Here is a 72,089-nt window from a genome sequence, read left to right on the forward strand (position 1 = left end):
CACCCAGATGCATTTCTGGAAATAATGGTTTTAAATGTTGGCTTGATTTTTCAACAAAGAACTTTGGTCAAGCTATACAATTCTCTGCATTCAGCTGTCCAGAAACTGCCACACATCTCTGAGGAGCACCACTGAAGGACAGCATGAGAGATTGTTTTCTCTCCTTGTAAGGTTGACTGTGAACAGCTGGATGAGAGCTCTGCTGTGGCCATCAGTCATCCCGGGAGTAGAAGGAGTCCTCACTGTCCTAGGGTGTTGGGAATATAGCCTTCTTGGGAGAAGGATTTAAAAAGTGTTTTCAAGCACACTCCCAGCTACAAATTCTCAGAAGCAACAAAAGGAGGAGAATATCACTCAACTCCCGAAGCAGAAGACATTCCTGACAGCAAAGGATGGATCAGACCTCAGATGCCTGCATCCAAGTTCATCCTCACTCCAGGGAGTTGAATTAACATTCTGGTCCACACACGGTCACATCTTTGAAATCTGAGTGCAGATAACTTGTACTATCGTCCTACATGAATAAGTTTTCCCTTAGTAGTTTTTAAAATTCGCAGTGTTTGCATGAGATTGACAAACAAGACTAGGGTGAATGTTCAGGATGTCTCAGCCAAATTTCCATGACAGTCATTCAATTTATTTGTCCTCTGAATTTACATGTACTTTCATGATTGTGATGGTGCATGTGAAAACATGTGCACACAAGAAGACCACCTTGTCTGTGTAACCAGTAATGTCTCTGCAACACATTCTCTCTCTCTCTCTCTCTCTCTCTCTCTCTCTCTCTCTCTCTCTCTCTCTCACACACACACACACACACTGTAGTCTGCAGATTCAGCACTCTACCTCAGTTCCTGATATAGGGCCAGCTGCAGAGACATGGAATTTGCTTTCATCTTGCTCCCCCACATGGAAGCAGCAGTTATGGAAAATGAAGGACAAATGTCCTATCTTCATGTACACTGCTGCTTAATTTGTATGATACACAGTGCAACAGTGACAGCCAACAGTGCAGTGCCTCTTCTGTGTTCCTCTCTCTGTTTCCTTTATGACTCTCTCTTCAACACAAAGGTTAATGGCAATAGATTTTAATTTCCAAGTTAATTAAAAAGAAATGACCTTTAGATGGTTGTCTTCCCAGGCAAGAACTGGACACCACTTTCTGTTGACTCAAATCCTATCTTCTGCCCAGCAATGTGCTTGTTTAGTTTCTTCCCATGGATTGTCCACCGCTGAATGACAATACCCAGCGCCTGACAGCATGCAGTGAAACTGCCACCCTTACTTGGTTTTTGGTGCTGTGAATTAGTTCAACTCTTTTGGAAAAGTAATTTCACAATGCACAAGAACCATGAAAATGAACATTCCTCTGGGATGGAGCACCATGCTTCAAGGATTTAGCCTCAAGATGTTTCCAGAAGAAAGAAATAGCAGCATGTGGAGTGTGGCATTGTTTATCCTGTTGAAGATTTAAAATCCGTATGAAAAGCCAATCAAAGGGAGACAATTTTTCAACCGAAGGTAAATCTTCTTAATAGCGTAAGTCATTTTAATGGCAATTTAAAAGTTAAGTGGCAGTATTAGGTTGACCACGTATCTTTAATCTGAGCTATTCACGAGGCAGAGATCTGGAGCATTGTGGTTCAAGGTCAGCCCAGCAAAACCAGCAAGATAAAATCTTAACCAATAAGCTGGGGTGGTAATGCACACGTGTCTTCTTAGGAATAGAGAAGGCATAGGTAGAAAGCTATTTTGGGCAAAAACAAGGGACTCTACCTGAAAAATAAAGCTAAAGGGTAACAGACTTGACTCAAGTGGTAGAGATGCTGCTGAACAACCAGGAGGTCATGAATTTTTAAGTCCCTGTACTGAAAAAACCAGTTATATAAGATACTATTATGTGAAAAGAGGTGAAGTGGGCTATTAAATTGTATTTAGACAATACAACAGAAATGTATAAAAATAGGAAGGAAAGCACAGCTGAGAACATACAGAAATGTCACTAGCATTATTGGTTTCTTGCAATGATAAATGAACTTCTCACTTATTTTATTTCCCAAAAGTTTTGTGACATAATATATGTATTTGAACTGTTGTAAAATATGTAAAGTGTTACTGAGAGGACTACATGAAAGAATAACTGAGTTTGTTTTTTTCAAAATCTAATTTTGTAATGTTTTCTGTAAGAAGCCTTTGGATTAGTTTTAAATGTCCATAGCAACAAGAATGAACTAATGATGAGTTTACAAGTAGAGTTCCAACCTGAGGAGAGAAAAGTAATTTCTTATTAGCAGTTTCTGTGAAGTAGGACATGGCATTGGTTGAGGGCAGATTTTCTCTTGAGTAGGTTAAGTCTTTCTCTGACATCTTGTTCAGCCAATTGCTTTGTACTTAAAACCCTCCTTGAAGTGCAAAATGATAAATTCAACCCATGTAAGATGGTATTATCCTACATTCTCATTAACAAAATTTAACATAGGAAGATTTTCCCTTCAATCACCACATATCGAAGTAACGAAGATTTATTGTTCATTAACATAAACAAAAGCAAGGTAATTTCACCTTATTTAACTTTATCTCAGGTTTATAGATTCCCATTCTTAGCCCAACTTTTAAGATTTACTGAGCGGCTACTGCATGCTTGAAATAGTTTCAGGTATTTCATACATCTTATTATGTTCCTTAATTTTCACCATGATCCTACAGGGTTGGAATAAATTAGTAGTTCTATTATGATGATAAGAATCTAGGTGTCAGAAAGCTGTGACTTGTTGAAAGTCACACACCCAAAGAAGTATATGTAATCACTTAATCAGCATACTTTAAGAGGGCAACTATTTTTCTTGAGGCACCAATAGTGCTGGCAAGTCAAAAAGCATAGCGAGAGCCTTAGCCACTCTCTGAATCAATCAGGCCCATCACAGCCACCACATATGACTCTAGGTCTCAGTAACAACTGTGAAATTTCTACACCAAGAAGTTTCCAGACACTGCTTAGCAATTACAAAGCCCTGAGTTCAAACCCCAGTACTGCAAAAAAAAAAAAAAGAAGTTTCCAGACAGTTCCCTAATAGCTTCTCCTTGACTGCTTTCCTCACCACCACCATCCTCAACAGAAGCACTAAATGTGTCACCTCATTTGGACTGGAGGTTCAGGCTCCAACATGCCCAATGTGTTCAGTGTGTTCCAGTCTAGTCTACAGCCAAAGCCAACTACCAAGGATTCAGTAGGTTCCAGAAGTGCTTGATAATGCATGGAAAATTGAGTGCAGGTGCACAGACACATGTTTTGAAAGCCAGACCTTGGTCTCCATATTTCCAAGTGCTTAGAACTACTCTCATAGACTCAGTCCAGGTTTATCTCCTAATGAGACTAAGCCTATCCCCTCACAGGAGCATTCTCAGTGTTGTTCTCCATTGTGCTCATCAATGGGCAGAGAGGCACCTTGTCAAACAGCTCCATAACATCTATTATGATTCTATGTTTCATTTTAATACTTGCATGTATTTAAAGAATTGAAGATGGATGAAACTTCAAAGGCATCATTATGTAAATAATCAACTATAATATAGACTAGGTTGGCACCTCACCACCCAAATCACTTCTGCCTCTGATATTGGTCAGTGTGCACACTCAACAATTTCTGGAGGAGACATATTAACTGGTTAGAAATTGAAGGTGATTTTTTTTTTTTTTACCAAACAGGGAACAATGAAAGTTTCTACCAACTAATTTCATTAAGTGTATGGGATTTTAGCATTCCATTTGGAGACAAACCTGAAGATAATTTCTACTAACATATGAAATAATTTGGATAGAGATGGACATGTATTTTGGACAGATTAGAGACCAATGAGTCACAGGTAAATATAACAAAACCATAATTTTAGGATACATGTTTACTTCAAAACAGTTACCCTTGAAGATGGATGAAACAGGACAGGTTGCACGTTTATTGAAACCGGATGTGCCCCCAACCAAATTCTGAATTTCATTTCTGCTTAAAACACATCATTCTGAAGACATAACCCACTCATATTCTTCCAAATTCAACCTTGATCAATTCGCATCAGAGTCCCTTGGATACATCTGCGCTCTTGGGTGCTGGTGCAGTTCGCTTGGCATTGGGTCCAGTGGCCCTCATATTTAACAAGCTCCCCCACAGTTCTGGTCCATGTCCCAAGGTGGGAACCTCTGTATGTTTACCTTGAGGGCCTTGGGCTATAATAGCATAGATTCCTGTGCTGCCTGGCTTACACAGTAAAGATCATCTTACATAATTAGGTTCATAGTCATAGCCAGAAGAGGGCCACAGCAGCTCTGGCCATCACACAACTGAAATAAAGAGGCAGGAAGGGACTACGTCTTAGTTCAACCTTCTTTGCTAAGTTTTTTTAAAAAATACCCAGCCAACATACTCTGTGTGTCTCTAGCAAGGGTTGTTTGGCATGCTAATGTCTAAAAGGAATTGTTCCCTGGCAAATATTTTGGGACTTCCATGATTAGTTCAGACTAATTTAAAACTAACCCTGAGCCAGTAGCAGAGGAGGTGAGCACTCAACAAAACCCTGGGCTCTGAGAGCAAGGACAGTTAAGAAATGACCCTTGCCAATTTCTCAGGTACCAGGAAGTTATGTTCAATCTGATTTGTGTCAGGACCACTTCAAAACAAAACAGCACGTGAAAAATTTCTATAGCTCTTAGGGAGAAGGTTCAAAGAGAAGGACACACTAAAGAAGTAATACAAGTCTTTTTAGAATTATGAACGTCAAAGGCAGGTGACTTTTACCCTCTAAATAACTTTGAAAAGTTGCCAAGAACAGAAATAGGTAACCTGTGCCTATAATAGAAAGGCATTGAGTAAAGCCAAACATTGTTAAATGTGTTCATTCCTTCAAGAAACTTTTCCTGAGTCCTCCAAATGTGGGGAACTGGGAGGATAAGTTGAGGAAGACTGGGATAGGACCTCAAGGAGCTTCTAACCACTGAAGGAAGCAGGGAAGTACATGTGCATTCACAATAATTTAGCCAAACAGGAAGGATGGATAAGTGCTCCTAACTACAAGGCCTTAATCCACAGAAAGGAAAATGAGAGAAAGAGAGAACTTCTGCGAGGTGTCAGGTGAGTGAAGGATTGGAGGTCACTGAAGCAGGAGCTTCATGTGGAGATGTGGGGAAGATTTGGAAAGGAGCACAGGTGGCTAAGAAGGCAGTGGGCCAGCCTTGCTCAGGACTCCTAAGTATAAATATAAATTAATGTGTTTGCTATGTAATTGCAGCTTTAAGACAAGTCCATAGAGTTGACCACATTTCAACAGACTGAGCATACAAAATCTGAAAACCCCAAATGTGAAATGTTCCAAAATCTGAAACTTTTGACCATGGACATGGTGGCACAAGACAGGGGAGGAGGGCAAGGGATGGTGGGGTATTTGAGCCACACATAGAGGATCCAGCCCCTGCCACTGTTGGCAGTGGCAGCTGGGCAGGTAAGAGAAGGCAGGAAGGAGGTGTGAGCTCCTGGGGCTGTGGCTCCACACTCTGTGAGGCACTCTGGAGAGAGGTGGTGAGGTGGGTAAGGAGGCGAGCTTTGGGACTGGGTCACAATGAGAGCCATGTGGCAGCAAGGGGGTGGGGACAGAGTCAAGCACAGGGAAGCTATGGGTATAAGATGGGTTGGCTTGGGGACCAGGGAGCCATCCGTGAGGGCTACCCAGCATGCACACCTATCTACACCTGCGCCTGGTTCCCATCTTCCTTTGAACCTGAAAAAAACACCTCCACCTATAACAGCATCTCTGCCCACTTGCAGTGGTCCTCTGCCAGTGTCTACCCCCTTCCTGCTACCTGTACCTTCATCCCTTGCACCTATTCCCACATGTGAACCCAGTTGCCTTCTGCACCTGCCTGTAACTGCACTGCCATCATGAGAAGGTTTGGGAGTCAACCAATGGGACTAGGACTAGGTGGAAACCTAACTAGGTAGGTGGATACTGCGACACAGGCCCTTCCATCACTGGGTCCCATGCCTATGTGTGTTCCAGACTCCTTTTTAGGCTCTGGAAGTTAATGAGTGGGTGGCAAAAAAGGTTTGCCCTCCTGGAGGTTATGTATAACTGTGTCTAGGACTCAGAGAGTCATAAAGTAGGGAAAACAGGTGGCATAATGGGGCTCCTGGTGGCATGGCAGTGAAGCAGATAGTTGATAGTACAATTAGATAGAGGGGCAGGCCTTGTAGTTTGGGGTGGGGTTCTTAGTCCTGAAAGTGAGCGCCCCAAGACTGGTGTTGTAAGAGGAAGTAGGAGTGTGTGTCTAGGGGGAAAGATTTCGGCCTTCAATTGTAACTCCACTGGCACTGTAGTCTAATGCTAGAACAATAGGTGGCCTATTCTGTTTTGTTTTCCTTTTCTAGTGTGAAGAAAAGCATGCATCATAAAATTATCATTTTGACTATTTTGAGTGCGTCATGCAGTAATGTTTCTATGTGCACCTTATAATAAGTTCATCTTAGAGTCGCATTGCTGGGTTGATGGAAGTTATTTTTGCATAAATGTTCTACCTAGCTAGTGGGTTATTGGAAGCATGAATTTGTTTCTTTCCTTAGAAGTGACTACCCAGGAATCCAGATTGGGACACTTTGAAATCCATAGTTGGCCAATCTTAAAACATGAAGCATATTGGGTAACCTTGGAAACACTTGTTATGGGAACAGTGCCCTGAAGTGCTGCTCTGACGGTGGTGTGAGGTGGGAATGGAAGTGTAGCCATTGCCACTACACACGTGTAAATAATACCCACATTTTGGATGAAAACCAAGACTGGTTGTAGCCTCAGGCAGCTGGCAGATCAGCTTGTGTGACCTGCTTCAGAAAGTGATGATTCAGATATTTGCCTTGCATCTGCTGCTGGGGAATTTCTCAGGTTGCACAGCTTCAGCAGTTGTGTGATTTCTTCTGACTGCAGGACCTCAGGGAGGTCACTTGGACACATCAAAAGTGGGAAATGGAGCCCCTGACCTTTGAGGATGCTGCTGTGAACTTCACCCTGGAAGAATGGGGCTTTTTGGAGTCTTCCCCAAAAAGCACTACAGAGAAGCTCTATAGGTTTTTCTACAGAAATCTATAGGAACCTGTCCTACGTAGAAGAAAAAGAAAATATGGAGGAGGACTTCAGGAATCCCAGAAGAAATGTGAGAACTGAAGTGTTGGAGAGACTGCATAAACATAAACAAGGTATTCAATGTGGTGAATACTTTCAATAGACTCCAGAGAACATTGTAAACAAAGAAACTCTGCTTAGACTAACACCACGTAAAAGCTATGTATGTGATGCTTATGGGAAAAGCGACACTGAACCCAAGGCTCTGCTAATCCTTGAAAGGATACACAATGGAGTGAAGGTCCATGGATGGAAGCAACGTGGAAAGCCTCCATTAGTTTCTAGTAATCTTTATGCACCTGAAAGACATCATGGTGTAAATAAACACTAGGAATGTGGCAAATGTGGCAAAGCATTCACATATCTCAGTCTTCTTGAAAGACATGAATGAATTCAGAAACCCTATCAATCAATGTAAGTAACACGGGAATGCCTTCACCGTTTTCAGTAATCTTCTTTGACATGACACAGTTTACATTGGCGCACAACCCTATGCACATACACGATGAGGCAAAGCTATCACACATTCCACTGCACCTCCAAAACATGCAAAATTCACAGTGGACAATGATTGTATTCAGAAAGCAAGGTGGAAGGTCTTTGCTCATTCCTGTGACCTCAAATATGAAATTCCTCACACTGGAGAGAAAATGAAAAAAATAGGAAGTGATCATTCATGGTGTGGGGGTGCAGGGTTTTCCCCTTCTATGTCTGCTCATCATAAATAATTTAGTGGAAAACTAAGTCTTTGGTTAAAACAAGTTGCCCACCTTAGCCCTACCACCTAGCACAGTGGCCAGGCCATGGTAAGCACCCAAGTTAGTGAAATGAGGAATGTTGCCTTAAGAAACCGAGGTGGACTGGGGAATATAGTTCAGTGGGAAAGTGCTAAAGTGCTCGCTCGGCATGTATAAGGCCCTGGGTTCCATCACCAGCACTGCAATAAAAGAAAAGGAAGGAAAGTGTGTTAATTGCTCAGGAACGTATTTTGGGATCCTAAATAATATAGCATTCAAAGCAACACTGTGTTAATGTCGAATATATTGAGTACTGTCCTTAAATTAATTCCTCTCAACAAAGAGAAAATGATGGTGTGAAGCAGAGCCTGGGGAAGGGCTCACGGTCAGGAGACAGTGCAGCACATCCAGGAGGCTGCGGTGAGCACCTATGCTTTCCAACTCAGAAGTGTCTTGACCTTTGACCCGCTTGGGCTGTGAAAGTAAATTAAAACAGTGTGGGCATGTGGCTCAGTGGTAGAGCTCTTGCATAGCATGCATGAGGCCCTGGTTCTATGCACAGGACTGACATCAAAATAAAACATAAACCGGGAAGGAAACAAGAACTGAGCAAGGATGTAAGAAGCTGATTCTTTATTCTGTCCTCTTGTTTCAAAAAATTTATTTTTAAGAATAAGCAACATTGCTGGCCACCAACGGCTCACGTCTGTTATTCCACCTACTTGGGAGGTAGAAGGATTTTGGTTTGAGACCAGCCCAGGCAAAAAGTTTGTGAGACCCCATCTCAACAACAACAACAACAAAGCTGGACATGGTGGTACATGCCTGTCTTTCCAGCTCAAATGGGAAGGATAAATAGGAGCACCATAGTTCAGATCAGTCTAGGAAAATAATGAGAACCTATCTCAAAAATAACCAAGGCAGAAAGGCTAGAGGCATGGCTTAAGCCATAACAAAATGAAACAAAAAATAATAGAGAACTTGATTACTAACTTAGATAGCTATTGGTTGGAATCCTTCAACTACTTTGAGTGGCTATTTTCTCTGGCACCTGGACTCTTGACATTAGAGAACATGCTCTCTATTTGTGCACAATCCCAGTGTCAGCAGTCTGGGTTTATTCAGCCTGGATGTCAGAAGCCACTAGCAGAGGGGGACTGGTTTGGATGAGGATGGCAGAGAGGAGCAGTCAGAGCCACAGCCAAGTCACAAGGTGAAAGGAGGGAAGAAAGGCCACCATGTGTGTAGTGCTGAATGTGGGATGGCATCTGGGCACAGGGTGCTTCCACAAAGGCCCAGCCCCACTTTAAAGAACAGGATGGCTGTTATTCTACACACTTGGAGGTGTGGAAAGTCACAGAATTTCTTTTCTCCCTGAAAACTAAAAAGGCCGTAAACTGGCCAGGATCCCATGTTAGCGATTATAAATTTCAAATCCATCATCGGTTTTCCTATTAGTAACTAATAAACCATTTTAGAACATTTTCTTGGCATCTTTAGTGACTTTGTCAAAATCTGGACCAACTTTAACATAACTTTAATGCATAAATTTTTTTTACATGTGCGGTATTATAGATAGGTAAAGGCATGAGACAGCCATCGAGTCTCCTGGAGTTCTTTTCCAGAACCATTCCTAGCTGCATAGAGGGTGGACGTTCTAGTTTATTACACATAGTGCTCATAAAGTAAAGCTTTATTTTTCTGAAGAAGAATGGGAGATCGGTTATCAGGGAGTCAAGTAATAGACTCTTTTACATAAGACAACATATGTATCAACATAGCTAGAATGTAGCATTTGACTACAAAACTGTATTCATTCTTTGGCCTACATACTGTTGATCTCAGATACTTGACTGCATACTTCCTGCACATTGAATGACTTAACAATTTCAGTCCTTACAGCCCACGTTTTTGAAATAAGCAGCAACTGATAAATATGATCAATTCCAGTACATGATGTGCATCATGGCTGTGGGATATACACAGGTATGCATCCATTCTGCAGCTTTTAAGGGAAGTCACGTATTAGACTTGCATTTTCTAATCCAGGTTATAGATTTAAAACGCTCAAACTACCAATTCCTGCAGCTATGATTATATATAACAGATTGAAAAATACTAATATTAAAGCACTTAGAACTTATAATACTGAAAAATTTCCCAGTGAACAAACACATTGCATTAAGGTCTTGTAACATAGTCTGTTGCATGAAGCTTTTTAAACAATGTCTTGTAAGGAACTACTGAATCTGACTAAGAATGTGATCACTGATATGTCATTCTGACAGCCAATAGGTGTGGAACAGTTTTATGGGGTTATGACGTGTTGTCATTAGCACCGTTGTATCTTTGGGCCTTCTTTAGTACTATGGGGATAACACTGTCCTTCATTCACTGTTTGATATAGCATTCTCTTTCCTTTATAGCAACTCCAGATACCTGCCAGATTTCTGGAGCTATTACTGCCAGAGAAAGGAGGCTACCACAGAGACCTTCATAACTTTGGTGTGAACACAAGACAGATCCTAGACCATGTGAAGAATCAAAACCAGGTGGACTAAGCAAAAAACACCACTTCAGGAGGTCACTATTCAAGTCCACAGGCAGTGACTTGAAGCCCTTTGTCTTACTGCTTGTAGGAGAGATGCTTCCCTAGGAAGGAAAAGGGGGCTTTTTTGTTGACAACAAGCATTGAAAAGTGTAAGTTTTCTGGGTGTTAAATGGAGGAAGTAAACTCCATTTCTTATACTGAAGGGAATGACATTTCCTAATGAAAAAAGCCAAATGAAACAACCAAGTTCTTCTCTTATCTGTGCTGCAAATCATTTATGTATGTATTACGTGTGTGTGTGTGTGTGTGTATCAAATGCAATACCTGTTACACAGCCGTGTATACTATATGACACATACATATAAATATGTGTAGAAATAAAGTTCAAACTTTCTGAAATGCATATGCTTTGGGGCATACCTCTGCATTGAGTCATGTTGGGGTCAGTGTGAAGTAAGAAGTGCTCAAAGTTCTCAGTGGAGGAGCAGGATTATAAGAGGGTTGGACAGTACCAAATTACTAAAAGTCATATTTAAGTCAGTAGTTGAAACTATTAACTTATAAACATTGGGACAAGGTAGTAATTCACCAAAGAACCCTTTCTGCAAGGAACTACCGTGTATGAAGTTAAGCCAAGACTGAAGTGGGAAGAGAAATGCAAAGCCCAAGTGTCTGGTCCTCCTCCTTTGCACAGAGAGTGGCAGCACTAAATTTAAAATGTCCAGCATGCTCTGGTGTATGCAAACAAAACATGGCCCAAGTAGTCACCTTGTGTTTGGAAGAAGCCTTGAAAACCTGTCTAAAGAGTGTACCAAACAAGAATAATATTTAATTAATCTCATTTGACTTAATTAGGATGAAGACGTTAGGGAAAAATTAAACTTACTCAAAACCCACCTGGACAATCCACCATTAAATACATAAGTGAGTCTTCTCTTGATTTATTTCTAACATGGAAAGATTTCTTTTCCCTTTGAGGGGTACTATTTGGCAAATGTGGGATTTGTGCAATAAGTTTGGGTGTAAATTTGGGTGTATGGCCATTATTTTGGGTGGAGTTTTGCCTGGGCTCTGCACAGACATTGGAGGAGATGAGTGTTGTAGAGGAAACAGTCAGCCTTTGAGGAGGGATCAAATTTCATCAACTTCTTGAGTCCTCCAAATGTGGACAACAGGACACTGAGTGCCTTCAAACGAGTTGGATTACTTTTACTAGAGATGAAACAACCAGTGTGGAGGTTGGTGGGGGAGCCTTGGCCCTTCAGTCCTTTGGAGGAGAGCTCTGTGTGGGATGGAGGTGGTAAGTGCTGAGAAGCTAAACCTGGGCTGGTGTGCATGGCCCTGGGCTGCAGGATGCAAGGCCCAGGGGAGGTCATGGTCACTGTTTCAGTCCATTTGCCGTTGTTGCTATAACAATACCTAAGGATAGGCGATTTATAAAGAAAGCAGTTTATTTCGCTTGTAGTTTTGAGGTCCTCTTGCTTAGGCAATGCCATCAGTATTTGATTCTGGAAAGGGCCACATAGACGATAGCATCACAAGGTTGGAGCATATACAATACAGACTGAGGAAGAGGTGCCAGGCTTTATAATAACTTGCTTCCAAGGCAGCCAACTCACTCCTCTGAGATCTGACCAGGTCCCATGAAAAGGGCACTAATCCCTCCGCCAAAAAATATGGTGCTTCCAGTCATAAATTTAACTCCCACTAGTCCCTACCACTGAAAAGTCAATCTCCCAAAACCATCATATTGGGTACCAAGCATCAACATGAGTTGAGGTGGGGGAAAATTATAGTAGTCATTATGAAATGGTCTTTGTTTCTGACAAAAAACATTTTTGGGTTTTCAAAAACATCTATAAAGAGAGTTTCATTATGACATTTCCATGTATATATTTTTGTCCTTTCTACCTAATTCTACTTCTGGTGATTTCAACAGGTTAAAATTTTTGGATTCACTCTTGTATAGAAAGCACATCAACCATATTTACCTTCTTTACTTTCTTCTTTTACCCTCCTTCTCCTGTTAGTGCCCTCACTTTAGCATATCCTGTTTTTCATTCTTTTCCTTCATTGTTTAAGTGGCTGTTTATTGATCAGTGGGATTTATGCCTAGTATAATACTTGCACATGCATTTTGCTTAAGTCAATGTAAAACAAACAAAAATGACTTTTTAAAGAAAGATATGGATGACAGGAAGGGAAAACAGGTCTTACCTTGGGGTTAGTAACCAGCAGGAGGAGGAGGAAATAATGAAAGGTTATAAGAGGTTGAATATGGTGGAAATATTATGTACTCACGTATGAAAATGAAAAAGGAGATCTGTTGCGACCATTCTAAGAATGGAGGAAGAGGGATAAAGGAGAATGAGGGAGGGGGTGAATTTAACTAAGATATATTGTAAGCACTTTTGGAAATCTCAAAATTTATCTCATGCCATCACCAAATTCACGGGATGGGGGTTGCAGAAAAAGAGTAAAGGCAGAGAGAGAGAGAGAGAGAGAGAGAGAGAGAGAGAGAGAGAGAATATGAAGCTGTATGATGTATGGGTAGAAAGAAGGCAGGGGCTGTGGACATGGAACTGCAGAGAAAAGAGCACTGGTTGTCCCAGGGAAAGGGAGTTTTGTGGAATTCACTGGAGTACCTATCACCTCCTGGCACTGACCTTGAAGTTCCCCCTGTACTACCTGACTCTCAGGCTGTGGTTTCCCCAGTCATCAGTGGCTTCACATGGGCTGACGTCCATGACTCTGAGTTGTGATCCCAGTGATCCTCAGTCAGGACAGGAGGTGCAGCCAGCAATACCTGTTGTGAGTTCAGCTCCCAGTGACAGCTCACCTGCCCCAGGTACCAGTGTAGGTAACATCTCTTAGATGTTGGTATTGACGATCTCAGGTGTGATTAGCTATACAGCTATCCATTTAGTGTGTGCCTGTGAAAGAACATCTCAGTGAAAAGGAACAAGCATGGGGGAAGACAGTGGGAGGCATGCCTGAAGAATAAGGTCTCTGAGTTGCTGCTCAGCTCACTCCAGTCAACTTGGTGAAATGTCTGGTATGAGGAAGCTGGCATTGCTTTTCATTATGTATTGACTAAAAGATTGCAAATGCCCCTTAATGCACTTGTCCATGTGTAGCAGCAAAACATCCAGGACCTGTAAGTCATAAAGTGAGAATGATTTTTTTCAAAGCAATGTGCCTCGAGTATTTGTATTGATGCTGAAATCAGAACCCTCTACCCCTTCAGGTTCAGGCACTGGAATCTTAGGTGTGTTTGCCTGGAAGTTGGGGAGCTGACATGCACTGTAAAAGAAATATAAAATATCTTGCAAGGTGCTAGTGGCTGTAATCATAGCTACTCCAGAGGCAGAGATTAGGAGGATTGCAGTTCAAAGCCAGCACACTCAAATAGTTTGCAAGACTATTTGTCCAATGTTTTTCAAAGCACATTTTTGTATTTTCGACAAAGGTGCACATTCTATATATATTTGCTTGTAGTGCCACGTGGGGTTAGTAGTGTACATAGGGCAATTGGTAAGGAAAAGCCAAACAGAATAACCAGCAGCATCCTTTAATGAGGTGACAACCCTGAGTCACCATCAACAGACCCTGCCCATCACAGAAGTTCCCAAGTGCCACAGTGGATTTACACTGACCCACCCATCATTTTCCCCTATTTCTCATAACCCCATACTCTCCCCAAACCTGTTGGATTTGGACCACATATCTGTGTAAAATAAGGTCCCAAATAAGAGAACAGAGTGTTTCAAGAGACAGACAGTCTCCATATTCTCTGGAAAACGTCCTAAGAATCTATTCACAGGATTTTATACAAAGTTATTCATCGAGAATTGATCACCAAATACTGTTCACCATTATCCCTTTTGATGAAAAGCTAGTGACCATGCTAAATGTCTTGCAGCTTCACAAGAATTGCAAGAGAGCTGGCCACTGATGGCTCATGCCTATAATCTTAGCTACTTGGGAGGCTGAGATTGGGAGGATGATGCTTTAAGGCCAGCCCAGGCAAAAAGTTAGTGAGACACCCCCCCCCGCATTTAAGAGCTTGGTTCAGGGATGCATGCCTGTCACCCCTACCTACATGTGAGTAAGATTGGAAGGATTGTGTTTTCAGGCCAAAACTTATTCATGAGACCCCATTTCAGTGAGAAAAAACCTGTCTGTGGTGGAGTACATCTGTCATTCTAGGTAAATAATGCTGGAAACCTAAAATAGGAAGATCGTGGTCCAGACTGGCCTGGGCAGAAAACAAGACCCTTATACAAAATAAGCAGAATTAAAAGAGCTGGCAGTATAGTTCAAGCATAGAGCACCTGCCTAGGAAGCCTGAAGCCCTGAAATCCTCGAAATGCAAGAGAAGACCCCATCAAGGGTAAAAAGTGTTCCTTCTTCCACTTCTCTCCTACCCTAGTGCAGACAATCATGCTATTACACCTCTCCCAACTCAGAACTGACAATAATGCCTTCAAACCTATTTTATTTCATTCAGCTGCTTCAAGAATCCCTCCAGTTCCTACCAATTATACACCAAATGGAAGTCTTTTGGTCTAGTGGTTCTCAAAACAAGAAGGTAGTCTCTTGACTATAATAATCCGTCATTGAAAAGAAGCAGTCACACTTTTGCTCATTTTCTGCAATGTAGAAAACTTCAAACACATAATAGAGGCTGGAGAAAGGAGGAAACAGTTCCATTCTATTTGAACACAGCCCAACACACCATGCATTTGTGTGGCAAGAAGAAGTTGTGCACCTGACATGATGTAGCAAATGGAACACCAGCCTGGCAGGCTAGGCGGAAGACAGTGATTTTTGCTTCCATTGAACTGTTGTTGTGGGAAATTATGAGCTGAGATAGGAGACTCTGAGGCAAATTAGCAGGAAGGAATGTTTATTGTGCCAGCACAGACCCAGAGGACTTGTGTCCAAAGGCTGAGCCCCGAGAACAAAGGGGTCTCACTTTATATACCGTTGCAAGCAGGTTACAGAAGCAAAAAGCAAAGCTCAACCCACATATGGCTGCATGTGACTCCACTGGCTATTTCATTTTCCCGGTGCTATGTGACCTTCATGTTTCAATTTTTTTTAAGTTTTATCTCTCTGCTTTGCTATCCCCTTCCCCTGTCTTGTTGTCAGAACACCAGCCTGACTGTTTCTTTTCTGGTCTCCCCTTTCTTGTTACACTGGAGCTAATTGGTGTTGAAGTCCCCTACCTAGGAAAAATGCAGGCACTGAGAAATTCTTAAGTGTGTGTAACCTTTAAAAACCATAGAGTCAGGGAATGAAAAAGGATAAAAAAATTAAGATTAAAACAGAAACTATATTCCAATATATTGGAAAATCTTGAAGAAATGGACAAATTTCTAGATACTTCTGACCATCCAAAACTGAACCAATAGGATATTAACCACCTAAACAGATCTATAGCACATAATGAAATTGAAGTAGCAATAAAGAGTCTCCCAAAAAGGAAAAGTCCAGGACCTGAAGGATTCTCTGCTGAATTCTACCAGACCTTTAAAAAAGAACTAATAACTTTTCCACAAAACAGAAAGGGAAGGAACACTGCCTAACTCATTCTAAGACACCAGTATTACACTCATCCCAAAACCGGACAAGGACACATCCAAAAAGGAGAACTTCAGGCCAATCTCCTTAAGGAACATCAATGCAAAAATCCTCAATAAAATAATAGCAAACCAAATCCAACAACATATCAGAAAGATCATTCACCATGACCAAGGTAGCTTCATCCCAGGGATGCAGGGATGGTTCAACATAGGCAAATCAATAAATGTAATACAGCACATGAATAGAAGCAAAGATAAAAACCGCTTGATCATCTCAACAGTTGCAGAAAAAGCTTTTGATAAGATTCAACACCATTTCATGATAAAAGCTCTAAGAAACCTAAGAATAGAAGGAATGTGCCTCAACATTATAAAGGCTATATATGACAAATCTATAGCCAACACCACACATAATGGGGAAAAACTGAAACCATTTCCCTTAAGGTCAGGCATGAGACAAGGAGGCCCACTCTTCCCACTCATATTCAACAGAGTCCTGGAATTCCTAACCAGAGGAATAAGGCAAGAAGAAGAATAAAAGGAATGCAAATAGGTAAAGAAATAGTCAAAGTATCCCTATTTGCAGATGACATGATCCTATACCTCACTGACCCAAAAATTTCCACCCAAAAACTCCTAGACACCACAAAGAGCTTCAACAATGTAGCAGGATACAAAATCAACTTACAAAAATTAGTAGCCTTTCTATACACCAACAATGAACAGATTCAGAAAGAATACAAGAAAACAATTCCATTTACAATAGCCTCAAAAAATGAAATACCTCAGAATAAACTTGACAAAGGATGTAAATGACCTGTACAAGGAGAACTACAAACCAATGAAGAAAGAGATCGAAGAAGACTACAGAAGGTGGAGAGATCTCCCATGCTCATGGATTGGCATAATCAACATAGTAAAAATGGCTGTACTAAATACTACCAAAAGCAATCTACATGTTCGATGCAATTCCCACCAAAGTCCCAATGACATTCATCACAGAGATTGAAAAAAACTACCCTAAAGTTCATTTGGAAACACAAAAGACCATGAATAGCCAAGGCAATACCGAGCAAAAAGAGCAATGCTTGAGGAATCATAATATCCGACTTCAAACTATACTACGGAGCAATAAAAACAGCATGGTAGTGGCACAAAAAAGAGACATGAAGACCAGTGGAACAGCATACAGGCCCCACATATGAATCCACACAACTACACCCACCTTATTTTTGACAATGGTGCCAAAAACATACAATGGAGAAAAGACAGCCTCTTCAACAAATGTTGCTAGGAAAAGTGATCTGTCCACAGAAAACTGAAACTAGATCCATGCCTATTACCCTGTACTAGTATCAACTCAATGTGGATTAACAACCTTAATATCAGACTCGAAACCTTGCAGTAAGTACAGGAAACAGCAGGGAATATTCTGGAAGCAATAGGTATAGGCAAGGACTTCCTCAGTAGAACTCAAGCGGCCCAGCAACTAAGAGAAAAGATAACAAATGGGACTACATGAAATTAAAAAACTTCTGCACAACAAAAGAAATGGTCTCTAAATTGGAGAGACCGCCCACAGAGTGGGAGAAAATATTTGTTTGCTATACATCAGACAAAGGACTGACAACAGAATATACAGGAGCTCAAAAAACTAAACTCCCCCAAAATCAATAAACCAATAAGGAATTGGGCAACTGAACTAAACAGAACTTTTTCAAAGGAAGAAGCCCGAATGGCCAAAAAACACATGAAAAAGTGCTCACCATCTGTGGCTACAAAGGAAATGCAAATCAAAACCACACTAAGATTCCACCTGTTAGAATAGCTATCATCAAGAACACCACCAGGTGACCACTGTTTTCTGGGTCCCCCTGCATGATGCCCCACCATGTAGTCTTTCTCTTCTCTTCTCTACAAATATAATCTTTCCAAAAAAAAAAATAGAACATCACCAACAACAAATGTTGGTGAGGATGTTGGGAAAAAGGAACCCTCATACACTGCTGGTGGGAACATATGCTAGTATAACCACTTTGGAAAACAATATGGCAGCTACTTTAAAAACTAAACATTGATGTGCCATATGATCCAGCAATACTGTAACTCCTAGGGATATACCTGAAGGAATGTGACTCAGGTTATTAGAAAGTCACTCCACACCCATGTTTATTGCAGTGCTAGTCACAATAGCCAAGCTAGGGAGACAGCCAAGATGCCCCACTACTGACAAATGGATTAAGAAAATGTGGCATTTATACATAATGGAATTTTATTCAGCCACAAATAAGAATGAATTTTGTCATTCACAAGTAAATGGATGGAACTGGTAACATCATCTTAAGCAAAGATAGCCAGGCTCAGAAGGCCAAAAACCATATGTTCTCCCTCATATGTGCATTATAGACCTAAAACAAATGCACTATTGGATATGGGTCATACCCTAAGCAGAGAATGCACACTGGAGGGATAGGGAAAGGGAAGGAAACCTAAAACTTGAATGTAGCCAATCTGCTCACTCTATAGGAATGATTATAATAATCTTAAACTGGTAGAGGCCACTATGGGAAGGGGACTGGGAAGTAGTGAAGAGGTCCTACACAGATGAACTAATGTGATTATAATACACATGTGCATGGAAGAAATGTTAGGAATCTCTCTGTACAGCTATCTTTATTTCAAACTAGCAAAAATGCTATGTCTTTCTTATTATCTCTTATGTTTTCTCTTTAAAAATCAGAGAACAAGAGGGTGGAACAGGTTCTGCTTGGGAGTGGTGGAGGGGGTGGCAGGGGGGAGGTGGCCCAAACAATGTATACACATGTGAGTAAAAAAGAGAGAGAATGTGAGTGTATATCATCTGCTCTGCATCTGTGCAGCAGATGAAATCCTCCAATCTCTGGGCCTCAGCATTCTGTTTGTGGTTCTCCTGATGTATTCATTATGGTTTCCCTCTTGTCCATGGATTGGCTATGATTTTTAACTGGGTGCAGTCTGAGTTTGCTAGTCAATTAAGGCTCTCAGACAGGTGCAGAGTCTGGAGAGGGCAGATCAGGTCCTCTTGAGTAGCAGTATGTCCTCTAAGTGGAGCAACTATATGGGTGTAGGACAGCTACAGCCCACTGCAGTGGCTCTGGTGGGGATGGATTGGCTCCAAGCATGTATTGCAACAGCTGGAGTGGGGAAGAGCCTCTGTGTTCAGCTTATGGATCAGAGTGAAACCACTAAGTGTGCCCACCCCAATGGCCTGACCTGAATGGCGGACTCTGGCTACTTGTTCATTACAAATTATCCTCATTAAGGTTTAAAGTCTTTCACCTAATTTTCTCGGCTGGTGCTTGGTACACAAAGTGGCATGCAGCTAGCTCTCACCACAAAAATTATGAAGGCCAGTTGGTCTAGGGATGTGGTTAGGACTTGGTCTGTGAAGCTTTTCCATTCCTGTGTTTTACACTGTGCCTGTGCTTTACCCTATGTAGGGGATAGCTCCAGTTCATATGCACTGAGGTTTGCTGTCCTCCTCCCTAGCCCACCAGGCTGGTCCTCTGTTTGCAAAGTGGTGTCTGCTTCTTGGCTACAAGACAGTGGGTCTAGGGATGAAGTGAGTTCAGTCCTGACACTACATAGTCCTTCCTGGATCAAGTTAAAGACGGAATATCAGGGCTTGAAGATGAGGTAGATGAATAAGAATATTCATATAATGATAAAGAAAAAATAATAAGAAAGTAAAAATGGGACATGCAAGCTCTCTGGAGCCCGACCAAAAGATGAAACTATGAATTATAAGGCGAAGAGGTACAAGCCCAAAAGCAAACAAAACACATTCAATAAAATAATAGTCCAAAATTTCCCAAATCTTGAGAAAGAGATGGTCATCCAGGTTTAGGAGGCTTTTTAGCATTCCAAACAGACAAGACCAGAAAGAATCTCTCCATGTTATAATATTCAGTACCTATAAAAAGCAAAGAATATTGAAAGCTGGAAGAGAGAAGTGTCAAGTCACATATAAAAAAGACAAACCCATCAGAATAACAGCAGGTTTCTCAGTGGAAACTCTAAAACCCAGGAGGGCATGGAATGGTGTATTTCAAGCTCTGAAAGAAAATAACTGCCAACCTAGATAGCTATATCCAGAAAAGCTATCATTCATAGTTGAAAGAGAAATTTAAAAAAACAACATTATAAACAATAACCAAAGCAATTCATGACACAGCCAGTGATTTTTAAAGGAATTCAACACACAGAAAAGGAAGATAAATGCAACCCTGAAAATACAGGAAAGAACAAACCTCACAAGACTAGAAGATAAGCAAATGAGGAGTAGGGGAAAATCAAACACTACAAAACAAAAAAATGGCAGGGATTACTACAAACCTTCCAGTAATTACTCTGAATGTTAATGGTCTCAAATCTCAACTTAAAAGAGACAGACTAGCAGATTAGAATAAAACACAAGACAAGCCATTTGTTGCCTGTAAGAAACTCACCTCACTGGCAAAGACAAAAATGGGCTTAAAATAAAAGAATGGTCAATAATATTCCAAAAAAATGGAGCTTGAGAGAAAGCTGGAGTAGCCATACTCAGTATCAGAAAAAGCAGACTTCAAATAAATGAAATAAAACTAGAAATTAACAGTAAAAGAAACCACAGAAAGTTTTCAACCACTTGGTGACAGAGTATATTTTTGAATGATTAATGAGTCATGAAAGCAAAAAGAACAGAAATCTAAAATTTCAAGACTCAAATGAAAATGGAAGTACAACATACCAAAATATTTGAGACATAGCAAAGACAGTGCTAAGAGGAAAGCTTGTAGCTACAAGTGCCTACATTTAAAACCAGAGAGAACTTAACGGCATAACTCTGAGGTGCATCTCAAGGTCTTAGAAAAACGAAAAAACAAAAAAAAACAAACCCCAAAGCAATAAATGGAAATGTCTAGACATACATGGGCTACAAATTGAACCAAGAGGAAGGTACCACTTAAACAGATCTATAACAAGGAATGAGATCAAAGCAGTAATAAAAATGGTGGTCTGGTGGGTGAGTTTCACAGAGGAAGATGAGAAAGACATCCTTGCTGCCTTAGTTTCAGTGGAGGGAGCATAATGAAACTCTCAAGTCAATCCCAAAGTAAAAGTGATGCCATGTAGCATTCTTAGGACAAGGGTCATGTGATGAGGGTTGTGCCATCATAAACAGCAACTCCACAGTGTATCCACTTAAGTTTGGGAACTCCAGCCCCTCCCATGTCAATGGACCAGGTGAACTAATCACGCAGAAAATCCAGGGCTGGGTTGTGACTCCACCATTTCCTGGCAGGACAGCAACTATTCCCTGAGGAGTCACATCAGCACAAAATGGATCTTAGGGAAAACAATGTGGCCCTGTGTGTGTGCAGTGTGTCCAGTTAAAAGTGGAAGACCTCACGATCAGGACTCATGTGGTGAGTACTCTAGACCCCCTGATGCTGTCTTTCAATGTCCTGATGGAGAAACAGTGAGTAATTTACCTGCTCTGTGATCTGCCCAGCATCAGCTGGATCACACGAAAGCTATAACCTGACCCCCTCAATTTTGACACAACTAGATGGATGCTCCATCTAGTGTCTCATTGAGCACTGTGAGAAGCCGAATTACCCCATTATGTAGTTTTCCAAGGCAATGCTTTGATCCCATTACCCTGGCATTTAATAGTTCTGTGTTGGAATCCCTACTGGACATACATGGTGGCCTTTTGGGGCAGAAAGTCCTTTGTGGAAATCCCCATATCACCAGTCTGGGATGATACCAACCAGCCAAAAGTTCTGCTGATGGAACACAAGTAAATGTACTTTTGTGTTTTTCAAAGCACCTCAGAACAAACATCACTGCCCTATGTTATACACAGCAATTCTTGTCTTTATTCAGAATGTCACTTTTCACCACTACCAGGAGACCACATTCTTGTATTGTCCAATGAAGAATTGTTACTTCACTTGTCTTTCTTCCTGGCCTTTTTTTGTAAGTACTTGCAGTTAAAATTTTTGCTTAGAATTTTGATTATCAGGTTCTTCCAAGTTCAACCTGCAAGGTTGTGATATCATACTTGTTTGAATCCAGATCTAGGCTATGTGAATCTAGTGCTAAGAAAAAAAAATGTGTGTCCTCAAACACTTTATACTACTTCCTAGTTATCTGGGTGATCAACCTCAGAATTTTGAAAGCTTACTGGCATGTGTTCTTTGTGGTGAACAATTTGACAAAGCAGGCCCACACCCAGAACTGCTACATTACTGGTCTCACTGCTGAAATCTACTTGGACTACTCACAAGATTGTATTAATAACTTTTTAACCAAAACTAGCAATCACCTGCAAAGACTATCTTTCTTGGGTTAATATGTTGATAGGTCACTAGTTTTTAAATGTTTGAAAAAATCAAGCAAAGATATTTCCTTAAATTTGACTTCTGTTTCATGCCTTTGAGATAATTATATATATATATATATTTTTTTTTTTTTTGAGATAGAGTCTCACTATGTAGCTCAGGCTGGCGCTGAGTGGAGGATCCTCAAATCTCATATAGGTGTGTACCACCATGCGTAACTTTCTTTCAGATGTATGAAATGTCTTCTTATGTAAGTGTCTTTCATAGAATTAATCTTAGATGTGTCTCTTTTAAAACTTGAGTAAATTTTCATCTGTAGCAGTGTTTGACTTATTAATTTTGCCTCTTGCTACCTGATGTCCTAATATGCATGGGTCCTCAAAGTTGTAGAGATACATTAAAATGACTGTGCATATGACTCATGAAGATGACAGTCCTTTTGGTAAAGGTATTTACTTTTGTTTTCTTCTTCCAGGCAGCCTGATCATTAGTAATGAATGATCTTTGTTAGTTTGCCTCAGATTTGAGTGAAGGTTGACTGAGGGGTTTGATCTGTGCACTCCCTGGCTCTCAGTTTCAGCTTTGGCAGGGCCAAGAACGGGTCTTGTCTGGGGCTGACAATGTCTTGGACATTATCTGAGCGGCCCCTCTAGTACTGACACCACATAAAGCAGTGAGAAAAATTCTGTTTCAGAAGAAGAAACAAGTCCACACCGGGACATAAGAAATTTGGTTTCAAAATCATGATCTAAGAAAGCAAGGGGCATATACGACTATATTCTTGGATATTCTGGACTCCCAATAGGACATGAGACAGTTAGCAAACACATCATTGTCTGTGGAAGATCTATGTTATACCTTAACCCTTTGCTGTCTTTTCACAACCATGAGTCAGAAAAAGGAGGGAGAAGGAATGAAAATCAGCATCGCATGCTTTCCAAGGAGGCAGCCTCCCTTTACACTGGGACCATATAAACCCTATGAAACTGGTCTTTAATGAGCTCCAGGAGAGGGTTCTCTGACAGAGAAGAATGTATGAGTCACCATGGTACTTAGGAAACTAAGTGATGTGCACAGCCAATTCATGGAGACTGGATTTCACTTTATGAAAGGAGAACTCCTTCTCTTTTGTTTAAATGGCATTTCCTGAAAAATTTACATCTGTATACTCCTAATCCCAGAACACACACACATGCACACACACACAAATATTAACAATTTACCTTTTTATTGCTAATATAAGTGCTTAATTAAGGGTGGCAGGACAATACGGGTAGCACATGTGTTGATAACATCGGAAGAACTGATCTCCATGTGGCTCTAGGAGAAGGATGGCACCCTAAGGCTCCTCCGCCTCCATCATGAAAATGTAGTCTTCAGTACCAGGTGGTGCATGTCTCCGCATTGCTTCCCTCTGATATTTCCTGTGTTTGGCTCTCCTATTGTTAAACCAAACCTGAAATCAGAGGGACAAAGGGATTGGTTCAACAAATTGAACAGTTTATCTCATGATAAACAGGGAAAAAAATACATCATGCAATTTATATGCTACTGAAATTTTACATTTCCCAATGGAAACTGTTTATCTAATTGCTCAAATATGTTAGAAGGCTGAGGTAGATCAAGTGCCTAGAGTATGCAAGCTCAAGGGTTCAATCCCAGCAATGCTAAGAAAAACACAACAACTTAGGACTCATAATACCAACCCTGTCTTCAGCTTACCAAGCACTAGAATAGGCCCAGAACATTCTCAGTTTCCCACAATTTTGTCATTCTTTTTTTTTCTTGCATTGCAACTTATCAAAACCATGGACTTGCTCATGTTATGGAAGGTGCTCTACCACTCAGACACAAAGGGACTTTGTGCCTCTCTCTCTGACACCACCTTCTGCTGCATGAATATGTAGTGTGGAGAAAGCCAGTGGATCCAAGCTTCTGTGGATGGCGATTCAAACCTACCAGTGGTGAAGTGTCCGTGAGCAGAAGCAAAAGTGTCCAGTGGCTGACTGGAGTGCACTGGTATGAGTTCTGTGTTTCCAATACTTGTTTCCTAAAAGTGATCTATTATGTTTATAAAAGAGAGGAGGGAATCATATAGAAGTTTTCTGGAGAAATTCATGGTTTAAAGTGTGGACACAAATGGGAACCTGGAGGCTTCTCCCTCATTTATTTTGTGGGGTTCAGGTTCTCTTCAGAACTCCAACGAGAGAACTGGTAACTTCAGGGTGTGCTTTAACAGCTCACTAAACCTTCAGTTTTCCTTTCCTCTGACTTTGCCTTACCAGCCTGGGAAAATGCTCTGCTCCTCCTCCCAAGCTCTCTACCTGATTGCCCTTTGTAGTATTAGGATGCCAGCACTCAGCAGCCTCCCTCTTGGTGCTCTTGGTCTGGATGCCCCACCACCAGGTCTGCAGCCTGTTTCCATCACCACACTCAAACATACACTGTGAGCAGAGGGAACAGTGAGATCACCCCAGTCTTTCTTTCCTTGTTTGGTTTTGTCATTCTGCACTCTGCTTTTCTTTGGGCTCAAATAGTCATCCTTTGATCCCATAACTTACCTCCCCATTGGTCATCACTGTCTGAAGAAATGGAAAATACTCAAAATTTAGAAAGGTATGAATCAACACTGAAAGGAAGGTCACCACCCCAAAAATATTCTATAAAACCCTCATCTTCAAATGGCATTGCTACAAAGGAAAAAAGAAATCTTTACATGTTAGATGTGCTTTCAGACAAGAGAAGACATACTTAAGGATTTAATGGTGGATCTGCAAGGTATACTTTGACTATGTATAATTTTCCCCTAACGTTTTCATCCTTCTTAGGTCAACTGAATTTATTTCAATAATATTATTATTTTGTTTGTTTCTTTCAAGGTTTTGTTCATTTTAAAATTTTATTTTTAGTGAGTACTTTGTTTTTTATATTTTTATTTTTAAATTAGCATGCACTAAGGATACATTATGATAATAACATTGATACACACAGTGTACTATTCCCAGAAGCCTCCTTCCTCCCCTCTTTTTCAAACAGTTTTTGGTAGGTTTCATTATACTGTATATGTGTATATATATATATATATATATCCTCTCAACCCCCTAAATAGCCTTTCCTTCACCCCACACCCTCCCATTGACTGCCTCTCACAATCCCCCTTTTACATTCATGTTATATCATTATTATTATTATTAACATCATCATCATTTTAGGTCTCAATTCCACAGAGGAGCGAAAACATGCAATTTTTGACTGTTTGAGTATGTCTTACTTCATTCCACATGATGATCTCCAGTTCCACTTTCCTAAAAATAACATAATTTTATTTTTCTTTACATTTTGAGTTAGTGTCTTGCTATATATAGCCAGAGTGGCCTGGATCTTGAAATCCTCCAACCTCATAACCTAACTGTTGGGATCAGGGGCCTGCACCACCATGCCCAGGTGTTGTTTTCATTCTCCAGACACATTTATATGTAGGTATAAATCCTTGCCCTCTTCCAAACATAATGTGATTGTTTGGGCAATGTTTTCAGGTGGATACAACACAGCATGCAGAAAATTTTAAATTTAGGGTCACCATGGTCTATATCACCTTACCAAAATCTTTGAAACGACAGCAGGAAGACCGAGCACTTGACCTTTTAAGCTCTCTTCCCACATCACTCTCAGCTTGATTAAACACTGACAGAGTGTGTTTCATGTGTGAATTGTTCCCTTGTCCTAAGATTTATAAATTCATTCTGTTACCTAACTCCTTAAGCTGTGTTTTAACTTTGGTACAGTTGGGCCCTGTTTTAATTCTTCCCCTCCCTGACTAGTTAGAAGACTCAATTTCACACTGACCTCAACATGACTCTACAGAGACGTGCCCTGTTAAGAACACCAGTGTTAGAAGGACTTGAATATTAATCACTGGACATATAACTATACACACATATATTTATATATGTAGATAGTTACACTTATCAATGTGCTGCATATATGTGCATATAATGTACATATATGTACCTATATACATGTGCACACACACAAACACACACATATATATATAAACATATTCAATTTTGCAAATAGAATGGCAGGATATATTTGTTGTTTTGATTTGCTTTTTTCCACAGGAAATCACATTACCTCCAGGAATTAGAAAGAAGCACAAGGTGGAGTTTACTAAATCCATTTTCACCCAGGAAGCCTCCAAATTTCACACCTTGTTTGCCAATGACAAACAAACAATAAAACATAGTAACTTAAAAGTGCCTAGGACACAACTGTCGATTTCTTGGAGCAGGTTGTAGATTGAGTGCCCCCTAAATATTTCTTCACATTTACTCACCTGTACTCCTTGTTCTGGCACATTCATGACTCTTGCAAGCTCTCTTCTGTGAATAGAACACCATAAATGTTCAGTATTCAGCTTTGTGGATGATAATGCAATATGGTATATATGTTCTGTGTTCATTTCAAAATTGCTGTATCTCCTCACAATTCTGTAACTGTAACCCCTAGAACCAGTCTCACTTTAGAAATGGTTTCAACTCATCACAAAATATAAAGTAGTATTAACAACTCAGTAATCAAGAAAGATCATCTTATGCACGGTATTAAAAATTAAAACAAACACTAAACTATGATGAACAAATTATAGAAATTTCACATATAGTGCTTGCATGAGGGTGCTTCAATCTCCTAATCTTGACTTCAATAAAATTTTATTTACAAAAGCAGATCAACACCACAGGGAATAAAGCAAAATAGAAAAATTGAACTCTATGAAAAGTACAAACTACTCTGTATCAAAGTAAAAACAATCACAGAATGGGACCAAACATTTAAAAACCGTATGCGTGTTAAGGGGTTCTAGAAAGAGCTATGACATGTCAGTGCCCCAAGAATTGCCCACCCAGATTCAAACAAAAGAAAAAGGCATTAAAGAGGCATTTTCTCAAAGAAGATATGGAAATGACCGTGGAGCACATGAAAAGTTGTTCACCACCCCTGATCACTACAGAAATACAAATAAAACGCACAGTGATATTACCTCACACACAGTAGGATGGCCACTATCAAAACCAGGGAAAAAAGTAATATCTAGGTTCTGAAGAAACTGGAAAGCTCCTGAAATGTGGGTGGAAATGTGCAACTATGCAGCCACTATGAAAAATGGTTGGGAGGTTCCTCAAAACATTAAACATAGAATTGTCTTCTGATTCAGGAATTCTAACTCCAGGTACATTTTGAAAGGAGTTGAAATCCTCCACTTAAAGAGGTATTTGTCCACCACATTCACAGCAGCACTATACACAAGAGCCACAGACAGAAGTACCTGCGATATCCCTCCAGAGATGAAAACTACAACAAAGTGTGGGATAGCCACACAATGGAACATCATTCAGGCTTTAAAATGATGGAAACTGCGCCATGTGCTACAACGTGGATGAGCTCTTGAGGACATAATGCTATATGAAACAAGCCGTTCCCAACAAGAACAAATAGTGCAAGATTTTCCTTATAAGAAGTACATGGAGTAGACAAATTCAGAGAATCCAAAAGTAGGATGGTACTGGAGCTGGGAGAAGGGCAAATGGGAGGGTCTTTAACGCACATAAGGTTAGAGTTTGGCAAGTTGAAGGCACTTTTGGAGAAGTGTCTTCTGGAGAAGGCTGTAAGTCAACACCGTGAAAATACTTAACCATGCTGAGTTCTAATCTTTAAAATGTATACTTTTTTGCAGTTTCTAATTTTACATTTATTTAAGTTTATTTTTCTATTTTTATTTTTTAATTGTTGTACTGGGAATACATTTAACAAATACTCTTACAATATCTCATACTTGAATTCACTACTTCCATCCTGCTCCTTTATTCCTCCTCCCTCATCCAGTCTTGCATAAAAATTATAATGATAACATTTCTGTCTACCGTAACATAATTTGAAAACAAAAACAAGAAAAGAAAATGATGTCAAAAACCAGTTGAACTTTCCCACCCAGGCCCAAGGCAGGCAGCTGAAGACCTCAGTTGTTTGGGGGTCAGGAGGGAAAGGAGGAGGCTAGGGAGAGGAATAGACAATGGGAGGTGGGGGTGACTCCCGGAGGAAGGCACTTACCTGGTGAGCACATCAGGGTAGTGAGTTTCTTCGAATACACTTTCGAGCTCTCCCACCTGCCACCTTGAGAACTGGTACCGCATTCTCCGACGCCTCTGTCGGCGCTGGGGACCCGCAGCATTCACGTGGGCCCGCTCCTCCTGGTCCTGCTCCCCAGGTTCCTGGTCTTCCTCATCATTCTCGGTGTCCGTGTCATCATCCAGGTCCTCGTCGCCTTCTTGATTCACATTGCCCTCGGACAATTGGGCCTCATCCATAAGGCCTTGCGCTCCTTCACCAGCGTAGCCACCTTCCGCGGCAGCGGCTGTGGCTGTGGCACCTTGCTCAGGTTCAACCACCATCGTTTCCATCTCAAATATCTCCTGGCCACAGTAGGTGGGGTCATGGTGGGGGACATGGCCCGACATGGCTGGCACTCTCCGGACGACGCCTGCACTCCACAGCCCTCTGGGATTTGGGAATCCCTTGGGCAGAAGGCGGAGCTAGTCCTGGTCTGCAGCCTGACCCTGGTTACCAGGGTGACGTGCTACGTTTGACGTCCACACGCTCCCCTTTGGACGACTGCTATTGGCTTTCTGCTTACTGACAGTTGCCGTGGGTGGGGCTTGCTTAGGTGCCACAGGATGGGGCGTGGCCATGCAGATGAGGGCCCGCTGGAGAACAATGCTGCCAATAGGGGTCGTGGGAAAAGTGCAGTGTGAAATGAAGACGCACATGTAGGGGAACTGCGCAGAATGGTCTTCAGCTTGGATCTTAGCTGAACATTCCCTCTGGACCCAAGCAAGTACCCAGGCAGACGAACCATGCTGGATTGCAAGCTGATATGGCAGTGACGAGACTGCGAGAGGGCGAGACATCTCAATGTCAACAGGACCCCTCGTGTGTAGATTAAAACTCCTCTCAGCCAAACTTCTATATTTCCCAGGCTACACATAGATGGACTAGAAATTAAGTGGACATGATAGCTAGGTGGATCTCTAGGAGACAGAGTGACCTACTTTGATGGGCTGCTGCTCTGGACACCCCACCACCAGGTCATCGCCCCTTGCCATCACCGCACTCACACATGGACTGTGAGCAAAGTGAACAGTGAGGTCACCCTATTCCTTGTTTCCTTTTCTGTTGTGGTGGACATCCCTGGGCTTTTCTTTGTCCTCAAGTGGTCATGCTTTCATCCCATGATTACCCCACTATTAATCATCACTATGTGAAGGAAAAGAAATTACTAGAAAGTAAGACCGGTATAAGTCTACCCTAAAATGATGACCACACCCACAAACAGATGCCACAAACTCTACATTTGCCAAACAGTAAACCCAAAAGACAAAGAAATGTTTCCGTGCTAGAAATGGCTCAAGACTCACTTATGCATTTAATGGTGCATCTGCAAGGTGTGTTTTGAGTATGTAAACATAGTCATCTTAATTAGGTTAAGTAATATTAACTCGCTATTCTTCTTTATTTGTTTCACTCTTTTTTGAAATGGAAAAGGAGTTCTTTCAAGTGTTTAAAGGTTACTGGCTACAATGAAGACTTTCCCACATTCTTCACACCCATAGGTTCCTCTGCAGTGTGAGTTCTTTCATGACTATAACAGGTACCAGAATAAGAGAAGCCTTTCCCACATTGCTTACATGCACAGCGCTTCCTTCTAGAGTGAGTAATTTCATGTCTTTTAGGGTGAGTTTAAGGAGTGAAGGCTCAACTGCCTTCAGCCAAACTCCCTTTTTTGGAGAGAAAACCGCCAGTGTTCAAAAATATTTGGTGTGGAAGAGCGGCACCCCAGTATATTCATTCTCCTGCATGCTGTTCTACTTACTGCATCTCTCATAGCTCCCCAATTACACTGTCCTTCAACTGCCAGAACAATTCTCTATCTATAACATGTTTGATCACATCATAAACTTTATAAATAAATAGGAGGATCCCAGTCCAGAACAGCCAGGGCATAAATGGCACAGTGCTGGTCACCAGCCAGAACGCTCTGTGCACTGAGCCCTAAGGCTGCACTCATGCGCCCCAAGATCCCAGTCTTCTCCTCCAAGGATCGCGGCTAGCTGTACTTTCAGTGTACTTGTAGAAACCAAGATCACACGCAGCCACGTAGGTGACCACGTCGACTTAAATCCCAGCCTTGGTACTTGTGAAATATGAGAGGGGAGGCCACGAGTGTTTCCCAAGTGTTCTCACAAGGCAACGTAGGTTCAGTCTGAGGTCTCCCAGTTCCCCCTATCCTGAACACTAATCGTGTAGTATTGCAACACAGTCCTGCCCTCAGGGTTCTCAGTGGGGTCCAGAGGTAGCAGCGATTTCTGTGCATGTTGGCTGCTGTTCTGCGCCCGTCCCCTGGAGGCGCCATCCACTGCACATGGCCCTCCTTTCTTGGCCACGCCCCTTCCCTTTGGCGCCTACTTCAATTGGCGGTAGGCAGCCCCGCGGCTTCCTCAGACTTGCAGGCGTGGCGGGGCAGGACCCCTACCATGACCCCAACTCCTGCCTCTGCCTCCTGAGAGGCTCTGAGAGGGAAATGCGGGCTGAACATGAGCGAGGGGCAGCAGAAGGAGGACGAGGAGGAGACCTTCCTGAAGGAGCTGAACCCCTCATGGACGACCTGAGGTTCGAAGGCGACACGAACCCCGGGGGTGAGGAGAACCAAGTACCTGAGGTGAACCATGACCATGGTGACAGGAGCCTCGAGGGCCATGGGAGGAGTCAGGACCCGGGACAGCTGCAGCCCCAGGCGACAGCTCAGCCCTTGACAGCCATGGTCCCACTGCCCCCGCCACCTCGCAGGCGGCCACGCATCCTGTACAAGCCCACACCTTCTCAGGTGCAGGAACTGGAGAGAGTTTTCCAAGAAACTCAGAACCCGGATGCGCTCACCAGGTCAGTGGTGTCCTCCAGGTATTCAGGCTCATTTCCAGGTGTCTTTCCCTCTCGCCTGTCGCCCTTCCCTCCTGACCCCAAACCACTGGGGTCCTCAGCCTGCCGTGGAGCTGGGGTGGGGAGTTAACGTGACTAAAGTACAGTGAGTGACTCACGGCTGAGCACATGGAGAAACACCTTTGAACACTGACTTTGGAAGGACAAATGATGGACAGGATTGTAAGAAAGGTCCCGAGATGGGGTGGGTGCTGGTGAGAGGGGCAGGGGGAGTGGACGGCATAAAGCAGGGCGAATATGGTCCATGTAGATTATATACGTATATGAAATACAACAACGAAACCGTTTGCAATCGTATTAAGTAGGAGCGAGGGGGCTGAGGGAGGATCTGAAGTGTCACAAAAACAACAGCATCAACAGACCCCCTTGCATTTCCCCGGAACACAGATGAGTGAGCCCTTGTGCTGTTCTCTCCACAGAAGGGAGCTTGCAAGGCGTGTGTATTTGGCTGAAGACAGAGTGAAGGTGAGTAAATCTGAAAAATGCATCTGGCCGTCCTTCATTCTAAAATCTGCTTGAGGACGTAGAGAATTGTGCCCTACACATTTATAAGTTTCCCTGCTTCTGTTGCCTGTTTTATGTTGGAAACCAACCATTAAACTTTGGACTATTCCTAGGTAGAAAACGGAATAAGCAAACCCCAGCTTTTCATTCTTTCCCAACTCTGGAAGGAATATGATTTCCTGTGTGCAAATTAAATAATGGATGCATGTATACACACTCACACAAGCATACACATATGTATATGTTATAATGTACTTAAAACATTAACCGGTCAAAACATGTACACATATAATAGATATGTATGTAAAAGTTCTACCCAGTAATTAAAGTTCAACTCTTCTAACACCAGGATGCTTAAAGGGGCACCTCTCTGTAGAGACATGTTGGAGCTCAAAATGACATTAGAAGTATTCAAATTTCTGCAGGAAGGAAAAGAGCTACAATACCTTGTAATGGCAGTAAATTAACAAAACCCAAGCTTAATGAATTATACAGCATAATGAATTTATAAATATTGGTCCAAGGCAGTAACTCACGCAAACACCACATTCTAACAATAATGTGCCTGTTTTGTTAAGCTGATGCTGATGTGGAAAGAAAGCAAAAAGAGTCAAGTGCCTGGTCTTCCAGCTTCCTGTCTGAGATTTTATAAGGAGTTATACACAGTGGCAGCACTACCTTTTAGTTTTCCACCAAGCTGTGTGATGAAAACTGCAAACATGGTGCAAATAGTCACATTGTATTTGGAAGAGGGTAAGGATTGCTAGAACTGCAAATGTGCCTAAAGATTGAATCAAACAAAAAGAATAACATTGAATAAACAACTATTAACCTAAGAAGTTGAAAATATTAGGGGATTGTTGCACTTAGTCAAAACGGACCTTTCATATTCACCATTTAGACATAAGTGAGTATTCTCCTGAGTTATTTCTAATCTGGAAGGATTATTTTTCATTTGGGAGTACTATTATAATGACGGTGTTTTGTAGAATGTATTTTCAGGGATGGCTCTGATTTCAGAGTAGACTGACAAAATGTCTTAATTTTGAGTAGTTTCCGTTCATTTGGGGGAGTAGTGCTAAATAGGGAGGTAGGTCGTGGAGTAAGACAATTACTACTTAAGACCAAAGGAAAGCACTCTGTAGTTGCCAAAAAGAAAACAAGGAAGCACATGCACACCAATATTTATTGTAGCATTATTCACAGTTGCTAAGCTGTGGAAAAAGCCAAGATGCAGCACTACTCGTGAATGGATTAAGAAAATGTCATATTTATATACAATAGAACTTTATTCATCCCGAAAGAAGAATGAAATTTTGCCATTTGCAGATAAATACATGGAACTGGAGAACAAAATCTTAAGTGAAGTTAGCCAAATTCAGAAGTCCAAAAGCCACATGCTTTTTCTCATATGTGGAATATAGACCTAACACAAATACAGCAATATTATGAAAAACAGGTCATGCTAATAGAAGGTCACATATGAGAGAGGGAGGGTAAAAGAAGGAAGTCAAGAAGGTGAATATGGTTGGTGTACTCTTTATACAAGAATGAATATAAAGCCAGGTGCCAGTGGCTCATGTCTGTACTCCTAGCTACTTAGGACGCAGCTGTCAGGGGGATAGTGGTTTGAAGCCAGATCTGGGCAAATAACTCCCGTGAACTTATCGCAAAGAAAAAACCATCACGTAAAAAGGACAGGTGAAGTGGCTCAAAGTGTAGGCCTTGAGTTCAAACCACCGCACAGCAAAAAAAAAAAAAAAAAGAGAATGAATATAGAATTTTTAAACCCATTGAGATCCCCATAAGAACGGGACTAAGGTAGAAAGAAGACAAATGGAGAAGATGAACCAATTCGGTTTAATACATATATACATGAAAATGTCACAAGGAAACTTCCTGTATATCTGTGTTAAATAAAATGTCATTTTTTCTTTTACAAAGTCAGAGAGAAGGAGGACTGAACAGGTCTTCTCTGGGAGGTTGGTACCAGTGTGGGGGAAAGGATGTGGGGAAAGGGTGTAGGAGGGTGAATATAGTGCAAATATTGTGTACACATGTATGTAAATGGAAGTGATATTGTTGAAACTATTCCAGGAACGGGGGAAAGGAGGATAAAGGAGAATGATGGAGGGGGTGAATTCAAGTATGGTATCTATGATACATTGTAAGAACTTATGCACATGCCACAATGTACCCCTAGCACAATAATTAAAATTTTTTTAATGAAAAAAAGGTCAGGAAATAAGGACCACAGTGTCCTCACTGTTAACTTCGTGCAGAGTGCAAGTGTGAGTACGATGATGGAAACACGAGGCAAATCTGGTGGTGGGGTGTTCAGAACACCAGCTCATAACACAGACCACTGGGTGCTGGCTTCCTAAGGCCACAGGCCACCATCCAAACTCAGGACTCACTCACATAAGAGATGCTGGGACAAAGAGAGTTTTCCTAGTCTGGTAATGCAAAGTCAGAGGAAAAGGAAAACTGGAGGTTTGTTGAGCTATTTCCCTCCTCCACTCAGTTTACCTGTTGTCTCATGAGATTTCTGAAGAGAACATGAGCCACTGGAATTGCATAAGGAAAACCCTACAGATAATCATCTGTTTCCAATATGTACACCATGAATTTTCCACAACTTGGCTCCATAGCTAGTCCTCACTATGGAGAAGAGGAAGGGTTGTGTGTGACGTCATGTTTCCTATAGTAGTTATTGTTGTCGTTCTTGTTTGTGGTGTTGGGGATGGAACCCAGGACCCCACATATTTCATCAAGTATATCTGTAGATCCTTTATTGATTTCTGAAGTTGCAAAATAGCTTTTTCTGCCATTTAAAACCCTAGTAGCATGTAAAGTTGCATTATGGGTTTATTCCTTTATAGTATTTATGTTCAATATGGTAATTCAACCGATGTTCCCTCTGTAGGTTTGGTTTAAGAAGAGGAGAGCCAAATACAGGCTAGCTATGCAGGAATCACTTTCCACAGATGGTTAATCTGTTGTCCAACGCAATATGTTCTTCAAGAAGGTGGAGGCGCCCCAGAGTGACATCTTTCTCCAGGAGACACTTGAGGACCAGTTCTTCTGATGCCACCAACACCTGGGCCAATTTCATTAGCCCTGCCACCCTTAATACTTCAGCACTTATCCTTAGGAATAAAGATATGAATTCTCAACACGTTTGTGAGTGTGTGTGTGTGTGCGCATGTATGTGTATGTATCCTCTGTGTTTAGAAGGAAATGCAATTTCACCAGAATGATTCAGTCTACTTTCGTGAGGTGACTTCCCTAAGTCACAATTAAAAGGCCCTGCATAACACAGAAGTTTCCTAAGTGCCGTGTTGGTTTGCACTGACCCAGACAGTATGGTCCTCCCTCCTATTATGCTGTCCTCACTCCCAGTCTTCTCCTTTGGGACACGAATATGCACAAAATGAAGCCAGGCAAGTCTTAGTAAGAGGATAGTGTGTTTCCAGATATGGCGAAGTTTCATCCAATCTGACGAGTTCAGTTCAACCCTGCATCTTAGGGAAGCATCCTAAAAAGCAAGTCAGTGGTTTCATGAAGAGGAGGCTGCTCCACATTGGGTTCATGGGTGGTGTGATTCTGAGGAGCACACAGGGCACCAGGAGCCATTCTGGCCCAGAGGTCCTGCTGCTCAGAACTTTCACGAGAGAGTGTCATGTTTCTGGGTTTCATCCACAGACAGCAATTATGAGTGTGTAAGATAGACACGAAACATAATTCAACATCAGAAGTTAAGGGCTGGCAGAATGGCTCCAGTGATAGAACATCACTAGTTGAAGGAAAATGAACTATAATGCAATGCTTCTCAGCTCTGAGTTGTCAGGAAGCAAATGTGAAAATTCTCAACATGGCCCTTCCAGGGCTGCTGATCACTGTGAGGCTTCTTCCTCAGTTGGCCACATTGCACTAGTATGTATGTCCGTTGACTAAATCTCATTTTTTGTGTGGTTACCTTTTTTCATTGTTTTATTATTCATATGTGCATACAATACTTGGGTCATTTCTCCCCCCTGCCCCCACCCCCTCCCTTACCACCCACTCCGCCCCTCCCTCTCCCCCCAACCCCCTCAATACCCAGCAGAAACTATTTTGCCCTTATTTCTAATTTTGTTGAAGAGAGAGTATAAGCAATAATAGGAAGGAACAAGGGTTTTTGCTGGTTGAGATAAGGATAGCTATACAGGGAGTTGACTCACATTAATTTCCTGTGCATGTGTGCTACCTTCTAGGTTAATTCTTTTTGATCCAACCTTTTCTCTAGTTCCTGGTCCCCTTTTCCTATTGGCCTCAGTTGCTTTTAAGGTATCTGCTTTAGTTTCTCTGCATTGAGGGCAACAAATGCTAGCTAATTTTTTAGGTGTCTTACCTATCCTCACCCCTCCCTTGTGTGCTCTCACTTTTATCATGTGCTCAAAGTCCAATCCCCTTGTTGTGTTTGCCCTTGATCTAATGTCCACATGTGAGGGAGAACATACGAACATCAGGTGTTGGAGAGGATGCAGGGAAAAAGGAACCATCTTACACTGTTGGTGGGAATGTGAACTAGTACAACCACTCTGGAAAAAAATTTGGAGGCTACTTAAAAAGCTAAACATTGAGCTACCATTTGATCCAGCAATACCACTCTTGAGGATATACCCAAAAAACTGTGACACAGGTTACTCCAGAGGCACCTGCACACCCATGTTTATTGCGGCACTATTCACAATAGCCAAGTTATGGAAACAGCCAAGATGCCCCACTACTGATGAATGGGTCAAAAAATGTGGTATCTATACACAATGGAATTTTATGCAGCCATGAAGAAGACGAAATGTTATCATTCGCTGGTAAATGGATGGAATTGGAGAACATCATTCTGAGTGAGGTTAGCCTGGCCCAAAAGACTAAATCTCATTTCTAGAGTTCAGCTTATAGAAAGAAGGGATGCAGGCAAGAATTTATGAATCCTGCAGCAAGTTATCATAGACAATTGGCACAATGGCTGTTGATACAGTAATAGAGAAGACACAGTTATATTACTTGATTTTCCTGTAGGGGTCAGTGTCTTTGTGTACTTGGAGGATCATGATGCAGCCCAGTGCTGTGGGCCATCCTGGAACAGGTTCCCTCCCTCCCCCGCCCCCCTGTATCATTTCTTCTTCTTTCTCTTTATAGTTCACACTCACTTTGCTGCTGTGGTCAATTAGCACAATAGTTGGTGCGATTGGGTCTAGTCTATTTCCACACCATCATTTCACAATTCGTCTCCCATTTGATTACAAGATCAGGGCATCTGACTGGTACTACCAGCCTTGGTTTCCACTCCACTGGTGAATGGCTGAACCTGAGAAAGGTGCAGAGGAGTTGGTGCCCACTTCTGTGAAAGAACTCTAGGCTTCCCGGACAACCTGAGGCTCATAGGTGACCTCAACCACTGGTGTGACGTTTACCAATTCATGGGTTTTAGTGAGAATAGCAGGCCAAATTAGCTGAGAAGTCAGGATTTATAAGAAATACACTGTAAGAACTGAAAAATAAGCACACTGATGCACATAAACTCGCTAAGCCATGCTCATAGGAAACCAAAGCCTTCAGAAGTTGACTCGAACATCCACCAGGACTCACTACACAGGTTGGGTCACTCCCATGTCAGTGATCATTCCAGGGTGGGCGTTCTAGAGTCTTCCTCCAGACCGAGAAAAGAATCTGTCGTTCATGCCCTTCTCCCCACAGTCCCTGCAAGTGTTGGGCTAAAAGATGATGACGAACATGACCACACTGAGTTGCTGACACTTCTGCTCATTCAGCTGAACATTCTCACAGTCACCTAGACAGCAGCATTCCTCTCAGGAACATGACCTGCCCAATTGTGCAGGTGAGGCAGAACCTTCCTGTGGACAGGACCAAAGACCAGGAGTGGACTGTGGGTGACAAGCAAAGGGGGCCTGCTGTCCCGTGAGTGACATGGGACGTGGGGCCAGGGAGGTATCATGAAAACTGACCAAACTTACCACCCACCCATCACACGAAAATACTACCTCCACCAAGTCGTCAAAACTCACGATTTAAATACTCTGCTGTGGGCATTTCCCACTAAGTGGAACGCACACTATGAGTTGTGAAATCTTTCAGAGGTAAGCTGATCCAAGCAGTATCAAAGTCTAACCTTTCAGATTTTGAAAATACTGGATTACACTACATCAGGGGAGATACACACATAGGCAAGCCCGTGGCTCCTCAGCCTGCTGCATGGTGCAATTGTACCCCCGTGAGACTCCTGCTGTACCACCTGTATTGAGATGAATTAACTCCCCAGCAAACTGCCTGAGGTTAGTCCTTCTCCTCGTGGGCACTGCCCCTTATGGCACTGAATGGTCTTCAGGAGGCCCCACCTACTGTATCCCATCCCTTTGGGACAGCTATAACTTGTGCACACAGAATTCATTCAGGGTCAGCAATTAGGACACGTAAAGCCATCTGAACGTGGCTGGATCAGAACTGACAGTGCCCTGCTACTTCAGATGAACATAGGTTATCTACATGCCAAGACATGGTTGACTCCACACACTGCCAGCAGAGCTGAGGTGGGGAACACCTGGGTCAGTAACTGCTAACACTTCCGGTGGATGTAAAGTACGGTTGACAGTTCCCAATGCCCTAGGTACATGGCCCACAATGTCCACATTGGGAACTTCTCTTCAGTGACAGACCTGAGCTCCCTCAGGGTGACAGTAGGTAGCAAAATGACTTTACTGAAATGAAGAGGAGTATGCTGAGTAACACAACTTTCTGCCTATGACGTTCAGTTGCTGTGATCCTGCCTGGCTGTGACAGCTCTGAAGGGGACACACATGAGGACTCTTGAGCAGCCACAATAAGCACCATGTCATGAGAAGTGACATAAGGTGAATGACACTGATACTATAACATGGCATGAAACAACTCTGCAAACACAATAGCGAAAGATGCAAAGTCACATATAGACCCAAATTAGTTTCTGAACCGTTCTTCTATGAAAAACTCCAAATCAGCTACGCACGATGAGTCACAATAGACGATTATAATTGGCATGTCAATGAAAAGTAAAGACTAGTACAAATATTTTCTTCCAGATCCTGGCTGATTTTTAATAACACAGTGCCATGAACCATTTCTCAAAATCCCAGTCAGAGCACAGATGATCACACAGACCCACCCTGCCAGTAACCCTCAAACATTCCCCCCCCGCTCCTGTTCTTGGTGCTGAAATTCTCAGCAGGACAACCAGATCTTCAGAGAAAAGTATGGCTGACTGAGGACCCGCTACCTGTAGGCTGTTTCTTCTTCAGCTACCCTGTATCTATGTGGCTCTCGACAGTCTGTTATCGCTAACTTTCTTTACAGGTGTCTGATAACATTTCCACACCCTTCATGAAACCTTAAAGAAGCAGAAGAAGAGCTAGTATCTAAAACCACAGTCTATGCTTTCCCTAATTACAAATCAGTTATGCAATGCCATCTGCAGGCAGAAAAAGAAAGTCAAGCCACGATACCCACAAAGGCCATCTCCATTCACCTTGACATACCACACCAAGTCTGGTATCAGTTTCCAATTAAGCGTGGAAATGCATTTTGAATCCTCTGGAAAGAGGCTGTGATGGGCATGCTCTGCCCAGCTGCTGCTCTTTCTGTCAGCCAAGTGCTGACCCTGAGCTTAGTGTCTGCCCACAGTAGTCTCCAGGGTGGCAGTGGCTCCACAGTGACAGAGTCTGCAGGACTGAGCCATAGAGAAGCAGATGTGGGAGTCCACCAAGGGGCAACTGGGAGGAATGGGCTTGCAAGACAGAGGAGTTCTTGTTTGGGAACCGCTCTCACATCTTGGTGCTTTCTAAGACACACAATCTGCTGTCAATTACCATTTGCAACTTGCAAAGAAACAAAGCTCTGGTTCTCACAATTCAACATCTGCATGTCATGAGCCATCAGGCCCAGCTCAGCAATGCCAGACCTTAAAATGACAGGGCAGAGAAACCTGACAACTCAGACACTGCAGCCTCTACGAATGTGCCTGTGAGTACTCACTGTTCCTTTCTTTCAGCTTTACTCTTTTTAAATTTGTTCTTAATAAATTACTGAAAAAATGCTCACATCACTCCTGAAAATGATATTCTAAAACCACAGACAAGTCGGGGATGTTGGTGGGAGCTGGCTTGTGAAGGTGATGGTTATCCTGGGAGACCATTCCTGGTCTGACTAAAAATGACAGTGACTTGAAGCCAGAGAGGTGGAAACTCCAGTTCTTACTCGTTTTCATTAATGTCAGTTGGTTGGACAATGGGGTTTCATTATATTTCTGTACTTGCATATAATATTCTTTCATCAAATCCACTCCCTCTATTAGTCTTCCTTAACCCCTTCCCAGCTTCTCCCCTTTAGTGTCAAGTTAATGGGACAGTTCTCAAAATCTCTTATCACTCAAAAGCGAATGAAGCCTGGCCACACAGTGCCCCTTTAATAAGGCAGCAGAAAAAGCACGGACATCTTCAAAGTGGAATTTTTAAAAGTGCTGTGGAGAAAGGAGTGCCTAAGGGCCTCATGAATATTCCTGGGCAGATCTCCCTCTAGCTCTAGTCCTTGGTGTTTACTTTCTAACCTTCTCAGCATGGCAGTCCAGGGGCAGAATCAATGGAGTTCAAGTGCAGGAACAGAGTAGGTAGCGGTAAGAGTACAGACACAGGTACAGGAACTGGATGGGTACAGGTTGGGGCCAGGGCACAGATACTGTTATGGGTAGAAGTACATTACTGGGAGAAGAGCAGGTTCAGGAAAAGGTGTAAACCAGGTGGAAGTGGGTGTGCTTGCCTGGCTTACCTAGTGAATGGCACCGTTCCCACAGCAATCCCACCCTGGCCCATTGTCCCACCTAGCCTGTCTCTATCCTGCAGGCAGCGCAGGCCACCTCATGCTGGTGCAGGACTGTTGCTGAGACCCAGACCCACAGCTCACACCGTTATCTACCTCAATGCCTGATTCGCAAGGAGGAGTGGAGCACCACATACCCGCTAGGAACTCGCACCCGCCCTCTATTTCCTGTTCGTCTGCTCCTGCTAAAAGAGGCAATGGCGGGATATCTGTGCCAGACTCGCGGCCTCCGCGACAGCTCACCCTCCTCGCTTGCATCCAGAGCACACTAGCTGGCTGGGCCTCTGTTTCTGGGCAGACTGACACAGCATAGAGAAGTTAGAATAAAACACCTGGAGAGCGAGCTCAGCCTGATTGGTCACACTGAGTGTGTGTGTGTGTATGTGTGTGTGTGTGTGTGTATGTGTGTGTGTCCATGTATTTAAATGTATCCTCTGTGGTTAGAAGGAAATGCAGTTTCACCAGCACAATTCAGTCTCCTTTTGTGAGGTGACTTCCCTATGTCACAATTAAAAGGCCCTGCATACCACAGAAGTTTCCTAAGTGCCGTGGTGGTTTGCGCTAACCCAGACAGTATGGTCCTCCCTCCAATTGTGCTGTCCTCATTCACACTCTGTTCTTTTGGGACACGATTATGCACAAAGTGACGCCACACAAGTCTTAGTAAGAGAGCAGTGTGTTTCCAGATATGGCGAAGTTTCATCCAATCTGACGAGTTCAGTTCAACCCTGCATCTTAGGGAAGCATCCTAAAAAGCAAGTCAGTGGTTTCATGAAGAGGAGGCTGCTCCACATTGGGTTCATGGGTGGTGTGATTCTGAGGAGCACACAGGGCACCAGGAGCCATTCTGGCCCAGAGGTCTTGCTGCTCAGAACTTTCACGAGAGAGTGTCATGTTTCTGGGTTTCATCCACAGACAGCAATTATGAGTGTGTAAGATAGACACGAAACATAATTCAACATCAGAAGTTAAGGGCTGGCAGAATGGCTCCAGTGATAGAACATCACTAGTTGAAGGAAAATGAACTATAATGCAGTGCTTCTTAGCTCTGAGTTGTCAGGATGCAAATGTGAAAATTCTCAACATGGCCCTTCCAGGGCTGCTGATCACTGTGAGGCTTCTTCCTCAGTTGGCCACATTGCAGTAGTATGTATGTCCATTGACTAAATCTCATTTTTTGTGTGTTTACCTTTTTTCATTGTTTTATTATTCATATGTGCATACAATACTTGGGTCATTTCTCCCCCCTTGCCCCCACCCCCTCCCTTACCACCCACTCCGCCCCTCCCTCTCCCCCCAACCCCCTCAATACCCAGCAGAAACTATTTTGTTCTTATTTCTAATTTTGTTGAAGAGAGAGTATAAGCAATAATAGGAAGGAACAAGGGTTTTTGCTGGTTGAAATAAGGATAGGTATACAGGGAGTTGACTCACATTAATTTCCTGTGCATGTGTGTTACCTTCTAGGTTAATTCTTTTTGATCTAACCTTTTCTCTAGTTCCTGGTCCCCTTTTCCTATTGGCCTCAGTTGCTTTTAAGGTATCTGCTTTAGTTTCTCTGCGTTGAGGGCAACAAATGCTAGCCATTTTTTTAGGTGTCTTACCTATCCTCATCCCTCCCTTGTGTGCTCTCACTTTTATCATGTGATCAAAGTCCAATCCCCTTGTCGTGTTTGCCCTTGATCTAATGTCCACATATGAGGGAGAACATACGAACATCAGGTGGAATGAAAACTGCAAACAAGGTGCAAATAGTCACATTGTATTTGGGAGAGGGTAAGGATTGGTAGAACTGCAAATGTACCTAAAGATTGAACCAAACAAAAAGAATAACATTGAATTAACCTCCGTTAACCTAAGAAGTTGAAAGTATTAGGGGACTGTTGCACATAGTGAAAATGGACCTTACATATTCACCATTTGAGGCGTGAGTGAGTTTCTCCTGAATCACTTCTAACCTGGAAAGAGTTGTTTTTTATTTGAGAGTACTATTATAATGATGGTGATTTGTGGAATGTTTTTTAGGTATAGCTGTGATTTCAGAGTAGATTCACAAAATATCTTAATTTTGAGTAGTTTCCATTCCTCTGGGGAGTGGTGTCTAACAGGGAGGTACGTCATGGAGTAAAATGATTATTACTTAAGACCAAAGGAAAGCACTGTGCAGAATGCCAAAAAGAAAATAAGGAAGCACCTGCACACCAGTGTTTTTTGTACATTATTCACAATTGCAAGCTATGGAAACAGGCAAGCTATCCCACTACTCATGAATGGATTAAGAAACTGTGGTATTTATATACAATGGAGCTTTATTCAACCACAAAGAAGAAGGAAATTTTGCCATTGGCAGGTAAATGGATAGGACTAGAAAACAAAATTTTAAGTGAAGTTAGCCATGTTCAGAAGACCAAAAGACACACGTTTTCTCTCATATGTGGAATATAGACCTAACACAAATACAGCAGTATTATGAAAAACAGGTCATGCTAATAGACGGTCACATATGAGAGAGGGTGGGTAAAAGAATGAAGTCAAGAAGGTGAATATGGTTGGTGTACTCTTTATACAAGAATGAATATAAAGCCAGGTGCCAGTGGCTCATGCCTGTAATCCTAGCTACTTAGGACACAGTGGTCTGGGGGATAGAGGTTTGAAGCCAGACCTGGGCAAATAACTCCCGTGAACTTATCTCAAAAAAAAAAAAACATCATGAAAGAAGGACAGGTGAAGTGGCTCAAAGTGTAGGCCTTGAGTTCAAACAACAGTACAGCAAAAAAAAAGAGAAAAGAGAGAATGAATATAGAATTTTTAAACCCATTGAAATCCCCATAAGAACAGGACTAAGCTAGAATGAATTAAAATAGAGAAGATGAACCAATTCGGTTTAATGCATATATACATGGATATGTCACAAGGAAACTTCCTGTGTATCTATGTTAAACAAAATGTCATTTTTTTTCTTTTACAAAATCAGAGAGAAGGAGGACTGAACAGGTCTACTCTAGGAGGTTGGTACCAGTGGGGGTGGGAAAGGATGTGGGGATAGGGTGTAGGAGGGTGAATATAGTGCAAATATTGTGTACACATGTATGTAAATGGAAGTGATATTGTTGAAACTATTCCAGGAATGGGGGAAAGGAGAATGATGGAGGGGGTGAATTCAAGTATAATATCTATGATATACTGTAAGAACTTATTCACATGCCACAATGTACCCCTAGCACAATAATTAAATTTTTTTTAAAGAAGAAAACGTCAAGAAATAAGGACCACAGCGTCCTCACTGTTAACTTCGTGCAGCGTGCAAGTGTGAGTACGATGATGGAATCAAGAGGCAAATGTGGTGGTGGGGTGTTCATAATAGCAGCCCACAAGACAGACCACTGGGTGCTGGCTTCCTAAGGCCACAGGCCACCATCCAAACTCAGGACTCACTCACATAAGAGACACTGGGACAAAGAGAGTTTTCCTAGTCTGGTAATGCAAAGTCAGAGGCAAAGGAAAACTGGATGTTTGTTGAGCTAAGATTCTCCTCCTCCATTCAGTTTACCTGATGTCTCATGAGATTTCTGAAGAGAACATGAGCCACTGGAATTGCATGAAGAAAAATCCTACATAATCATCTGCTTCTAATGTGTACATCATGAATTTTCAGAACCAGGCTCCATACCTAATCCTCACTATGGAGAAGAGGAAGGGTTGTGTGTGATGTCATGTTTCCTCCAGTAGTTATTATTGTCGTTCTTTTTTGTGGTGTTCGGGATGGAACCCAGGGCTCCACATATTTCACCAAGTATACCTGTAGATCCCTAATTGATTTCGGCAGTTGCAAAATAGCTTTTTCTGCAGTTTAAAACCCTAGTAGCATATAAAGTTGCATTATGGGTTTATTCCTTTATGGCATTTATGTTCAATATGGTAATTCAACCCATGTTCCGTCTGTAGCTTTGGTTTAAGAGAGGAGAGCCAAATACAGACTAGCTATGTAGGAATCACTTGCCATTTGTTGTTAATCTGTTGCCCAACACAATATTCTCAAGAAGGTGGAGGTGCCCCAGAGTGACAATTTTCTTCAGGAGATATTTGAGGACCAGTTCTGACTCCACAAACACCTGAGCCAATAACATAACTGCCACCCTTAACACCTGAACACTGAGGGATTCCAAGATTCAGCTAGAGGGAGGAAGCAGAAAGTGTGCCTCGTACAGTGAAATCTTGGAGAAACTCTGGAGACACACCTTGCAGGCAAGGCCACTGAGAAGAGGCAAAACTTTGACCCTTCCACACCTCCAGCCTGTGCACAGAATCTCCACTTCACGCTAAAGGGAGAAACCAGGAGGGCCCCCGGGCCACCAGTCACCCGCGCCCAGACGGCTTGAGAAGACGCAGACAAGGTGAGCTAAGCAGTACACAGTACTCCCACAGACAACCCTGGGCCAGATCAGCATAGCCCCCTGGACAGACTGACCTCCACCCAGGGAAAAAAGAGAAACTGAGTAATAAGCAATAAGAACAATAAAGACAGGTGGCAAAGCGGGCGGGGTGCCCTGAGTGCCAAAGAGGGGGGGAGGGAAGTCTTTCCGGGAACTGTAAATAAACAAGCCAGGCCTGGCTGGAGAGGCTCTTGCGGGGGCGGGGGATGGCGCCCAGCAACCAGGAGCCGAAAGCTTGTGAGAGTGGCGGAGGGAGGAAAACTCCACAGGAGAGGGGGGAAGAACCACTTCCCACATAAGCTGTCAACAAACACGCTAGCCAGCAGGAGCAGCAGCACCGCCCAGCAATCAGGAGAAGGAAAGCTTTTAAAAGCGGCAGTGTGAGGAAAACTCCAAAGGAGAGGGGGAAGACCCATTTCCCACATGAACTGTAAATAAACACACAGGCCTGAGAAAGCAGGTGCAGTGTCACCTCCCCCAGTGTGTTTGGAAAGGGGAAAGCTCTGAGCAAACAAAGCCTGCAGGGCCAAGAGAGTGTTAAGCTCACTCCTGAGATCTGCATAAATAACACCCCCAGCAACAGCAGGCTGACAGCAGTGGGCAGGCAAGGCACAGCCACAGATAGCCATTCACAGACCTGTCTCCAGACTCCTTTTTATCTCTCTCCCTACCTTTGACGAGAAAACAACCGAACTACACCTGCATTCTGAAAAACTTACTGAAACTGTATTGCATTTGAACTTGGGACACCTGGTGGGCTTTTTTTTGTGCAGTTTTGTTCTAATTTATGTCTCCCCTTTGATGACACAACTACAGAACAACATCTGAAGCACCATCTCCAGGATTGCAGGCTGAGGGAGGAACACCAAAATTATTAAGACTGAAATTTCATTGGATTTGAACGTGGAGGTTTCTATTTTTTATTTTATTTTATATATTGTGTTTCTTTCATTTATTTATTTACTTATTTTTATTCTTATCTTTACTCTTTTTATTTTTTATTTTCAATCCTCTCTCTGTCTCTCTAATGCCTTTTCAGCTTACGGTTGATTAGTACACTGTCTCTCCATGTTTATATCTTTGAAACTTTTTTGTTTGTTTTGTTTTCTACTTGATTATTTGTTTTTCCCTTTTCCTCTAACTTCTTTGCTTTCCATCCCCTCTCACCCTTCCATTCTAAATATCACTAGTGCTATTATTACAAGCCAGAAAATACTTAATTGCACACAGTACAGGGACAATAACAATATCAAGGGCAATGATGGGAAGACAGAAAAAACAGGGAAACCAGTTTCCCCACAGCAAAAAATTAGTACAGGAACGAGAGGGAAATGAAGAAAACAGATACTCAGATCTAGACTCCAACAAAATGAAGAGAAACTATGCCAAAGAACCCAATGAAGCCCACAAGAATAATTTAAAAGAAGACATACTACAGGTTCTCAATGAGAATTTTATAGAGATGATACTGGATATGGTCAGCCAAAATGTACAGGAGACACTCAAGAAATTCCAAGATGACAAAAATAGAGAATTTGAAAAAGCAAAAGAAGAAATAAAGGAAACAATAGAAGCACTGTATAAACACCAAAATGAAACAGAGAACATGATTAATAAACAGATAAATGAACTCAGGACGAAAATAGATAACATTAAAGAGGAAACGACCTAGGACATGGAAAACCTCACAAAAAAGAACGAAACAAAATTGCAAAACAAAATGGAGAGCCAATCCACTAGAATAGAACAAACAGAAGATAGAATCTCAGAACTCGAAGATGAAATGGTAATTAAAGGAAAAACCGAAGAACTATTAATTAAACAACTCAAGACCTGTGAAAAGAAGAAGCAAGAACTCACCAACTCCATCAAAAGACCAAACTTGAGAATGATGGGCATTGAAGAAGGAGAAGAGGTGCAAGCAAAGGAAATGCGTAATACATTCAACAAAATAATAACAGAAAATTTCCCAAATCTAAAGAAAGATATTCCAATACAGATGCAAGAGGCCTCCAAGACACCAAAGAGACCAGATCAAAATAGAAGTACCCCACAGCATATCATCATTAAAACAACAAGTACAGAAACTAGGGAAAGAACATTGAAGGCTGTAAGAGAGAAAAAACAAATAACATACAAAGGTAAACCCATCAAAATCACAGCAGACTTCTCAACAGAAACATTTAAAGGAAGAAGAGCATGGGGTGAGATCTTCCAGGCAATGAATGAAAATAACTTCAACGTGAGGGTACTCTAGCCAGCAAAACTATCATTCAAAATAGATGGATCAATAAAAGTCTTGCATGATAAGCAGAAACTAAACCACTATGTGACCACAAAGCCATCACTACAAAAGATTCTTCAACGGATTGTGCACACAGAAAGTGAAACCCAACATAACCATGATAGGGCAGGCAACACCAAACTACAAGAAAAGACAAAGCAAGAAAGTAGAGAGTAACCTCAACTTAGGTACACACAATCAAACCTTCAAACAACTAAGACAACTAAATGACCGGAATCACCACATACCTATCAGTACTAACACTTAAGTTAATGGACTTAATTCACCCATCAAAAGGCACCGCTTGTTGAAATGGATTAAAAAGGAAGATCCAACAATTTGTTGCTTACAGGAGACCCATCTCACCAACAGAAATAAACATGGACTTAGGATGAAAGGCTGGAAGAAGATTTTTCCAAGCCAATGGCCCCCAAAACAGGCAGGAGTAGCAATACTTATCTCTGACAAAGTAGACTTCAAACCTACATTGATCAAATGAGATAAAGAAGGACATTCCATACTAATAAAAGGGGAAATACACCAATAGGAAATAATAATTATCAACTTGCATGCACCCAATGTCAATGCACCCAATTTCATCAAACATACCCTGAGAGACCTAAAAGCATATATTAACGTCAACACAGTGGTGTGGGAGACTTTAACACCCTGTCATCATTAATAGATAGGTCATCCAAACAAAAAATCAATAAAGAAATCCAAGATCTAAAATTTACAATAGATCAAAGTGGCCTACTTGATGTCTACAGAATATTTCATCCAATTTCTACACAATATATATTCTTCTCAGCAGCCCATGGAACCTTCTCCAAAACAGATCATATCCTAGGGCACAAAGCAAGCCTCAGCAATATAAGAAAATAGAAATTATACCGTGCATACTATCTGATCACAATGCAATAAAACTAGAACTCAACAACAAAAGTAAAGACAAAAAACTTGCAAACAGCTGGAAACTAAATAACTCATTACTTAATGAACAATGAGTCATTGATGAAATAAAAGAGGAAATTAAAAAGTTCCTGGAAGTCAATGAAAATGAAAACACAACCTACAGGAAACTATGGGACACAGCAAAGGCACTCCTGAGAGGAAACTTTATAGCCATGAGTGCATATATTAAAAAGACTGAAAGATCCCAAATCAATGACCTAATGATACATCTCTCAGGCCCTGCCCAAACCCAGCCCAACATATTTGCATATGTATAATGAGAAAGCTAGTGGAAAGCTACCCGGGTCTAATAAATGCAAAGAAAATGTTTACACAAGTAGTCTAAAGGTAATTTTGAAAGTTTTCTCCCTGCCTTCTGAATGTAGTTTTATACCTGATTTTGAGGACAGGGGTGGGATTTCTTCTTGTGGCATCACATTGGTGTTCAGAAGCTTCAGATTTTGGAGAATTTTAGATTTAGAGTTTGCAGATTTGGGAAGCTCAGTCTGTAGAAATGTGATTTCCTCTATGGCCTCGTTTGAAAGTTGCATTTACATAGCAAACACAGTGCTTTACATTTATACTCATGAGTGCATTCTTGGGGGTAGGGGCTGGAGAGGGCTGCCAGACTCCTGACCGTGCAGTCCCTGTGGGATGAAGGGGACAGGCTCGATTTTGGTGTTTCCCACACTCACCCAGGGGTAAAAACCCAATGGAGGAACTTCTGAAAATTGTAGACTCCCTGATAATCCTGATTAATTAGGTTTGGGTGAAAGTAAGGACTTTTAAGAAGTGGTGCCACAAAGTCTTAAAGAAATCTAAGAAGTTTAGAGTGGGACTTAATATCCTGCGTCATTGACAGTTTGAAAATTAATGAAAAAAAGACAAAACACCGAAAGCAGGGAGCAGTTTGAGTTCAAACCCAGTTACAGAAAACAAAAACAAAAAGATGATGCATAAAGTATCCAAAACAGTAAAATGCTGAGGAATAAATCTAAAGGAGGGGGTGCAAGATCTGTATGTTGACATATATGAGACACTGATTGTTGAAATAAATTGAGGACCAAATAAATTTAAAGCTATCCTGTGTTCATGGATAGGAAGAATTGACATTTTCAAAATGCCCACAGCACTCACAAAGAACTGCAGATTCAATCTAATGTTACAAGCTGTCTGGTTGTGACTGTTTGTATAAGCATGTCTATATGCAGATATAGCATAGAAACGTAGTATTTCCAAGCCTTGGAAGATACTACCAAACTAATTTATGAAATTCCCTAAATGAATTCTCTTTTGATATTTTAGAAATGAGTAATACTTAGATAAATAAAATATTCCAAACTCCCAGAAATTACAAAACCTGATTTGATATATATATATGAGTATCATATACATATTGATAATATAGTGAACTTGTCAATGAAAACCTCTGAACTTCTAATACATATGAGAGGGAGGAAAATCATTTTTATAAAAAAAATACCTCAAAATTTTAAAACGTCGAGTTCATATAATTTAGGAAAGTCTTTGGTAAAGTATATTGGGTTGATATTGCTGGTATAATCAAAGTAGTTGCATGTTTTTGTTATCGTTATTGATTCTAATCTAATTATATAATATTCTAATCAATCTATATCTATATCTGTTGGAAAATGGTAGAAAAGTTTATTAGGAAAGGAATATGTTTTCAATATATAATGTGGGTCATCTCTGGAGAGAGAATGAGAATGATATGTAACCTTATATTTTTACCCTATTTAGGTATGTTTTTTCTTAACTGACACAGCCAAACAAGCAAATATTACATATACTAGAGATTAGCCATTGTGAAACACACCAATTTGAGCTTCATCAAACTGAGTCATCATTCTGACTTTTAAGATGAGTGGAATGAGTCAAGGGTTTCCCACAATAGTTACATCCATACGGTTTTTCTCCAGTGTGAGTTTTTTCACGTGCTTCAAGGTAGCTGAAATGAGCAAAGTCCCACACTGCTTACATGCATAGGGTTTCTCTCCAGAGTGAGTTCTTTCATGTGTTTTAAGGTTACTGGCTACAGTGAAGGCTTTCCCACATGGTTCACATCTGTGGGATTTCTCTCCAGTGTGATTTCTTTCGTGGGAATGATGGGTACCAGAATAAGAGAAGGCTTCCCCATACTGCTTACATGCATAGGCTCTCTTTCTAGAGTGAGTAATTTCATGTCTTTGAAGGCGAGTAGAATGAGTGAAGGCTTAACTGGCTTCAGCCATACACTCACACTTTGCAAGCTCCCTTCTGTGGACAGAAAACCACCAGTGTTCAAAACTCCTTGTTGTGGAAGAAATGCAACACAGTATCTTCATTCTGTGCTTCCTGTTTTATTTATTGTACCTTCTCATAGCTCCTCAATTATGCCATGCATCCTGTACAAGCCCATACCTTGTCAGGTGCGGGAGCTGGAAAGAGTTTTCCAAGAAACTCAGAGCTTGGGTGTGCTCACCAGGTCAGTGTCTTGCTCAAGGAAGCACCCTTTGGAACAGGAGCTGTCAGCTTCTTGGGGGGAGAGTGTGTTTCTCAAGGTGAGGTCTGAACAGCTTCCAGGTCCTTGCACAATGCCATGACCCCACTGGGCTTACCTGGCCAGGTGCCTGGACTCAGAATGTCACCAAGGCACCATCTCTCATGTTTGTGAAAGTCACGTTCTTGATGCAAGTCAAGCCACAATAGAGAAAAAACAATACCATGAGAATCAAATTTTGGGGCTGAGAGGACATCTGAGAAGAGATAACTTCTTAGAAATTAAAAATCAAACCCGCGTCTACATATAACATTTGTAGGACTTCGAAAAGTGTGTCTGCTGTGAGCAGGGTTCTACTTATGAGGGGGCAATCGTGAGTGCAAGGAGATGGGCCCTTGGCTCATCAGGTAAGTGGCTTCCTCCAGGAGGTTCCTGGCCTCTAGGGATTCAGGCTCCCATCCAGGTGTCTTTCCCTTGTCCTGTCCTCCATTCCCCTCTTGACCCCAAGCCATTAGGGTCCTCAGCCTGCCTTGGTGCTGAGGTTAAGAGGATCCTTGTGAGTCAATATTGTCATGCAGTGTGGGCAAGAATCAAGTCTGGAAAGTGGTTGGTGGCACTCATTTTGTTTGTGGTATAGTAAACAGAAACAGAGAGTTTAGAATCTCAACCATTATTAACGTTTTGAACACACCGTGGTATGCAGGGATATCTGGCTTGCTTTTGTTTTGTGACTCTGTCAACAATGCTGTCGTGAACATGAACAGACAGATATTTCTCCAACTCCACGTTTTCAGTTCTTTTGGAGTATGCCCAGAAATGGCATCCCTTGAGCACATGACAATTCCATGGTGAAGATGTTCAGGAAGCTCCAGACCCTTTTCCCTCATGGCTTCACAATTTGACATTGCCCCCAACTTGTCAGGGGCTTTCTAATTTCTCCACGACACTTTCTTAACACGACTTGTATTTTCTGAGATGGAATGTAGCCATTCTATGGGTGTGAAGTATTTTCTGTGGATATGATTTGCATTTCCTCGGTGATGAGTGACGTTATTCATCTTTTCATGTCCTTCATAGCCATTTGAATATCTTCTTTGGAGAAATGTCTTTTTATGTCCATTGTTGATGCTTAATTTGGGGGATTTTGACTATTGGCTTCTGAGAGCTGTCTCCAACACTCCGAATCAGGAATAAGATTTCCAAATATTTCCTCATTCTGTAGTTGCATTTTCACTGTGTTGATAGTTTCCGTCAATACACAAAAGTGTAGGCTTTTGACATAGTGCCATGTGTTGATTTTTTTCTTGTTGTTTTGCTGTTTATAAGTAACATTTTTATGGAGTCTGGATCAGGAGTACAAGATACTGTCACTGAATGATAGTGTTACAGCATTCCTGTGTTTAAAACTTGTACAACTTCTTCATCATAGACTTTTATACTAATATTCACTATTTAAAACAGAGCACTAAATGTGCGTGTCTTCAGTATAGCTAGCCTAAATTTTATTCGCTGGGCAAAGAATCTTAAAGTAACAATGATTATAGCAATTGAAGGACAGTATCGTTTGAGAGTTGTGAGGAGATATTTTACATATCACAAAAAGCACAGATTGATCATACTGTGTTGCATTTCACCCAAACACAGATGAGTGAACACTTCTGGTTTTCTCTCCACAGAAGGGAGATTGCAAAGCGTGTGTATCTGGCTGAAGCCAGAGTGAAGATGAGTAAATCTGAAAACAGCATGTGATAGGCCATCAGTCTAACACCTGCTTCAAGACTTGTACAGTTTTGTTCTAATCTTTTTGGAGTTCCAGAACATCTGTTGTCTGCTTTATGTTGGCAAACAAGCCTTAAAATTTGGAATGTTCCTAGATTGGCAAATGGAATAAGCATACTCCAGCCTTTCGTTATTTCCCAGTTCTGGAGTGAATATGATTTCCTAATTGAAAAAAGGAAAACAAAACAACAAACAGCTTCTCCTATTTTGTGTGCAAATTGAAGACATGCGTGTATGATATATATATATATATGTTTAATATAAACCAGTAAAACCATATGCACATGTATTACATATGTATGTTTATGTGTATGTCCAATAATGGAGCTCAACTCTTCTAACACCCAAATGCTTCAAGGGGTACCTCTCTGTGGAGACATGTTCATACTCAGAGTGACCTCAGAGATATTTAAATTTCTACAGGAAGGAAAAGTACTACAAAAGGGTTTAATTGTGGCAAATTACTAAAACCCAAGTTTAAGGGTTAAATAAAATAGTGAATTTAAAAATTTTGGGAAGAGACGAAACAATAGCTCACACGAAAAAGTACATTCTAGCAATAATATGTGTGTTTTGTTAAGCTGAGGTTGATGTGAGAAGAGAGCTTAAAGGACCAAGAGGCTGCTCCTCCTCCTTTCCTGTCCGAGTTTTTCTAAGGTGATATAGACAGTGGCAGCACCAAATTCCAATTTTTCCCCATGTTGTGTTGTAGCCAACTGTAAACATTGCACAAATAGTCACATTATATTTGGAAGGACTGATGGATTTGAAACTGTGCCTAAAAATTGAACCAAACAAAAAGAATGTTATTAACTTAATCTCAGTTAACATAAGAGGGATAAAAAGCTAGGGAAATATTGCACATAGTCAAGCTGCACCTTACTTATTCACTGTTATAGGGATAAGTGAGTGTTCTCCTGAGTTACTTTTAACCTGGTAAGGATTCTTTTTCCTTTTGGGGATACTATTATGATGCTGTGTGTTTTGCGCAAGTATGGTTCTGATTTCAGGGTAGGTTCACAAACTGTCATAATTTTGAGCAGTATCCATTCCTTTGGGCAGTGATGTCTAATAGGGTCTAATAGTAGGTGACAGAATAAAATGATTACTACTTAAGACCAAATGAAAGCACAGTGCTGAATGCCAAAAAGAAAAAAAAAGAATTAAGGAACAGGGTGACCTCACTGCTAACTTCGTGCGGAGTGCACGTGTGAGGGTGGTGATGGAATGATGCTGCATACCAGAACGACAGCCCAACGAGGCAGGCCACTGGGAGATGGCGTCGTAAACCCACAGACCGCCATCCACAGTCAGCCTGGCTGAGAGGAGAGAAGGTGGGACAAGAGGTGAAGGTTTTTCCAGGGAGGTAATGTCAAATAAGAGGAAAAGGAGAACTGGAGTTTTGGTAGCCTGCCTTTGCCACCTTCATCAGTTTACCTGTTCTCTCACAGGAGTTCTTAGAGAACGTGAGTCACAAAATACACATTAGTAAAAAGCCTACAGGTAATCATCTGTTTCCAAACTCTTCCTCATGAATTCCGCAGAGCTTAGCACATAGCTGATGCTCACTACTGAGCATGTCATGAGGTTTCCTACAGCAGTTATTATTGTTGTTCTATGTGGTGTTGGGGACGGAACACAGGTCCCAGCACACTCTAAGCATGTGCCTCACCACCAAGTACACTGTAGTCCCCTAAAGGATTTACGCAATAGCAAAATAGCTTCTGCGGTGCACGTGAAAATCATAGTGGCGTATAAAGTTGCATGATGTGTTTATTCCATTATGATATTCACTGTTCAATAAACTAAGCCAATCTATTTTCCATCTGATTGCAGTTTTGGTTTAAGAAGAGGAGAACCAAATAAAGGAAAGTTGTGAAAGAACCTTGATCAGGTGTGCTCAGCGTGTTGCATGACATAACATTTTCCTCACACAAAATTTTTTTTTCCTCAAGACCAGCCTCTGCCAGCCTTAACACCTCAGCACTTCTTAATAAACATATTAATTCTCAATCTCTCTCTCTCTCTCTCTCTCTCTCTCTCTCTCTCTGTGTGTGTGTGTGTGTGTGTGTGTGTGTGTGTTTCTCTTCTGGGATTAGAAGGGAACGGATATAAACGATTCAGGAAATGCTGTCACAACAGAGACAAAAGGTCTCCTTTCATGAGGTCACCATCAATAGGTCCAGCATCACACAGAAGTATCCCAAGTGCATTGGTGGTTTTTACTATCCCATACATTATGCTCTGCCCCCCTATTGTACTGTCCTCACTCCTGATCTGCTCTTTTGAGACACAAATATTTGCAAAGAGGGGCAAGGCAAATTGGAGAGAGTGGACAATGTGTTTCCAGACATGGCTGATTTTGTGCACCCTGACAAGTTCAGTTCAAACCTGGACCTGAGAAATTTCCTAAGAGTCTCCTCACAGGGCTCAGGGGAGGGAGGCGGGCAAAACTTCCTCTATGCTGCTCCAAATTCTCTTCTCTGCTGTCCCTTTCTGGGGAGCACACAGAGCACCAAGACCAATTCTGCTCCTGAGGTCCTGCTGCTCAGAACTAACTCAAGAGAGTGTCACTTTTCTGTGTGTCATCCAAAGACAGCAACTATGAGTGTATCAAATGGACATCAAAAATAATTCCACATCAGTAGCTGAAGAAACACAAACTATAAGGCAATCCCTCTCAGCTCTTAGGTACCAGGATACAAATGTGAAAATTCGCAATACAGATCTTACCAGGGCTGCCGATCAGAGCGATGCTTCTTCTTCACTTGCTCCCACTTCTCTGGACTCTACAAGTGTGTATGTCCTTTTACTCAATCCCATTTCTAGAGTTCTACTTATGGAAAGAAGTTGATGTAGAAAAGAATTTTAAAAGTATTTATAAATTTTAAACAATAAAAAAGGAATTTAAAAATGAAGGCATTTATCACAACATTAATTATCACAGTAGCAATGCATTATGACAAAAAGCACTGTGAGACACCGGTGGCTCATATTTCTAATACTATCTACTTGGGAGGTTGAGATCAGAAGGACCGTGGCTAGAGTACAGGCCAGGAAAATAGTTTGTGAGAACCCCATCTCCAAAACCACCAGAGCCAAATGGACTGGAGTTGTGACACAAATGGGAGTTCTGGAGTCTTTCTCCAGACTGAAACCTGTTTTCTCAAGTTCTTCAACAGTATTGGATGATGATGATGATGATGATAACAATATAAATTCTATATAAATGAACATACTAACTTCTGAAACTATTCTTTACACTGACTAACAAGCCTTAACTACTACTCCGCAAAACCTTCTCAATTACCACCATTAATTAGCACCATTACATAAGGGCAAAATACACAGGGTCAGCCAATGACTTTTTTAAGAACAGGTGATTTTTATTTTAGATGTAATACTCTAGGATGGCTCCTTAGTATTCAAGCCATCTTACATGGCCATCTACAATGATGGGTACCATTAACAGGTCATTGCAAATTAGCACATCATTTCAATATTTGTGCTGAGCCTAAGGGATGTGAGTCTTCACAGCATAAAAATGACTGAGCTAGAAAATCAGGGGGGTCACCAGGGTTACAATAATTCCACTGAATTTGTTGCGAATTCATCATCTTCGGGAACCTAGAAATCAAAGTCAGAACAGTCAGAGAGGTAGGTTTTGACAAATGTCTGCTACTATAGTCACAATGGCAGGTTGCTCAGAGCAGGGTTGTTCAGTGATCACCCATGACCAGGCAAGCAAATGTTCCTATACGGCATGTGAGTTGAAAATGATTCTCAAATTTTCAAGGTATCCAACAAATCAAAACGTTATTTCAAGATGCCCGATGTGAAATTAAATGTCGCTTTCCATCAATAAGGTGGTAGGGGAACACAGCCACAATGACTCACCTGCACTGTCCCATACACTACTTTCTGCCATGCTATTGTGCTGTCCTCGCCTCCACTCTGCTCACTTCAGATCCAAATATGTGCAAGGTGGGGTAGGGTAAGTCTTCATGTGAGCACAGTGTGTTTCCAGCCATGGCTGAGTTCCATCCACTCTGAGAAGTTCGGCTCAACACTGGATCTGAGAGACTTCCTAAGAGGCTACTAACAGGTTTCATGGGAAGGCGGCTGGTGAACATTCATCTAGGCTGCTCCCAATTCAGTTTACTGCCATCCTATTCTAGGGAGCACATAGGACACCAGGATCCATTCTGGCCCTGAGGTCCTGCTGCTCAGAAGTATCACGAGAGAGTGTCACTTTTCTGTGTCTCATCCAAAGGCAGCAATTATGAGTGTGTACAATAGTTATCAAAAATAATCCAACTTCTGTAGGTGATGGAACACAGACTATTATGTCATGCTTCTCAGGTTAAGTTGCCAGGATGCAAATGTGAAAATTCTCAATACAGATCTCACCAAGAGTACCGTTCACTGTGATGAATCTTGCTCATTATGCCCCATTATTCTAGAGCTTACAAATGTGTATATCCTTTATCAAAATCTCATTTCTAGAGTCCAGCTTAGGGAAAGAATAGATATGGGCAAGAATCTAAAAATTCACATATATCCTAATTAAAATTTGTAATTAAAAAAAGAACCTAAAATCTAAGATGTTTATCACAACATTAATAACCACACTGACAATTTATCAATCAAGGAAAAATAGCCCTGCCAGGCCCCAGGGGCTAACATCAGTAATCCTAGCTACATGGAAGACTGAGATCTGGAGGACCAGACTGGCAAGGAATTCGTGAGCCCCCATATCCAAAACAACCAGAGCAAAACGGACTAGAGGTGTGACTCATGCGGTACAGTGCCTGCTTTGCACTATGAAGCCCTGAGTTCAAACCCTAGTATCACCCCCTCCAAAGAAAAGAAAAGAAAAGAATCCCAGGAGCATTCTTGTTCAATACACTAAAGAGCTATTCATCACAATTCAAATCTCTCATAGAAAATAGACACATTGGCTGGTGAAACAGTAGTAGAGAAGACACGGTTCTATTAGTTGATGTCCCTGTTGGGATCAGTGTCTCTGTGTCCTTGGAGGATCATGATACAGCCCAGTGCTGTGGGCCATCCTGGAACATGTCCTCCCCTCTGCATCTTTTCTTCTCCTTTCTCTTTATAGTTCACACACACTTGGCCTCCTTGTCCTCTTAGCACAATAGTTGGTGTGTCTGGGTCCAGTCTAGCTCCCCACCATCGTTTTACAATTCATCTTCCATTCAGTTACCAGAACAGAGCATCTGCTGGGTACTACCAACCTTGGTTTCCACTCCCCTGAAGAAGGGCTGAGTATGAGAGAGGTGCAGCAGGAGTTGGTGCCCACTTCTGTGAAAGAGCTCTAGGATTCCTGGACAACGTGAAGCTCATAGGTGACCTACACCACTGGAGTGAAGTGAACTGAGTCATGGGCTTTAGTGAGAATATCAGGCCAAATTAACTGAGCAATCAGGATTTATAAGAAATACAGTGAAAGAGCTGAAAACTATGCATTGTAATACTGATAATGTCTCAACACCATGCTCAAAGGAAACCAAAGCCTGCGGAAGGCAACTTTGCACACCCACCAGAACTCACTACATAAGCAGGGTGACCTCCACATCAAAGATTGTTTTAGGGAGGGAGTTGTGGAGTCTTCCTTCACTGAGGACAGAACCTGTCTTTCGTGCACTTCTTCATCAGAATCACTGCAAGTCTTGGACTAAATGATGATGACGAACATGACCACACTAAGTCGGTGACACTTCTGGGCATTCAGCTGGACATACACACAGTCACCTAGGGAGGGGCATCCTTCTCAGGAGCATCACCTAACCAATTGTGGAGGATGGAGCAAAGACCAGGAGTGGACGGTGGGTGATAATCAAAGGGCACCTCTCTGCCTGTGAGTGACACTAGGCCAGGGAGGTATCACGACTATAGACACCATCACAACAAAATACTACATCCACTAGGTCTTCAAAATCATGGTTTAAACACTCCGCAGTGGGCATTTCCCTCTATGTGGAAACCACACCATGAACTGGGAAATCTTTCAGAATTTAGCTGACTCAAACAGTACCAATGTCCAAACTGTTAAAAAAACCTCATTCACAACAGGTCAGAGGACATACACATACTCACACAGACACACACGTATACACACACTCGCACATGCACATACACAATATATGACACTAGCAGAGGTTTTCAGGAGGAAGAATTTGATTTTCCTGTGCAGTATTTTATTTGATTCTCAAAGACAACATTGCATAGACCACAGGCAACCCTGTGACTCCTCAGACTACACATATGAGCCCCATGACACTCCTGTGTCACTGCCTGAATTCAGGGGAATTAGATTCCCAGAACAAGAAAGCTGCCTGTGGGTAGTCCATCTCCCCAATTGGCTCTGACTCTCTACGGCAGTGAATGGTCTACCAGGAGGCTCTCCACACTGTAACCCCATCCTTTTAGGACAGCCACACTTGTGCCCACAAAATCCATGCAAGAGTCAATGATTAGGACACATGAAGCCCTCAGAATGCATCTGCAACAGAGCTAACAGTGCCCTGCTGCTTCAGATGAACACGGTTGCTTACATGGCTGGACATACTCGACTTCATACACTCCTGTCAGAGTAGTGGTGGGGAATGCCTGGTTCAATAACTGCCGATACTTCCAGTGGATATAAGATAGGGTGGACAGCTCTTTATTCCTCAGGTGCATGGCCCAGAACCAGAATGGGAACTTCTCTTCTGTGACAGACTTGAGCTCCCACAGGATGACACTGAGTATACTACCAAAAGCAATCTATATTTGCAATATAATCTATATCAAAATTCCAGCGATAGTCTCTTTGTGTTTTTTTTTTTTTCGGTATTGGGGTTTGAACTCACGGTGCCATGCTTGCTAGGCAGGCACTCTACCATTTGAGACACTGTCCCAGACCATCCAATGATATTCTTTACCCAGATAGAAGCCACAGTTTTAAGCAGGTCCTGCAGACCCGAGGAATACTCCAGGATGCACCAGGGTTTGAGTCCCAAAGGTTGCCTAAGAGTGAGGGCACAGGAAAGAACATGTGTTCTTAGTAGGTAGCAGGCTCTGGTCCAAGGCAAGATGGTGTGGGGCAGCGAGGCATAGGATAGAGTGCACATCATATTTCTAAGGAATAACAGGTTTTGTGTTGAGGCTGTGGGTCTGCATGTGTACCCATGGGAGCCCCTCTCTGTTGTTGACTATTTCCTAAACAAATGAAAATACATTTACATCAAACTTGGAATAAAAACACAATGCACTGAGTTAAAGGACTGTTCACCTACAAATAATTTTGCATAGCTCTCTACTTCAATCTTCAGAACAACTTGTACTAAAATAGTGTGTCTTGAAATTCAAATATACAATGGTACTGCAATTTACGCAGTAAAACAGCATTGTTTCCTCCACTTCAAGTCAACAAGATAAATCAGTGATGCTTTTTAACATTTCTGACCATGTGGTCTCCCACAGAACACACTCTTTTAATACAAAGAGATTGTCAACATTAGGTAAATTTCAGCAAACCCTGAAAGTGGAAAGTAGAAAGAACAAATCTAGTGACATCTCCTCAGGAAAAATGAACAGGGTTGACATTGAGGCACTTCTTTCAGATGTCACTGCACACAAAGATGAAATGGACAGGAAACTGCTATGTGGGAGTCTAATATAGGAAGGATCACAGTTCCAGGTCAGATCAGGCCAAAAAAAAATGGGTTTCTCCAGAATCCACATCAACAGGAAAAAGCTGAGCCCGCTGGCACCTGTCATCCCAGGTATGGCAGGAAGCCTAAAAGAAGATAATCATAGTACAACCTGGTTAGGACACTAAGTGAGACCCTACCTGAAAAATAGCCAGAGAAAAACGGCTGGACACATGGCCCACACATGAATCCCTGAGTTCAAACTACAGTACAACAAACAAATAAACTGAAAAACTGGTGAGAGGGAGTGCAAGAAGAGTGGAACCATACTATTTGTTCTTTTAAAAAATAAAAGGATTAAAAATTAAAATTTGCATCCCTTGATGATAGCAAAAAGAAATGAAGCAGATGGAATGCTGCTCCTTGGTCACCACTTGGTGTATCAGCTCCTGCCATCCAGCCTCCCACTGACCCACCACACCCTGCCTTCTACACAACTTCCAACATCTTAGGAGAAGTATCAGCTTTCCTTGAGATTTTAATTTATTCTTAATGTGTTTCAACTTTTCGTTAAAGGTGACTTGAGACCCCGTAGTGTAATGTAGGTTGATGGTTTTGAAGAAAACAAAATTCCAGACCTCTGAGACTAAGCAACGTCTTGTGTTCCTTTTAAGTAAAGGCCTGGGCCTGCTGGTGGAGTGGCTCAAGTGGTAGGGCACCTGCCTAGCAAGTATGAAGCCCTAAATTCAAACCCCAGGCCCCCCAAAAAACATAAAATAAAGAAAAACACCTGGACCTCACTCTGAACGTGTATGCAGGCAGGGGAGAACCTGGAGATTCTGGACATTTCTCTTTAGTCCTTTTGTGCCCCGATGCCTCATCAGATTTCCGGTCATGGTGTGACAGAACCCCTTCCCTGACCCCAAATACTGCCACCTGAGGGGCTCTGAGAGGGAAATTCGTATTGAAACAGAGCTAGGCACACTGCAGCAGAGGGGGAGCCACCTCCTGTAGGAGCTCTAGGCCTCATAGATGAACTTCAGCTCCACGGCAACCTGAACCATGGGGTGATATGAAACAAGCAGGCGAGGTGAACCACAAGCGAGGCAACAGTTAACCATGTTGTCACAATGGGAAGCACCAGGATCTGCGACAGCTGCAGTCCCAGGAGACATTACACTTGACAGTCCCAGTACCACGGCGCCCTTGTAGGTGGCAATGCATTGTGTACAAGCTCCTGCCTTTCTAAGAAACTCACTATCCTGATGTGCTCACAAAGTGACTTCCTCCAGGAGGCACCCAACCACCAGGAGTATAGGCTCAGTTCCAGGTGCCCTTGGGTCTTTTCTGACCCCTCCTTCTCTTCTGGACCTCCAAACCGCTACTGTCTTCATCTTCCCATCCTCCCAAGGAAGACGTCCTTGGAATCAAGGTTACTATTTTCATGCACTATTGACAACAATTAAGTCTAGAAAGTGGCTAGTCTTCACTCATTTTGTTTTCTTTTGTTTTTGAAATGTGACGAAATATCCATAAACCTAAAATGTACTGTTTGATGATGGTGCAGTTTGCTTGCACTTGGATCCAGGAACCCTCACATTTAATAAGCTCCCCCTTGGTTCTGATCCATATCCCAGTATGGGAACCTTGGCCTCCTTACCTTGAGGGCGTTGGGCTGCACCTGGCCTCACTGGCTCAAAAAGTGAAGATCATTTTAGTTATACCCTTCTTCCTATTTTTTTTAAATGACCCAGCCATCTTCCTCTTGTAGGTTTCTTTCGAGGGTGGATTTGCATGCTGATGAATAAAATGCACTATTCCATGGCAAAGGTTATGGGGTTGCCGTGATTAGTTTAGACTAACTAAAAGCTAACTCTGAGCCACTTGGAGAGGAGATTGGCACACAACAAAATATTGTGTTCTGAGAGCAAAGATAGTTGGAAATGACCCTTGACCATTTCTCAGGTACCCAGATGTTATGTTTAATCTAATTTGCATAAGCACCACTTCAAAACAAAACAGCACAGGAAAAATTTTCATAGCTATCAGGGAGAGGTTCAGAGAGAAGGACACACTCTTTGAAGGAGAAGTGACACAAGTCTTTCAAGAATGAAAAATGTCAACGTCAAGTGACTCTCTCCCTCTGAGTAAGTTTGAAAAGGTCCCAAGGATGGAATCAGGTAGCACTCATCTGCAAAACAATGCTTTCAAGTAAAGTTGAACATTGTTAGACATGTTCATTCCTTCAAGAATCTTTTCCTGCGTCATCCACGTGTGGGGAACTGGGAGGCAAAGTTTGGAAAAATGGACTAGGTCCACGAGGAGCTTCCAAACACCAAAGGAATCGAGGAAGTGCATGTCCATTCTAGATACACAGGAAGGATGATAAGCCCCATATAACCAGGGCACTAATCCACCAAAAGGAAAAATGAGGGAAAGAAAACATCTGCGAGACCAAGGTGAGAGGGGTTTGAAGGTCACTGAGTCATCAGCTTCAAGTGGAGATGTGGGGACAATTTGGAAAGGAGCACAGGTGCTCAAGAAGGCAGCAGACCAGCCACGGGCAAGACTCCTAATATAAATACAAACCACAGTGTTTGCGGTGTAAATTCAACTTTAAAAGGAGTTCATACAGTTGATCACATTTGTGCAGACTGAACACCCCAAATCCAAAAACCTCAAATCAAAATGCTCCAATATATGAAGCTTTTGACAATTGACGTGAGGCCACAGGGGGAAAATTCCACCCCTGACTTCGTGAGCTAGGTGGCACTTAAGACACGGCTACACTAAAACTATGGTATAAAATTACCTTCAGAGGACGTGTATAAATATCAATATTGCATTTAGACTGGGGTAACATCCCCCAAGGTTTCTCATTACACACATGCAAATACCTGGGGCGTGGTTTGGGAATGGGAAGGGTCTGGGCAGCTCCCAAGAGGATATGGGTAGTACCTGGGTGCTTGCATACCCTCACCCCAAGGAAGCACCATTTAAGCAGCAGCTAATCAGGACACAGCACAGACTCATACTTCACTCAGAAGCCTCACTTCCTTTGCCTATTTCAGTCAGTCTAGAAAAGGCTGCCTTGCCTGGCCAGATGCTCAGGCTGCACATCAGGAAGGCTAGGGGCAGCGGTGGATGGGAAAAGGGGCACATGAAGATCCCTCCATTATGGCTGTTGACAGTTGCTAATGGGCAAGTAAGAGAGGGCCAGTAGGAAGTGGAATGCTCCTAGGGATGTAGCACTTAGATCCTTTCAGCCACCGGGCATGAGACTGTGAGGAGGGTGAGGCTTCGAAGTGTGGGTCCCTGTAGTAGCGTGGGTGTCCTCCCTTGCCTGCAGGACTCAGTAAGGCAAGGGGAGGGTATGGGCATGGGGCAGGTTTGCTGTGGGGATGGGAGCAATGCATAAGTGGGGCAACTGGCACCTGCACCCACCTCCACCTGCACCTGGTTCCCACCTGCTCCTCTCCCTGCACTGTACCTCTACCTGCATCCCTAACAGCATCGATGCCTTCAGCCAGATCTGTACCAGTTCCAAACACTCTAACTTTAGCTGCACACTTACTCCTTCCTGAACTCACGGCCCCCGCACCTATTCCTCATCTGATCCCCACTGCCTTCTGCATCTGCTTGTAACTGTGCTGCCATCCTGAGAAGGTTACCAAGTCAACCTCTCTGAGTAGGACAAAGCCTAACCTGAAGTTAGGCAGGTGCCGCAACACAGGTGAAGGCCTGGGGCTCTTGCACTACTGGATCCAGTGGATATGCATGTTTCAGACCCCCTTTTAGGCTCTGAAAGTAAAGGATTGGGTGCACAAAAGTGCTTTGCCCTCCTGGAGCTTATGTTTCACTGTGGCTGGGACTCAGGGGAGCCATAAAGTAGGAAGAACTGGTTGGGCATTGTGGGTCCTGCTGCCTTGACAGTGAAGATGGGTATTGGGTGATTAGCTGAGGGGTCAGCCCTGTGGATTAGGAATGTGACTTCCAATCCGGCATGCCTAGATAAAGCGTTGGAGGAGGAAGCAGTAGGCCATAAGAGGGAAGGATTTCAGCCTGCCTTTTAATTCCACTGGCATTGTAATCCAGAACTAGAGCAGTATCCAGCTTGTTCTCTGTTTCCTTTCTCCTTTCCATTGTGGAAGAAACATGCAACATAAAACCACCATCTTAGCACTTTAAAGTGCTCAGAGCTGCAGTGCTTCCATGTACTCCTTAATTTAAGTGCACAGCAGAGTTGCATTGCTGGGTAAATTGTCTAACTAGCTAGTGTGGTATTTGAAGCTTGAATTTGTTTCTTTCCTTAGGAGTAACTACAGTGGCATCCAGACTGGGATATTTTGAAATCGATAGGATACCAAGCCCACAGCCTGTCCTGGGAGATTCTCTGTGAGACAGCATGGGATGAGCTCCTCATTCCCAGGCTTTACATCCCTCGCTGTGGCGGAGTCATGTGCTTGACTGTGAAAAGAGACTAAGAAGGGTCAGAACTCAGTTTAACAGTGTCCTGTGGGTTTAGTTAGTGTAAGTGTTGTTGCTCTTTTTGGATGATATTTAAAACATTCAGGAAGATGATTTTCAAAAAGGACTGAGTTGCCAGAAATGGTGTTGAATGCCTTTAATCTCAGCACTTGGACGGGTGGGGCAGGAGGATCATAACTTTGATGCCAGGCTCAGATACCTAATGAGTTCGAAGTTAGTCTGGGCTGTGAGACTCTACTTCAAAAAAACAAAATAGGACTGGAGCTGTCTGTTTAGGTGGTACATGCCCCTAATCCCAGCTACTTGTGAGGCAGAGGCGTGAGGATAAACTTAACCCAGGAGTTTGAGTCCTGTCTGGGTAACATAGCCAGATCCTATCTACTCCCTGAGGAAAATGAACTCCCCTAGGGGCTGGAGTCTTTGGGCAGCAAATAACCTCTCTGTGCAGAACACCACATTCTTTGCAACCACTTTACTGACTGACGTTTGATATCCACAAGTATGAAGGTTGGAGAAAAGACAGGATATGAGAGTAAATTGTGGACAACACAGCACAAAGTGCTTTCCCAAGGAAACAGGGTGCTCTTTATACTGGGAAGATCGGAATGCAGTGAAATTGGTCCTGGATTCAGCCCCGTGAGAAGAAATTCTGATGTAATCATGTACTTTGCAATAACTTTCTCTTCATAGTGTGACCTAGGTGTTTATAATCAAACACAACAATAAACTACCTTAGAGTCCAAAAATTGCTAAAAATGGCTCAGAAACAAAGTTTGTAATGAGAAATGCTTATTGTTTTTTCAAGAGCAGGCCGAGCCTCCTATGCCACCTCCATTTACGGTTTTCCTGGAGTTTGAATATTGTCACTTTTACATTCATATCCTTTCTTCAGTTCTACATACTGAAGATTGTGTTTTTACACAGGTTTTCACTAGAATATCTAGGGGTGATTCTTCCTCTGAAACCTTTGAGAGTTATCCAGATGTCTCCAGGAAAGCTTAGTAATGGGAGAAGCAGGGTTGGTGGCTTGCCTAGCTGCAAAAGAAGAGCTCCTGACCCCGATATTTCAGCCTATGGAATTTACAAAGATTAACTAAACTGGCTCCAAATTCACTAAAACTTAGCACCATGGTATCTGCAGCTCCTTTCCATCACTGCACACACACATGCTCTTGGAGCAAAGGCAATAAGCTCATCCTGAGGTTTGTGGTAGGTTCAGTAAAACCAGGCTCTTAATACAACCCATGGTTTTCTATGGTTTCAAATAGCCATCTTTTTTTCCTGAGATCTACAGAATAATTATCACTGCCTGAACCAAGGAAAGGTATTTCAAATTAACACAGGTAATAACCTGGTATTAATTGAACTTCCACCCAGCTTTCCCCAACAAATTTTACAAACCTCACTCTTTAAAATTATCACTACAAAGAATTCTTAGATGTTAGAAGAGCCTCAAGAGAATATTCATTTGTAAAGTCAATTTGTGATTTATATACAAGGTACGTATTTGAGTGTTTGCAATTTGTCTTTTTTCCCTTCTTAGGTCAGTGGAACTTCATTCCAGGTTGTTCCTGTTTTTTCACAATTTTAAACCAACTTCCAGTTTGCAAACATTTTTCCCACCCTATATCCTGATGCAATATTCTAGGAATGTTTCAGACTGACATGTCAAACCATACTAGAAAATTATCATTAGTTCAGCCCATTTCTGTGCTCCTTTTCTCCATACTAAAAACAATATCAGGAACTCCAATCTCTTGGACTTTTAAGCAATCGCCCCCATGAGTGTCTACAGTACTAAATGCACATTAATCATTCATTTAGTATGTTCTCTCTGTGGTGGGAATTCTTTTTTTCTCACCCCAATGTCTAAACACACATTCACTCATGTAGCCCAGAGCCTATGCCTGCAATGAATATTCTTCATGGGTTAGCAGTTGAAACTGCTCACAACCTAGCTCCTTGATGCATTAATTTACATACTTCCACGGTCAGACTGTCATCCAACATGACCTAACACAGAAGTGTTCCATAAAAAATTGCCAAGGTTTAAATGAACTGAGCTTTATTTTATTTGATTTTGTATAGGACATAGGACAAGTTTGCTTCTTTTTTTCCATTAGTAAGTCACATTCCATCTGGTAACAGAAATTTCCATATGGTGGGCTTTACTTATCTCATTGCTCACTATCCAAAGATCCCCAAATTCAAAACTTATTTCACAACCATGGAAAGGACAACAAACTACACCAAACTGAGCATGTCTAGGAGAAGAGTGTTGAAGACTTGAAGCAGGTTTTAGAATGGCTGCCCCATCAGATCATTTTTTTCTCGGGTCTGCTGAGCTGGGCTCAGTGTCACTGATGGGTACTCCAAAATCATTCCTGAGGAGAAGACAGCAAATGTTCAATATTTGGAGTTGTAGATGAAATGAAATATACAGATTGCATTTCATGCTTATTTTACAATTTGTATCTTCCCATCTTCCCTAGTCTATTTTCTGTAGCACCCACTTCCAAGCTTGCTTTAGGAATGGCTCTTTTATGTGTGCAGATTTTAAAGGGGGAGGTAAAACAACTTAGTGTCTAAGACAAGTCATATTTAAATGCTGTACTTTAAAAAACCAGATTAATGAAAAATTCTATCATGACCAAGTTATGAGAATTATATTTTATTAATTTTTGTATTAGTTTTCTTTTGATGTTGGTGATGGAACACAGGTCCTTGCCCATGACAGGCAAGCAGTCTACTTCTGTCATGAGCCCCCAGACCCAGAATTTTAAATAAAGGGAAGACTTGCCCCTAATTCACATCCTGATGTCTACCCTCCCATCTTCTCCAGCTCATTTTCTGTAATATCACTTCCAGGCTTGCTTTAGGCATGGTTCTTCTATGTGTGCAAAGACAAATCGTATGTAGATGCAATATTTTAAAAACCAAGACTAATTAAAAATTCTACCATGATCAAGTCATGAGAATTGTATCTTGATTTGTTCTGTTTTAACTTTCTTTTGGTGTTGACAATGGAACAGAGGGCCTTGCCCACGATAGGCAAGCAGTCTATTTCTGTCATGAACCTCCAGACCCATAATTTTAAATAAAGGGAAGACCTGCCCCTCATTCTGACCCTGATGTCATCCTGACTCCAATTCAACGTTCTTTAGCAAAACAGGCATGCGAAGCTTCCTGACTCCATTCATTTACATAATGCGTGAAAATATTTGCCTTGATGCCCAAAAGCCATCTCCACACCCCTGCGGGCCTACTCAGTGGCCTTTGGGCTCCCAGAACTTTTTAGTATGGCGCTCCCGGAGGGAAGGAGACTGGCAGAAAGCAAAAGGAATCCCTGGACAAAACCTCCTGTCCTGGAGATCTGGACGCCTCCAGAGGAAACCCCTTACCCAGCGAACACGTTCGGATATTGAGTGGGTTGGAAAATGCTTTCCAGCTCCTGCAGATGCAACCCGCTGAAGGTACTGCTGAAGAAGCAATGCTGAACATCCCTGGTCTGTGAACACTCGGAAACCTCGTGGACCGACTCCTCCAGCTCCTGCTGCTTGGACTCATGGTCGCTTTTGTCACATTTCTGTTTCTCCTCCTGGCTCATGGGGCCAGGAGCTCCCGTGCCAATGTAGCTGCTTTTTGCTGCTCCCTCCTCAGGTTCGGACCTTATTTTCCGCTTGTCTTCTTCTCCCTCCACTACAATCGCTGAAGTCAGTTGATGGCTTCACATGTGAGAAGGAAAAAAGAGATGGAGATGGAGAAACGACAAAGAAGAGAGAGATGCCACCTCAGAAGCCTCAGCAATGGGACACAGGAGCACAGGCGTGTAATCCTCTCGCCTATCGCACAGATTTTGCTTCCTGGGAGTTCTTGCCAAATCATCTGTCCCTTGGCAGTACTGACCCTGCACCTCTTCCTGCAGCTCAGGGACTCCCTGGTTCTGGTAGCTGGAGTCTTCATGGATGCTCTCCTGCTGAAGGTCGGTACTTTTGAACTGTGCTCCAGCTGCAGCTCTGAGCTCCCACACTGTGTGTGTGGTGTCCTGTCTGGTCTATGGCAAGTCTGCAAAGTTCTCTGCTAAAAGCTCGAGTGATTTTCCTAGGTTTCAGGTGCTCTGCGTGTGGTGGGTTGTGAATGCTAGGACACATCCGTTACTAGAGCTCCACCAAAGAGTAGAGGGAGTGTTTGCCACAAGGGCCTTGCAGGGGCATGCATGTATGTTCTGTGGGAGCTAAGACTTGTAGCTTAGTTGAATCCTCCCAGTTCTCCCCCATCCCCCAGATACAAGTGATCATTGGATTGTGCAAGTTGACTTGGGCCGAGGGTTGGGGCAGAGGATGAAGATTTCACACTAGCCCTTAAAACCGAGGAGAAATATTTTGGAGAAGATTCCTCAGCCCAGCGCTCCATGCAGGCTAGCTGGCTTATGGCACCATGCCCTTATATCCTCTAGAACAGTATAGGCAGAGAGAGTGCTGGAGAAGCTGCAGAACCCCTAGCATGTCCAGCACATTCAGAATGCATATTGTGCTGTGGGCTCTGAGCACCACTGCTACCCTTACATCCCATTCTCTCTAAAAGTACCTAAATCATGCTAGTAATTAAGATGAAATTGTCAGGTAGCAGATTACTTGCTCAATTCTTGCTGCCACTTAAGGAAAGCTAACAGTACCATGCTTAGCAGGGCTTCTGGGGAGTCATAGCTTGGGACTGGTTTTTCTGAGCACTCTGCTTGTTTTGATGCAGCTGTGGGAAGCAACCACCTCCCTTGGGAAAGCTCCAAGTACTCCATGTTGGAGTACCTATAGAGCCCTCCCTCATGCTTACAGGTCGTTTCAGGTGCCCTTTGCCCCCTAGGTGGGACTCTGGATCATGTGGCATCTGCTAAATTGTGTTTCTAGGGGATGGCTTCTACACACAGGTGCTCTACTGAAGTGCAAGCATTCCCTGTACTGAGCAGGTGTTGTAGACATGGGTTAGTGTTCTTATTTCCCTGGCCTAAGTCTCCTACTGGGGTTTGAACTCAGGGCCTTGTGCTCACTAGGGAGGCAGTCTACCACTTCAGCCATACCACCAGCCATTTTAAGGTCTTGTGTTTGTCCAGGGCTGGGCTGGCCCAGGATCCTCTACCCGAGTCCTCCTGCTTAGCTGGGATCAAAGGAGCACACCACCAGACCAGGTATTGGTAAGGTGCTGTTTCCTTGAAATGTGATCATCTCCATCACTGCCCTCTGCATAGATGAGATTGTTAAGAACTAGTAAATAATGTTCAGAAAATCATTTTTAACCATAGGCCTTTATAGTAAACACCCTGTAATGTGTACTTTTTCTTCCAATAAGCTAATCTGTTGGGTGCCCTTCTTTGAATTGCTGAAGATGGATAAAAGCAAAGATTGTACTGAGAAAAACATCAGTTGTCCATGTCAGAATTGTTATTCTTTAATAAAATATGTGTTTATTTTTATTACATAACCAAAAAACAAAACTAAAGCATTTGGAGCAAAGCTAATAAGCTCACCCTGAGGCTTGTTGTTGGTTTTGATAAACCAGGCTCTTCACTCAATCCATGGCTTCCTATTGTTTCAAATAGTCATCTTTTGTTCCTGAGAACTACAAATTAGTTATCACTACCCGAGTCAATGAAAAGTATTTCAAATTAACACAGGAAATAAACTGGTATGAATTGAACTTCCACCCAGCTCTGCCCAACGAGTTTTATAAATCTCACTCTGTAAAATGAGTACCACAAAGAATCCCTAGGTGGTAGAAGTTCTTCAAGAGAATATTCACTCCTAAATTTCAATTTGAGCCATATCTACAAGGAATGTATTCGAGTATATCATGAGTATAAATGTAAAGCACTGTGTTTGCTATGTAAATGCAACTTTAACACGAGTCCATAGAGGAAATCAGTTTTCTACAGACTGAGCATCCCAAATCTGAAAACTCCAATCTGAAATGCTCCAAAATCTGAAGCTTCTGAACACCAACATGATGCCACAAGAGGAAATCCCACCCGTGTCCTCAAACTCAGGTATAAAATTGCCTTCAGGGAGGAGAGGAGAAAACTTTAAAAATTACCTTCAGACTACGCGTGTAAACATTAACTTTGCATTTATTAGACCTGGGTAACTTTCCACTAGCTTTGTCACTATGCATATGCAAATTTATGGGGCTGGGTTTGGGCGGGATCCAGGAGGAACTGATTGCAGCCTGGGTGAGTTCTCTTGGCTCCACCAATGGAAAACTACAAGAAAGCAGTGACCAATCAGGCTGAGCTCGCTCTCCAGGTGTTTTATTCTAACTTCTCTATGCTGTGTCAGTCTGCCCAGAAACAGAGGCCCAGCCAGCTAGTGTGCTCTGGATGCAAGCGAGGAGGGTGAGCTGTCGCGGAGGCCGCGAGTCTGGCACAGATATCCCGCCATTGCCTCTTTTAGCAGGAGCAGGCGAACAGGAAATAGAGGGCGGGTGCGAGTTCCTAGCGGGTATGTGGTGCTCCACTCCTCCTTGCGAATCAGGCATTGAGGTAGATAACGGTGTGAGCTGTGGGTCTGGGTCTCAGCAACAGTCCTGCACCAGCATGAGGTGGCCTGCGCTGCCTGCAGGATAGAGACAGGCTAGGTGGGACAATGGGCCAGGGTGGGATTGCTGTGGGAACGGTGCCATTCACTAGGTAAGCCAGGCAAGCACACCCACTTCCACCTGGTTTACACCTTTTCCTGAACCTGCTCTTCTCCCAGTAATGTACTTCTACCCATAACAGTATCTGTGCCCTGGCCCCAACCTGTACCCATCCAGTTCCTGTACCTGTGTCTGTACTCTTACCGCTACCTACTCTGTTCCTGCACTTGAACTCCATTGATTCTGCCCCTGGACTGCCATGCTGAGAAGGTTAGAAAGTAAACACCAAGGACTAGAGCTAGAGGGAGATCTGCCCAGGAATATTCATGAGGCCCTTAGGCACTCCTTTCTCCACAGCACTTTTAAAAATTCCACTTTGAAGATGTCCGTGCTTTTTCTGCTGCCTTATTAAAGGGGCACTGTGTGGCCAGGCTTCATTCGCTTTTGAGTGATAAGAGATTTTGAGAACTGTCCCATTAACTTGACACTAAAGGGGAGAAGC

At 42.3% G+C, this 72,089-nt stretch overlaps 2 long non-coding RNA genes across 2 annotated transcripts in view; one reads left to right on the top strand and one right to left on the bottom strand.

Moving 5' to 3' along the window:
• Positions 1-23,613: 23,613 nt before the first annotated feature.
• Positions 23,614-41,167, bottom strand: LOC141419860 (uncharacterized). The gene is made up of 3 exons (XR_012444566.1): positions 41,111-41,167; positions 26,739-26,784; positions 23,614-23,858 (listed from the first exon to the last, which is right to left on the bottom strand). It is a non-coding gene; the product is annotated as an uncharacterized lncRNA (long non-coding RNA).
• Positions 41,168-71,288: 30,121 nt separating this feature from the next.
• Positions 71,289-72,089, top strand: part of LOC141419892 (uncharacterized) — a 17,553-nt gene continuing 16,752 nt past the window's right edge. The window contains exon 1 of the long non-coding RNA XR_012444621.1: positions 71,289-71,345. This is a non-coding gene — a long non-coding RNA (uncharacterized lncRNA). The remainder of the gene's footprint in view (positions 71,346-72,089) is intronic.

The sequence above is a fragment of the Castor canadensis genome, chromosome X (genome assembly GCF_047511655.1).
Source record: "Castor canadensis chromosome X, mCasCan1.hap1v2, whole genome shotgun sequence".
Classification (NCBI taxonomy): domain Eukaryota; kingdom Metazoa; phylum Chordata; class Mammalia; order Rodentia; family Castoridae; genus Castor; species Castor canadensis.